Raw genomic sequence first — 60,948 nt, 5'->3', positions numbered from 1 at the left:
GATAGAAACAAAAAGAGGAGCAGTGTCGGGGAGCTTGGGGCCTGGTGTTCCATGGAGAGGGAGAAAGGAACAAGCCTGGCCAATTCATTCAACTCCTTATAAAAATGATGAGGAGGCTGAAAACCAAGAATTTTGATTGGGAACAGAATACAAGCAGCTGGAGCAGATGAATTACTAAGCAACAAAGATCCTGTTTTTATACAAATATCCTTAGTACAAAAACAAAAGAAGGAAAACTGTAGGGGGGAGTAATGTGCTAAGTAAGCAGAATTGCCTGAAAAAGAAGTTGTTCTAGTTACTCTTTCAGAGTGGGAATCTTAGATTCTTGTATTGTGGATATGGTTCACATATAATGGGATTGTGTGTTTTATTTTGGAGGGATTAAAGGTCATAGGTTGGTCCTCAGTATAAAATCAACTGGTAATTTATTCATTTCATTTGGTAAAAATGTATTGACTGCCTGCTATGTTCTAGGCACCATGCTATGTATTTGGAATACAGCTATACAAAGCATTGTCACATAATTGAAATGAAAACTTTGTATTATTTAAGTCACAAGAACAAGCTATTTAATTATATTACTTTTAGTTTCTCTTTTAATGAAGAATAGATAATGCTATCATTCTAGATACTAAATAAGTGTTTTCTTAACATAATATTACTATCCACTTTATCTTGTAGAAGAAATAACTAAAATACATCTGTCTTCACTCCTGTATTTGTTTGCATTTTAAGGGTTAAAGACAGAAATAGAAATGTAAACAACTTTATTTTGAAAATATTTCAACATTGCAAATATCTCTGGGTCTGATATTCTAGTAATGTAATTGGCTAGTAATTGATGTTAGTGTGATTTATTGTTGAAGGCTAAATGTGTTTTTCAGTTTCAAGAAAATTGCTTTTAATAATTGCCTAGAACAAGAGGTTGATTTGGCAGCAAGATGTTGACAGGAAGTTAGAGAAGTCAATAAAGGAAGTTTTTAGCTGAGAGAGAGTGATTATTCACTCCCATAGCCTCTGCATTGTTATCCATTAGCCACGATAAGAACCTTAGGGAATTCTGAGAGTGTGTCCAGGAAAGGATCTGTCAAACTAGAATCGTATCTCCTCCTTGAGAAAGGAAATAACCAAGGATTCCGCAGCTGAGAGGCTGCCAGGGCTAGTGAAATAGAGTAAGGAAATCTTGGCTGTGTCTTATTCTCTGGTTGTAGTTTAACGCAAGACACTTATTTACTCACTGATGGTGTGTGTGTGTGTGGGAGGGGAGATTAGCATGAGGGGTGGGAATGGGGAGATTTGATGAAGAGAAAACTAACATTTTTTTGGTGACTCAGGAACTGTGCCAGGTACTTCCATGCTTATTAGCTCAATTCCACAAAAATCTTGGGACCACGTATTATTTTTCAAGTCTTCCCACATGAAGTAACTGAAGTTTGGAGATGTTAAGTGATTCACCCAAAGTTGTACAGCTAATATGTGGTTAGGCTGGGTCCTGAAACCGAGGCAGTTTATTTTCAAAGCCTTTGCTTTGTGCATCTTACTGCGCCACATTGCACTGCACATCTGCTTCCTGAAAGCACTTTGTAGGTATGTAAAACTTTTTGTTAAATGCTTTAAGCTGTTTGGGTTAAAAATATATGTTCATGTTATAAGAAAACCAAGACACTCCTAATTATAATCATATAGTACTTGTTACATATCAATGTGTGTGTGTGTGTGTGTGTGTGTGTATATATATATATATATATATATATATATATATATATATATATATATATATGGCGTTGTGCAGATGTTTAAAAGTTGTTACATAGACTAGTTCTTGCTTTTCAGGGTCCCATAATCTAAACCAGATGCCTTCAACTTTGGATAAATATATAGAAGGAAATTTAAAGAGAATTCAAAACAATAGATGATGCAGTGACACTGTGAATAAATGTTATTTATACAGTTTGTAACATTTCATGCTCATTGTTCGTATGTCCCAGGTGGAGTTCAGAAAATATTCACTTCATTTCCACAAAGGGAAATAGTGCCTAGAGATGGTTTTCTTTTAAAAAGTCCTTTTCATAATGCAGTGCCCTTCCTTCCATTGCCCTTCATTCCATTGCTTCCCATGCTTGTCAAGAGACTAAAATGTTACTTATAGTAATAGTCACTATCTCAAAGTAAATAGCACCCTTATTTGATGAGAATTATTATTTCAGTTCTAAAAATGGGGAAACAAAGTCAGCAGGAGGCAAAGTAGCTTGTTAAAGTATTGTGCAACTTTCAAATGGTTGCTTCCACTGCATTTCACGTCTTGGCACTTCTAATTGAGGGTTACTCTAACCACCCTATTTAAAATTGTAACTGTCCCCCACCCCCTGAATTACTAACCCTGGTCTACTTTTTGTTTTCTTTTTCTGTAACTCTTATCTTCTTACTATATAATTTATACTATATAATTTACTTCATTATGTCTATTGTTTATTGTCTGTCTTTTCCAAATTCTACTGCCTCTTACCCTCTCCAGAATGAAAACTAGTATCTTTGTTTTTGTTTACTGATGTAACCCAAACACCTACAAACAGTGCCCAGTATATACTAGGCCCGCAAATATATATTGGCTGACTGACTATATGGTTTAGTATCATGTCATAATATTGAGACTGTAACTTTGGTCTTCTCATTTTCTTCTTTGTATTGTGCGTCCTAGACTTAGTTTGGCCTCTCCTTTTGTCCTTGTATACTCTTAATACTGGATAAGAATTTTGGAGTCTTTTTCAACTCTGAGTCAGTGAATGCCACATAACTTAGTGACTATATTTAAATGGTTAATTTACAATTCTTTCCCTGCAAAGGATACTGTAGTCACTGTGAGTATTTTAGTATTATTGTAGGACTCAAGAGGGAATTAAAACTACAAAAATGACTCATCTTGTTTGACACAGAAAGAAATGTTTCTTCACAGAGGGAGGAGAAAAATATCTTCAAGAGAGAACTAATAGAATCAAATCAATGAACCATGTCTCATCTTTTTGGATAAGTAACTGTTAGTAATCCAGACACTTCATGAGCTTTCATTATGTAAAGTCTTTAGCAGAAGCTAAAGGAGGGACACCAACCACAGTAATTTTAATTTAAGAACAAAATGGAGCATGAAAATAAATTATTAAATCATTTACTCCCACTATTTTTGGGTTAGGGCCAATAATGCGGAGAGAAAGAGGTAGACTAGTTTTGTGTTTGTGGCTATTTTAATAGAGTAGCACAAGTAATCAAAAAACAGTAGGCTGTTTTGAATTTACTGGCTGTCCCTTATGAGTTCACAGTTAGATTGGACTGTCCTCAATGTACTTTCTTTTTTTTCTTTCTTTCCCACATCTCTTTATTTCTCTGATTTTGTTTAAACTTCATAAAGAGCTCTCTGATGTTTCCTTTCCAAACAATGAAGGTTTATCCTTTGTAAACTACCTCTGTACTCCACAGGCTGATGATATGTGATATTCCTATATCATTAAAGTAAAGCCTAAGCACATTCTGTGGCTTTTGTGTCTACTCTGTTGTTGCTGAGCTTATGAACTATTAGAAATAATTCCCTCTTGCATTTTCACACATGGGGAATGTGATGTTCTCTTGGGTATTATGCTAATCATATTTTGGCAGGTTTCTCCGGAGCAGATGCAGAAATGATCATACCACTTTCCAGAGTGTATTATTTTAGCTCCTTTGACTTGGGCCCTAAGTCTGTTTTACCTGATGTTCCTGAAAGATGTTCCTGATGTCCCTCACTGTTCTTTCATGCTGGATGTTCTTGCCTATGCTGCCTCCTCAGCTATCACCCTCTCTTCCCCTTTTTAATGTAGAACTCATTCTTAATGATTTGTCAAAGGCACCCTATTTCACTGAAATGCCTTCTATATTCCCTACCCTCCAAGTGGATTATAGACCTTCTAAGGTCTTTTGACATCTGCATATCTCTAGCACAGCACTTATCACGGTGATTATTTATCTGTTCATCTTTCCAAGTAGACACTCTCATTTTAACTCCCTACCCTAGTCACTAGCATCCCCAGCATAGTGCCTGTCATAAAATGGTGCCACAATGAAAATTTGAAAAATGAATGAATTGAACGTGATAAACATAGATGAGAATCCTATATTCTACAATTTTTTAAATGTACTGAAATTATTCTTTTTGAATCCTCCTATTTATTTCTGTGACTTCTTTGGTGACAAAGTTAGAAAAAAGTGGAGGTCAGTAGGGAGATATGAAGGGACGCCGGTGGAAGCAGTGAGCCTGGGCGGGTGATGGAGTGGGAGATACGTGGCACAGGGGTCAGTGAGTTAATCTGGGCTCATTCAGAGAATGGAAGGTGTGTGCCAAGAAAACTGGTTGGATAGGGATAGGTCAGGGATTCCCTCTTGCATTCTCACACTTGGGGACATGCGTGATTTTCTTTTCTTTTCTTTTCTTTTTTTTTTTTTTTTTTGAGACGGAGCATCGCTCTTTCTCCCAGGCTGGAGTGCAATGGTGCTATCTCGGCTCACTGCAACCTCCACCTCCCGGGTTCAAGCTATTCTCATGTCTCAGCCTTCCAAGTAGCTGGGACTACAGGTGCCTGCCACCATGCTCAGCTAATTTTTGTATTTTTAGTAGAGATGGGGTTTCACCATGTTGGTCAGGTTGGCCTCGAACTCCTGATCTCAGGTGATCCACCTGCCTCGGCTTCTCAAAGTGCTGGGATTCCAGGCATGAGCCACCATGCCTGGCCACATGTGTCATTTTCTTGGGTGTTATACTGATCGTATATTTGCAGGCTTGCTTTTGTGACAGACTTCTTCTGGGGGAAAAAAAGTATCCTTCTATCTTTTTACTTTTGTCCAGTTCCAGGTATCCCTGTTTTTTTCTTCACTCTTCCTTCCTTGTTCATGGGAGTTTTTCTTGAGGACTTCAAGCCCAGCTTCGGAGAATCCTGGTTGTGTCATCTCATCTCCTTTCTGCTCTCTTCTCTACCTAGGCTTTCCACCCTCACACCTCCCGGGGTCTGAAAATGGAAAGATAAGGGTGTTTCCCTGAAAGTTGCTCTTCTGTGTGGGGATGACAGGTTCTAAAGACTCTTTTCTTGTCCCTGCCCTCATTGCCATGATTAATCAGTTAAGTGGCCCGAGGTTTTGTAACAGCACAGTCTTAAAATGCTTCTCCCAAGTTTAATTTCTCTCCATTTGACCTTTTAAGGATGTGAATTGGCTTTAAGCAGTAGACTCCCTTTAGTACGGCACTGTGAGCCTCTCAGTGAATCTGCTACATCCATTCCACCCACGGGTCTGGAAACTTGTCTGTTTACATTTCCCTAAAAACCTAAGATATATTTTTAAGAAGTGCCTTGTAACTTTTCATATAGCCTTTCCCCTACTTTGGGCAGACTGTTTCTTACAGGAATTTGGTAGATCTTTCCAAAGAGCATTCTGTATCTCTATTTTTAAAGCATAAATCCTGTCAACTTTGGAGGAGAAGTGATTTGGCTTGAGTTTTCTCAGACATGGGAACTTTTGACCTAAGTTTGTATTTTACATTGTTGAAAGGGAACTCCGGGATCCCAGAAAACATATGGACTGCAATTGGGTAAAGTTTCTGTTTCAGTACTTATTCCTACTTACTAGCCTTTTAATCTTGGTCAAGTCAGCCATGTGGCTCTCAACTTCCTCATCTGTAACATAAAAGGATTAGAGTAGACAATCTCTAACAAATGCTATAATACCACTGACAAATAAAAATATTAGCTAATATGTGTAAGGCACTGTGTTTAGTGCTTTTTCCCTTAATACAATAGCTTTGAGATATAATTTATATACCATACAATTTACTTCTTAAAAAAGTACACAATTCAGTAATTTTAGTAGATAGGAGTAACCATCACCACAGTCAATTCTAGAATATTTTTATACATCAGAAGAAACCCTTTACCCATTATCAATTACTCTCCATTCCTCCTAACTCCCTCCCAGCCCTAGGCAACTACTAGTCTACTTTCTATCTTTATTTGCCTCTTCTGGACATTTCATACAAATGGAAACATGCAGCATGTAGTAATTTATGACAGCTTCTTTCACTTAGCATGAGGTTTTCAAAGTTCATTAATGTGGTAGCATTTATCAGTACTCTGTGCCTTTTTATGGCTGAATAATATTTTATCATATGGATTTACCACATTTTATCATTTTATTTATCCATCATCAGTTGATTGACATTTGAGTTGCTTCTACTTTTTGAGTAATATCAATAATTCTGTTATGAACATTCTTGTATAATTTTTTGGTAGACATTTATCTTCATATTTCTTGGATATATACCTAGGAGCAGAATTGCTGCGTCAGATGGTAATGCTGTTTAACCTTTTCAGGAACTGTCAGACTGTTCTGAAGTGGGTACATTATTTTACATTCCAACCAGCAGTGTATGAGAATTCCAGTTTCTCCACATCCTCATCAACAGTTGTTATTGTCTGTCTTTTTTATTATATTCATCTGTAATGTGAAGTGTTTATCTCATTGTGGTTTTGATTTACATTTCCCTGATGGTTGATGATTTTCAACATCTTTTCATATACTTATTAGTCATTATGTATCTTCTTTGGAGAATGTCTGTTCAGATCCTTTACCTACTTTATAGTTGGTTTATCTTTTTAATATTGAACTGTAATAGTTTTTAAAAAATATATCCTAAGTACAAGTCTGTTATCAGATAATATGATTTGCAGATATTTTCTGTCATTCTATGTACTGTCTTTTCACATTCTTGATGATATACTTTTCAGCCCAAATGTTTTTAACTTGATGGGATACAATTTATTTTTTCTTTTGTTGCTTGTGCTTTCAGTCATATTTGTGAAAACTTTGCTTATCCCACATTACAAAGATTTACTATTTCTAAGTGATTTATAATTTTACCACCTACCTTTAGGTCTCTGATCCATTTTGAGTTAATTTTTATGTGCGAGGAGGGAATCTAACTTGATTCTTTTACATGTGGATATTTAGTTGTCCCAGGACCATTTGTTGAATTAAGTGCCCAGAACAAGTACATCTATGTATAGAGAAAGTAGATTAGTGGTTGTCAGAGACTGCAAGAAGGGGGGAATTGGAGAGTGACTGCCCATAGGTACAGGCATGCTTTTTGGCATTATGAAAATATTCTGGAATTAGGTAGTGGTGATGGTTGCAGAACTTTTGGAATATGGTAAAAGACATTGAAATATATGCTTAAAAATGGTGATTTTTGTGATATATGAATTATACTGTAGAAATAATAATAACAGTAATAAAGCAAGGTGTCTTTCCATATCTCCATGCCTTGTATTTTCATTAAAAAAAAAAAAAAGAATTTCAGGGCCAGGCTCAGTGGTTTACTCCTGTAATCCCAGAACTTTTGGAGGCCTAGGTGGGAGGATCGCTTGAGGCCAGAAGTTCAAAACCAGCCTGAGCAACATAGCAAGACCTTGTCTCCATGAAAAATAAAAAATTAGCCAGAAATGGTGATGTGTGCCTAGAGTTCCAACTACTTGGAAAGCTGAGGCAGGAGGATCGCTTGAGCCTAGGAGTTCAAGGTTGCAGTGATCTATAATCACCACTGCACTCCAGCCTGGGTGACAGAACAAGACCCTGTCAAAAAAAAAAAAAAAAAAAAAAAGGCATCTCACTTTAATAGTAAGAGGCCAGAATATGATGCTGGCAGCATGTTGTGAGGAAATGTATTAGATGAAAGAAGTTAAATTCCAATTCTCCTTTTTTCAGAAATGAGGTATAGCGGAGAGAAACACGTACTTGGAAAGAGTTGACCCTGCTGAATTGGAAAATGTGGGAAGGGGATGGGGAAGAGGCTGCTCCACCTGAGATCTGGCTCCAGGACTTACAGCAAGGGGAACTTGGGCAAGTTACAGACTCTCTATGCCTCAGTTTCTTTATCAGCAAAACAGAATCATCCCATAAACTATAAGGTCGATGGTATCAGCGGGTCCCCAAACTGACTGCACATCTGAGTCATGTTAACAAACACATTCCAGGCCCCACCTGAGCCCTCTGAATCAGAATCCCTGTAAGGAGGACGATGAACTTGAATTTGCACTGACTTTCCCAGCTGTTTCTTACTCTGATCAACTTGGGGGTAGGACCCATTGAGCTGCATCACATCATTCCAAAGCCAAAACACAACAGCAGGACAAGAATATTTTCAAGGTAGTCTCTAAAGCAGAGGAGAAACTGTTGAGGGAACCTAGAAGTAAAGGAGATCTGGCTTGCTGGGCTCCATTTGAACTTTGAGTACAACAGAGACATGAGCCCTTCGGGACACATGCCTGAGGTAGTGACAGTCCAACTTTGGAAGAGTGGAAGCCCTAGTTTCAAATTCAAGCATGCTTTGAGTAGAAATTAAGTTTACCTCTTTTTGCACAGCAACATGGCCAATCCTTCCTAAGCTGCTCAGCTTACAAGAAAAGGAATCATACTGCTAAGAATTCAAACTTCAGCAGTCATAGGTAAGTAAGGAAGTCTTATAAACCTATTCTAGCCACCTAACCAGAAACTCGAAATTTAGCAGGTTCTTTCAGTTTCAGGACAGTTGTGTTCACTAGATCAGAGGCATTGAGACATGAAGAACAGACCCTTAAAAAGGGAAAGTGTTCCCTTCAGTTTGAGGACATCACTGGAACATTAGGGAAGTGGGAACACAGCTGCTCACTCTACAGTGTGGGTTGCCTTTGTGTCTGGAATGTGTCTGATGTCCTGATCCCTGTGCACATTTCAGGGAGCCTTGGGAGGACCCCAAATCACTGATGGAATTGGGCAGTGCATGGAGATGGCTCAGCAGGACGAGGGTAAATGCAGGGGCAAGTCCAGGTCATACTGAGAGACAATGAGTGGCGCTGATGAGGACAACGATAAAATCAAAAGTTTGTGCTTCATCTTCAAAAACTCAAGCTGATAACAAACTTGGCCTTATGAGAAATAATAAGTATTTTTCTATTTACATGAGAATTTAATCTCAAAACAGAAATCAGAAAAATATGAAGTCCAGGGCATAAAACCTAAAACTATTGCTCATATTTATTGTTTCTAAATAGAGCAAAGTGTAAAATCTTCTCCATAAGACATACATTGTGGTTATAAAAAGGCAAAAGTCTTAGTGAGAATCATTGGTATTCCATAGAAGAGTGAATGAAACACAGCCAAGGGAAGACCCACGTCTCATACTTCTCTTGTACATTCCAAAGTTCCAGGGAAATTCCAGGTGATAGAGGTTATTTCCCATACTGTTAAAGCAAGGTTTCAGACACTTCTGAATTTTGGTCCCAGTACTCTAGAAGGGCACACCTCTGTCCTGGAAAATAATACAGGAATGAATACTCTTCCCGTGACCCATTCTGGTCATTCTTCCAGCATCACAAAAACCAAAAACTGGAAATATGGCCAAATACGTGATTAGCTGTCCCTCATCTTCAGGTTTCTTATCTGTTACTTATAGATGATAGCATTACCTTAAGGATTATGATGAAGATACAATGTCCAAATATAAACACAGTTTTGAGCAAAATACCTTGTACGAATTGGTCAATGAATAATTAGTAAATATGTGAATATTTACTGGATTGTATGGATCCTATGAATAATTACTGAATAATTATTGTGATTGCTTTTATTGGCAGTGCTGAAAACTCATCCCTTTGTGACCTCAAGTAACCCATGACACTTTGTGAACCTGCAGTTTTTTCATGTAGAAACTTGACAGATTTTCATTCTGACACAGAATGTCAGGTCTCCCAGACCCTAGAAAATACATTGACTTAAAGGCTTTGATACATCTCAAAGCAGTATCCTTACAGTGTCACTGGAAGATGGTGCGGGCTGCAGAGAGGGATGCTTTCAAATGGGATTAACCAGTCCTCCTTCCTTCACTTCCACATGAATGCTGGGCAGCCCAGGGTCAACCCACTGCACCCTCAACTCAGGCAAGTCCAGCAGCCAATCTTAGGAGACCTGGGCTACAGAACAGTCTCTCAAGTTCCAGGCTCACAAAACCTAGGTGGGGATGAAAACTGAGAAAGCGAAGAGGTGGTTCAGGGGGTCACTCTTTCCTACTTGTTCCTCTCACCTCAAACTCACCTTCTACTGCACTGCAACACTGAGGATCGCCAAACAACCCTGACCATAACCTTGATCTTGCCATGTTCTGTTAGTGGAATGCAACCCAAAATCAATGGTGTTAGGTCATCTTAACAAAATATATTTCAAACCATATTCCATAAGAACTGCTCGTGGCCGTGTTCTTTTCAGTATATGGGAAAACAAAATGGAAACAACAAAATAGCATGAGGTTTACAAAACTTCCCTAGATAGATGGTCACACATGTTTTCAGGAGACCTCTATATAAATGACTTTGATCACTTGATACCTTGAAAAGAGGTCTTGTGGCACTAGAATGACATCTATAAGTGACAAGTATAAAATGTAGTGCTCAGTGACATTAAAAAACAAATCAACCCACATAGAGGAAGAGCTTTGGACGTAGGGATGTCAAACTGGTGTAGAATGTAATGAAAACCCAAGAAGGTGCCCCAGTAAGAAAGAAGAAATCAGTCTAACAATGGGATGCAGCAGCAAGAATACTGAGACAGGAAAGAAAACATTTAAAAAAAATGAATTATTCACTTTCTAGTGGATACAGAAAAAACTGCAGAAGACCCGGAGGATATCAGGGCAGGCTAAAAGTTTGATATCTTACACTTGTGGAAAAGCCTTAAGCTCTGTTTTAACTGAGAGCAGGTGGGGTGACTTCATGACTACCATTAAGAAAATATAACCTGTTTGGAAACTGTTTCTGCCTTGATGATGTTGTACAGACAAGAGATAAACAGTGAGGAATATGCTTAGATGTATTGGGAAAGACACGGGTCTGTGGCATTGTCACTAGGGTACACGAATACTGAGAGTGAATGCTGAAGGAATGATCCCCATTGGTGGTGACCCTCAGGTGAGACTAGGGTGCCTGTGTTTCAGCAAAGCCTGGGCAATTCGAATGCAGGGCTCCTAAGATTCCGTGACACCCCCACCTTCTAATTCTGTTATGGCAACTGCAGATGGTTACCTGGCACGCTGGCCACATTCTACCTCACTCTTATCAGAGTCTGAGGTACTGGCAGTGCTTTCAGCTCTGTGTTCAGGCACCTCGAACCTTGTTTTTGCGGTGAAGGATCCTAAAGTGTTGTGGGGAGTGATCACATTTTTCACAACAGTAAGTTAAGAATTTCAGTTACTGACATCCCTCAGTCCTGATTAAACCTATTTGATTTCACCAGTTTTTAACCCATCATGTGTTTGCCTTTCTTCTCCCCAGTCCCTGGCCCCACCTCTTCTGCCACAAACGTCAGCATGGTGGTATCAGCTGGCCGTTTGTCCAGCGAGTAGGCAGAGATGAACATTCTAGAAATCAACGAGAAATTGCGCCCCCAGCTGGCAGAGAAGAAACAGCAGTTCAGAAGCCTCCAAGAGAAATGTTTTGTAACTCAACTGGCCAGCTTCCTGGCCAACGGACAGAAGAAATACAGTAAGATCTATAGGCTCACCATCATGAAAGTGATGAATGATGTCCTGTCTTCTCTCTGAGACACTAAATGCTCTCTCCATCAAAAATAATTTCATCCTTCCTGTACTTCTAGGAAAACAGAAATGGGTATTTTAACATTTTGTCAAAGTTGGAAGACAGAGGTACCAAAGTATTTAGCAACTTTCCATGTTTGCAATCAGGTGGGGGTGGGACTAGAGTTAAACTGCCATTTATTGATTTCTGACACAGGCACAGAATGACCTGTTTTCTCCAAGAGGCTCAATCGTGTTTTCAAGAATCGTCTCTGTACCATATAAGATCCTGCAGACAAATAACATCTAGTCTGTTGTTCTAAATGTCTGAGACTAGTGAACTTTTATTCAGTTCAAGTTTCTGTTGAGGCCCAACAGGCAAAGCTCTGTTCTAGTGACTCTGAGGGAAACTTGGTGATAGTAGCCAGTACCTGCTCTGAGGGGCTTCAGGAGGAGTCTACTCCTAATAGAACCTGTGCTGTCTATAAGTGACAGCATCAAGAGCAGGGAGTAGGGGCCGTGCATGGTGGCTCACTCCTGTAATCCCAGCACTTTGGGAGGCTGAGGTGGGCAGATCATGAGGTCAGGAGTTTGAGACCAGCCTGGGCAACATGGAGAAACCCCATCTCCACTAAAAATACAAAAAGTAGATGGGCGTGGTGGCAGGTGACTGTAATCACCCCTGCTCAGGAGGCTGAGGCAGGAGAATCCTTTGAACCCAGGAGGCTGAGGTTGCAGTGAGCCAAGATTTTGCCATTGCACTCCAGCCTGGGCGACAGGGCAAGACTGTTCAAATAATAATAATAATAATGACAAATAAAAATAAGAATAAAAAGCAGAGAGTAGCTTGGTGAGAGTGAGGTCCTGCTTCCTGGGGCACAGAGTCTTGTTGCTAAAGAGGAAGAAAGATCGCACCCGAGAATGTGTGGAGACAGCAGTGCAGTGTACAGAGCAGGGACCGTGGGCCTGTCTCCTGGGCTCCATCCAAGTTGCTTGTCGTGTCTGTCCCTCAGTTACCTCACCTGTTCAGAGGGTACTACAATAATACCTACCTCTGTAAGTTGCTGCAGTGAATTACATGAGCTATTTCTTGTCAATCTCCTAGAACATTTATTGGCACACAGTAAACACTATCAATTAGTTCTTCATTCTGCTGTTTCTAAATTAAAACAAACTTTATTAGCATTTGGGCATATTTCCTTCATGGCCTTATGGTGTTATGTGTCACACTTTATGCTTCAGATATGATTCTTAAAATCATAACTGAAGATATGATTTAAAAATCAAAGATTTTAAAAACCTTTCGCATAGTTGTCCTTGAAATTCCCAGTAAAAGGGAAACCATCAGTCCCATAGTCCTAGGGGCCTTCCCGACTGTACAAGAAATCACTACTCATGCCCCAGTGCAGTGTTTTAGAGGAGAGGCTGCAAGGCTTGGGAAAGTGGCCCCGCATTCAGAGTCAGACCTCAGGGACTGTGAATTCTGACTCCACTTCGTTGTGGTTGAATCATCTTGTCAGCTTCCTTGATGTGCCCTTGAGGTTCTCTTTCTTCATCTCTAAATTTTGGAGGATCAGATGCCAGAAAGGCAGGAGACTGAAGAGTAAAGATGTGGAAATCCCTGTCTAGACCCTGGTACTGGGGAGAGTTTTGTCCTTGGGATGGACCTGGCTCCTGCCCTGTAGGCAATGACCACAGCAGCATGTCCAGCCTTCCACTGAGGCAGGCGTGTCTGTCTTTTCTCAGGATATGAAGAGTGCGAAGACCTCATAAAATCTATGCTGAGGAATGAGCGACGACAGTTCAAGGAGGAGAAGCTTGCGGAGCAGCTCAAGCAAGCGGAGGAGCTCAGGTGAGGGGACCCCATGGGGGCAGGCAGGGGGGCAGGTGTGTACATCTCTGAAGTACAACAGCTCGGTGGGGAGAAATAAGAACGAAGCTGGGCCAGGGGAAGGGCAGGAATTGCCATGGCAGGCTCGCAACACACAAGTATTTATCAAGCAGAGAAGAAGTATAATAAAAATGTATGGGTTGCAGTTGTTTGTCAGGGCCTTGTTTTCTCTTTTTCGAGCAAGTAATTGTTGATGTGAAATTTACATAACACAAAATTAACCAAAGGAGTGTGAACCACACAGCAGCATTCAGTATACTCAAAATGGTGTGCCGTCACCACCCCACTTACCCTGAGTGAGAATCACCTCCTGACTGACTGCGGCTTCTCATTCTTTCACTCAATCAATGTTGCCTTCTCGACCCTGTCATTCTTTTCTTCTTTCGTCTTTTCAATTCGCCCCATCTGCATCTGGCCTCATTTCTGTACATGGCTTTGTATCTAGTGGCCGCAAGATGCACTATGTGTATTTTCACATGGAAATGTCCATGGCCAGAGTGAGGAACTGAAAGGATGTCTTTTTGAAACGGAATTAGGAAGACACCTACTTTTGTTTACAGAAGGGAAAGATGAATGGAACATCATCGAGGATCTTGCAGGAGCCCTCTCTGATACAGAGGAAGCCTGTAAACCATTTTCTATTCTTTCTCTTGGCCACAGACATTCCTTTCAACATGTGCTGACCTTCTGCTTGAAGGTCTCCTTGAGGACATTGTCTCAGAAGGCTCTGTTGCAATATTTGAACGGATCACTCAACCCTTTCTACTCTTAAATTTTCTCTACCGTCTCACCTTAGGCAATATAAAGTCCTGGTTCACTCTCAGGAACGAGAGCTGACCCAGTTAAAGGAGAAGTTACGGGAAGGGAGAGATGCCGCCCGCTCATTGAATGAGCATCTCCAGGCCCTCCTCACTCCGGATGAGCCGGACAAGTCCCAGGGGCAGGACCTCCAAGAACAGCTGGCTGAGGGCTGTAGACTGGCACAGCAACTTGTCCAAAAGCTCAGCCCAGGTAAGGTGGCCATAGGCCCTGATGACCCAAAACCCCAGGCTTATGAGAGGCTCCAGACCTCCATACTTTCACAATGACAGTTGTATCAGTGGGGTTTTTTTCTGCTACACCTATGTGGCCATGACACGACCAGGACTTCCTGGGTAAGAACAGAGATGGGAAACCCATGGGTTTGGAGGTCACAGTATTGCAAGTGTCCCTCCTTCCTTGATGGAAGGTGGTCTTTGGAGCAAGAGGCAGCATCTATCTAGTTTTAAAGGACAGGAAGGAGGCTGTGATGGGAGGGCGCTTGTTGGAGTGAAAAGAGCTCTGGGCTAAGAATGAAGGTTCCCAGGCTGTCTTTTTGGCAGTGTTCTTAGTAAGTGTCGGTGAGTGAGTGATTTATCTTTCCAGAGTTTCTCTCTCTCCATGTGCAAAGGCAGACAAATTGTCTCTTGCAAGGGTCTGAAGCATCCAAATATGGGAACACTTACGAATGCTTTTCAAAATGAGATGAAGCCCCTCTCCATGTGGTGTTGGAGAAGGCACTTGATGTGGGGGCATTTGGTGGTAGGAAGTGCTTCAGACTGGAGCACTCCCCATGGATAGAATGTCCCTGAATAACACAGCAGAAGCCACATGGAGGGCCTGTGCAGTCTCATGACGCATAGAGGACTGTGGGACAAGTTTGTCCTCTCCTAAGAGAAAGAATGAGGTTTGAAATGCGAACTGTGACAGGACACCAAGCCTGTTCCTGGGAATCAGATCTGTGGCAGGATGGGGGAGACAGCTGCCAAAGTCCAGAGAGAGGCTGCACAAGCCTCCAGTGATATGGGAAGCAAAAGGTCTTTTCAGTATTTGGCCACATCTTGATGGTGGCCCTCCACATCAGAAATGCATTGCCCGATGGATCAGGAAACCATGCCAGGGCATTTTGTGAAAGATAAAACATGAGAGTTTTCAGTACAATGCTGAACCATACGTAGATGTTCATGTCTCTGTGCACGTTGGGCTGACTGTGCTTGCGGAATGTGAAGTGGGAAATATCTGAACGAACATTTTGTATTTATAGAAAATGACGAAGATGTTCAAGTTGAGGAGGCTGAGAAAGTGCAGAAATCATCTCCCCCCAGGTAACACTGAATACTCAGGAGCAAGTAATGGGTGGTAACACATGAAAATGTCTAGGAGGCACACCCTCTCTGGCATCTATGGTGGGCCAAAAGCCCGCATCCCCTTGGCCACAGTATGTGAAATTGAACCCAGCTTAGACACAGGGTGCGGCAGCTGTCGTGTTTCTCTATGTGTGCCAAGTGTCATGTCTGTACCATACAGGGATAGCTGAGTCTTCATCCTCCTCAGCTCCTATCTGTCCAGTGCACTGAACACCAGCTGCTCTCTTCCTCTCTGGCTCCCATGGCAGCCATGCTCTGTTGCAGAGAGAAGAGGAGTGCCTGTTCCCTCTTTAAGGGAACCTCCATTTTGCTTTCTGGGACCACTCTCTTAATGCCGCCTGTCAAAACCAGCTAGGACTCCCTGGGGCCCAATCCCTCTGTGTTTAATCTTCTGTCATCTCTGTCCCACCTGGCTCAACAGGGAGGTGCAGAAGGCTGAAGAGAGCAAAGTCCCTGAGGACTCACTGGAGGAATGTGCCATCACTTGTTCAAATAGCCACGGCCCTTGTGACTCCAACCAGCCTCACAAGAACATCAAAATCACATTTGAGGAAGACGAAGTCAACTCACCTCTGGTTGTAGACAGAGAATCCTCTCATGGTGAATGTCAGGATGCTCTAAACATTCTCCCAGGTAGCCTCTATTTTCCTTGTGTCTCATACCTCTGTCTAGGCTATGGAAGATCAATTCTGAGGACAGGCTGTATATACACATATTGTTATTGTTTTAGTCAGAAACTAGGATGGAGCTAGGTGCTGTGACTCACACATATAATCACAGCACTTTGGAAGGCCCAAGTGGGAGGATGACTTGGGTTCAGGAGTTGAAGACCAGCCTGGACAATATGGTGAAACCCATCTTTACAAAGAATACAAAAAATTAGGCAGGCATGGTGCTGCATGCCTATAGTCCCAACTGCTCAGGAGACTTAGGTGGGAGGATCGGCTGAGACGATCCTATCTATTAGTTCTTCATTCTGCTGTTTCTAAATTAACACAAACTTTATTAGCATTTGGGCATATTTCCTTCATGGCCTTATGGTGTTATGTGTCACACTTTATGCTTCAGATATGATTCTTAAAATCATAACTGAAGATACGATTTAAAAATCAAAGATTTTAAAAATCTTTCGCATACTTGTCCTTGAAATTCCCAGTAAAAGGGAAACCATCAGTCCCATAGTCCTAGGGGCCTTCCCGACTGTACAAGAAATCACTACTCATGCCCCAGTGCAGTGTTTTAGAGGAGAGGCTGCAAGGCTTGGGAAAGTGGCCCCGCATTCAGAGTCAGACCTCAGGGACTGTGAATTCTGACTCCACTTCGTTGTGGTTGAATCATCTTGTCAGCTTCCTTGATGTGCCCTTGAGGTTCTCTTTCTTCATCTCTAAATTTTGGAGGATCAGATGCCAGAAAGGCAGGAGACTGAAGAGTAAAGATGTGGAAATCCCTGTCTAGACCCTGGTACTGGGGAGAGTTTTGTCCTTGGGATGGACCTGGCTCCTGCCCTGTAGGCAATGACCACAGCAGCATGTCCAGCCTTCCACTGAGGCAGGCGTGTCTGTCTTTTCTCAGAATATGAAGAGTGCGAAGACCTCACAAAATCTATGCTGAGGAATGAGCGACGACAGTTCAAGGAGGAGAAGCTTGCGGAGCAGCTCAAGCAAGCGGAGGAGCTCAGGTGAGGGGACCCCATGGGGGCAGGCAGGGGGGCAGGTGTGTACATCTCTGAAGTACAACAGCTCGGTGGGGAGAAATAAGAACGAAGCTGGGCCAGGGGAAGGGCAGGAATTGCCATGGCAGGCTCGCAACACACAAGTATTTATCAAGCAGAGAAGAAGTATAATAAAAATGTATGGGTTGCAGTTGTTTGTCAGGGCCTTGTTTTCTCTTTTTCGAGCAAGTAATTGTTGATGTGAAATTTACATAACACAAAATTAACCAAAGGAGTGTGAACCACACAGCAGCATTCAGTATACTCAAAATGGTGTGCCGTCACCACCCCACTTACCCTGAGTGAGAATCACCTCCTGACTGACTGCGGCTTCTCATTCTTTCACTCAATCAATGTTGCCTTCTCGACCCTGTCATTCTTTTCTTCTTTCGTCTTTTCAATTCGCCCCATCTGCATCTGGCCTCATTTCTGTACATGGCTTTGTATCTAGTGGCCGCAAGATGCACTATGTGTATTTTCACATGGAAATGTCCATGGCCAGAGTGAGGAACTGAAAGGATGTCTTTTTGAAACGGAATTAGGAAGACACCTACTTTTGTTTACAGAAGGGAAAGATGAATGGAACATCATCGAGGATCTTGCAGGAGCCCTCTCTGATACAGAGGAAGCCTGTAAACCATTTTCTATTCTTTCTCTTGGCCACAGACATTCCTTTCAACATGTGCTGACCTTCTGCTTGAAGGTCTCCTTGAGGACATTGTCTCAGAAGGCTCTGTTGCAATATTTGAACGGATCACTCAACCCTTTCTACTCTTAAATTTTCTCTACCGTCTCACCTTAGGCAATATAAAGTCCTGGTTCACTCTCAGGAACGAGAGCTGACCCAGTTAAAGGAGAAGTTACGGGAAGGGAGAGATGCCGCCCGCTCATTGAATGAGCATCTCCAGGCCCTCCTCACTCCGGATGAGCCGGACAAGTCCCAGGGGCAGGACCTCCAAGAACAGCTGGCTGAGGGCTGTAGACTGGCACAGCAACTTGTCCAAAAGCTCAGCCCAGGTAAGGTGGCCATAGGCCCTGATGACCCAAAACCCCAGGCTTATGAGAGGCTCCAGACCTCCATACTTTCACAATGACAGTTGTATCAGTGGGGTTTTTTTCTGCTACACCTATGTGGCCATGACACGACCAGGACTTCCTGGGTAAGAACAGAGATGGGAAACCCATGGGTTTGGAGGTCACAGTATTGCAAGTGTCCCTCCTTCCTTGATGGAAGGTGGTCTTTGGAGCAAGAGGCAGCATCTATCTAGTTTTAAAGGACAGGAAGGAGGCTGTGATGGGAGGGCGCTTGTTGGAGTGAAAAGAGCTCTGGGCTAAGAATGAAGGTTCCCAGGCTGTCTTTTTGGCAGTGTTCTTAGTAAGTGTCGGTGAGTGAGTGATTTATCTTTCCAGAGTTTCTCTCTCTCCATGTGCAAAGGCAGACAAATTGTCTCTTGCAAGGGTCTGAAGCATCCAAATATGGGAACACTTACGAATGCTTTTCAAAATGAGATGAAGCCCCTCTCCATGTGGTGTTGGAGAAGGCACTTGATGTGGGGGCATTTGGTGGTAGGAAGTGCTTCAGACTGGAGCACTCCCCATGGATAGAATGTCCCTGAATAACACAGCAGAAGCCACATGGAGGGCCTGTGCAGTCTCATGACGCATAGAGGACTGTGGGACAAGTTTGTCCTCTCCTAAGAGAAAGAATGAGGTTTGAAATGCGAACTGTGACAGGACACCAAGCCTGTTCCTGGGAATCAGATCTGTGGCAGGATGGGGGAGACAGCTGCCAAAGTCCAGAGAGAGGCTGCACAAGCCTCCAGTGATATGGGAAGCAAAAGGTCTTTTCAGTATTTGGCCACATCTTGATGGTGGCCCTCCACATCAGAAATGCATTGCCCGATGGATCAGGAAACCATGCCAGGGCATTTTGTGAAAGATAAAACATGAGAGTTTTCAGTACAATGCTGAACCATACGTAGATGTTCATGTCTCTGTGCACGTTGGGCTGACTGTGCTTGCGGAATGTGAAGTGGGAAATATCTGAACGAACATTTTGTATTTATAGAAAATGACGAAGATGTTCAAGTTGAGGAGGCTGAGAAAGTGCAGAAATCATCTCCCCCCAGGTAACACTGAATACTCAGGAGCAAGTAATGGGTGGTAACACATGAAAATGTCTAGGAGGCACACCCTCTCTGGCATCTATGGTGGGCCAAAAGCCCGCATCCCCTTGGCCACAGTATGTGAAATTGAACCCAGCTTAGACACAGGGTGCGGCAGCTGTCGTGTTTCTCTATGTGTGCCAAGTGTCATGTCTGTACCATACAGGGATAGCTGAGTCTTCATCCTCCTCAGCTCCTATCTGTCCAGTGCACTGAACACCAGCTGCTGTCTTCCTCTCTGGCTCCCATGGCAGCCATGCTCTGTTGCAGAGAGAAGAGGAGTGCCTGTTCCCTCTTTAAGGGAACCTCCATTTTGCTTTCTGGGACCACTCTCTTAATGCCGCCTGTCAAAACCAGCTAGGACTCCCTGGGGCCCAATCCCTCTGTGTTTAATCTTCTGTCATCTCTGTCCCACCTGGCTCAACAGGGAGGTGCAGAAGGCTGAAGAGAGCAAAGTCCCTGAGGACTCACTGGAGGAATGTGCCATCACTTGTTCAAATAGCCACGGCCCTTGTGACTCCAACCAGCCTCACAAGAACATCAAAATCACATTTGAGGAAGACGAAGTCAACTCACCTCTGGTTGTAGACAGAGAATCCTCTCATGGTGAATGTCAGGATGCTCTAAACATTCTCCCAGGTAGCCTCTATTTTCCTTGTGTCTCATACCTCTGTCTAGGCTATGGAAGATCAATTCTGAGGACAGGCTGTATATACACATATTGTTATTGTTTTAGTCAGAAACTAGGATGGAGCTAGGTGCTGTGACTCACACATATAATCACAGCACTTTGGAAGGCCCAAGTGGGAGGATGACTTGGGTTCAGGAGTTGAAGACCAGCCTGGACAATATGGTGAAACCCATCTTTACAAAGAATACAAAAAATTAGGCAGGCATGGTGCTGCATGCCTATAGTCCCAACTGCTCAGGAGACTTAGGTGGGAGGATCGGCTGAGACGATCCTATCTATTAGTTCTTCATTCTGCTGTTTCTAAATTAACACAAACTTTATTAGCATTTGGGCATATTTCCTTCATGGCCTTATGGTGTTATGTGTCACACTTTATGCTTCAGATATGATTCTTAAAATCATAACTGAAGATACGATTTAAAAATCAAAGATTTTAAAAATCTTTCGCATACTTGTCCTTGAAATTCCCAGTAAAAGGGAAACCATCAGTCCCATAGTCCTAGGGGCCTTCCCGACTGTACAAGAAATCACTACTCATGCCCCAGTGCAGTGTTTTAGAGGAGAGGCTGCAAGGCTTGGGAAAGTGGCCCCGCATTCAGAGTCAGACCTCAGGGACTGTGAATTCTGACTCCACTTCGTTGTGGTTGAATCATCTTGTCAGCTTCCTTGATGTGCCCTTGAGGTTCTCTTTCTTCATCTCTAAATTTTGGAGGATCAGATGCCAGAAAGGCAGGAGACTGAAGAGTAAAGATGTGGAAATCCCTGTCTAGACCCTGGTACTGGGGAGAGTTTTGTCCTTGGGATGGACCTGGCTCCTGCCCTGTAGGCAATGACCACAGCAGCATGTCCAGCCTTCCACTGAGGCAGGCGTGTCTGTCTTTTCTCAGAATATGAAGAGTGCGAAGACCTCATAAAATCTATGCTGAGGAATGAGCGACGACAGTTCAAGGAGGAGAAGCTTGCGGAGCAGCTCAAGCAAGTGGAGGAGCTCAGGTGAGGGGACCCCATGGGGGCAGGCAGGGGGGCAGGTGTGTACATCTCTGAAGTACAACAGCTCGGTGGGGAGAAATAAGAACGAAGCTGGGCCAGGGGAAGGGCAGGAATTGCCATGGCAGGCTCGCAACACACAAGTATTTATCAAGCAGAGAAGAAGTATAATAAAAATGTATGGGTTGCAGTTGTTTGTCAGGGCCTTGTTTTCTCTTTTTCGAGCAAGTAATTGTTGATGTGAAATTTACATAACACAAAATTAACCAAAGGAGTGTGAACCACACAGCAGCATTCAGTATACTCAAAATGGTGTGCCGTCACCACCCCACTTACCCTGAGTGAGAATCACCTCCTGACTGACTGCGGCTTCTCATTCTTTCACTCAATCAATGTTGCCTTCTCGACCCTGTCATTCTTTTCTTCTTTCGTCTTTTCAATTCGCCCCATCTGCATCTGGCCTCATTTCTGTACATGGCTTTGTATCTAGTGGCCGCAAGATGCACTATGTGTATTTTCACATGGAAATGTCCATGGCCAGAGTGAGGAACTGAAAGGATGTCTTTTTGAAACGGAATTAGGAAGACACCTACTTTTGTTTACAGAAGGGAAAGATGAATGGAACATCATCGAGGATCTTGCAGGAGCCCTCTCTGATACAGAGGAAGCCTGTAAACCATTTTCTATTCTTTCTCTTGGCCACAGACATTCCTTTGAACATGTGCTGACCTTCTGCTTGAAGGTCTCCTTGAGGACATTGTCTCAGAAGGCTCTGTTGCAATATTTGAACGGATCACTCAACCCTTTCTACTCTTAAATTTTCTCTACCGTCTCACCTTAGGCAATATAAAGTCCTGGCTCACTCTCAGGAACGAGAGCTGACCCAGTTAAAGGAGAAGTTATGGGAAGGGAGAGATGCCGCCCGCTCATTGAATGAGCATGTCCAGGCCCTCCTCACTCCGGATGAGCCGGACAAGTCCCAGGGGCAGGACCTCCAAGAACAGCTGGCTGAGGGGTGTAGACTGGCACAGCAACTTGTCCAAAAGCTCAGCCCAGGTAAGGTGGCCATAGGCCCTGATGACCCAAAACCCCAGGCTTATGAGAGGCTCCAGACCTCCATACTTTCACAATGACAGTTGCATCAGTGGGGTTTTTTTCTGCTACACCTATGTGGCCATGACATGACCAGGACTTCCTGGGTAAGAACAGAGATGGGAAACCCATGGGTTTGGAGGTCACAGTATTGCAAGTGTCCCTCCTTCCTTGATGGAAGGTGGTCTTTGGAGCAAGAGGCAGCATCTGTCTAGTTTTAAAGGACAGGAAGGAGGCTGTGATGGGAGGGCGCTTGTTGGAGTGAAAAGAGCTCTGGGCTAAGAATGAAGGTTCCCAGGCTGTCTTTTTGGCAATGTTCTTAGTAAGTGTCGGTGAGTGAGTGATTTATCTTTCCAGAGTTTCTCTCTCTCCATGTGCAAAGGCAGACAAATTGTCTCTTGCAAGGGTCTGAAGCATCCAAATATGGGAACACTTACGAATGCTTTTCAAAATGAGATGAAGCCCCTCTCCATGTGGTGTTGGAGAAGGCACTTGATGTGGGGGCATTTGGTGGTAGGAAGTGCTTCAGACTGGAGCACTCCCCATGGATAGAATGTCCCTGAATAACACAGCAGAAGCCACATGGAGGGCCCGTGCAGTCTCATGACGCATAGAGGACTGTGGGACAAGTTTGTCCTCTCCTAAGAGAAAGAATGAGGTTTGAAATGCGAACTGTGACAGGACACCAAGCCTGTTCCTGGGAATCAGATCTGTGGCAGGGTGGGGGAGACAGCTGCCAAAGTCCAGAGAGAGGCTGCACAAGCCTCCAGTGATATGGGAAGCAAAAGGTCTTTTCAGTATTTGGCCACATCTTGATGGTGGCCCTCCACATCAGAAATGCATTGCCCGATGGATCAGGAAACCATGCCAGGGCATTTTGTGAAAGATAAAACATGAGAGTTTTCAGTACAATGCTGAACCATACGTAGATGTTCACGTCTCTGTGCACGTTGGGCTGACTGTGCTTGCGGAATGTGAAGTGGGAAATATCTGAACGAACATTTTGTATTTATAGAAAATGACGAAGATGAGGATGAAGATGTTCAAGTTGAGGAGGCTGAGAAAGTGCAGAAATCATCTCCCCCCAGGTAACACTGAATACTCAGGAGCAAGTAATGGGTGGTAACACATGAAAATGTCTAGGAGGCACACCCTCTCTGGCATCTATGGTGGGCCAAGAGCCCGCATCCCCTTGGCCACAGTATGTGAAATTGAACCCAGCTTAGACACAGGGTGCGGCAGCTGTCGTGTTTCTCTATGTGTGCCAAGTGTCATGTCTGTACCATACAGGGATAGCTGAGTCTTCATCCTCCTCAGCTCCTATCTGTCCAGTGCACTGAACACCAGCTGCTGTCTTCCTCTCTGGCTCCCATGGCAGCCATGCTCTGTTGCAGAGAGAAGAGGATTGCCTGTTCCCTGTTTAAGGGAACCTTCATTTTGCTTTCTGGGACCACTCTCTTAATGCCGCCTGTCAAAACCAGCTAGGACTCCCTGGGGTCCAATCCCTCTGTGTTTAATCTTCTGTCATCTCTGTCCCACCTGGCTCATCAGGGAGGTGCAGAAGGCTGAAGAGAGCAAAGTCCCTGAGGACTCACTGGAGGAATGTGCCATCACTTGTTCAAATAGCCACGGCCCTTGTGACTCCAACCAGCCTCACAAGAACATCGAAATCACATTTGAGGAATACGAAGTCAACTCACCTCTGGTTGTAGACAGAGAATCCTCTCATGGTGAATGTCAGGATGCTCTAAACATTCTCCCAGGTAGCCTCTATTTTCCTTGTGTCTCATACCTCTGTCTAGGCTATGGAAGATCAATTCTGAGGACAGGCTGTATATACACATATTGTTATTGTTTTAGTCAGAAACTAGGATGGAGCTAGGTGCTGTGACTCACACATATAATCACAGCACTTTGGAAGGCCCAAGTGGGAGGATGACTTGAGTTCAGGAGTTGAAGACCAGCCTGGACAATATGGTGAAACCCATCTTTACAAAGAATACAAAAAATTAGGCAGGCATGGTGCTGCATGCCTATAGTCCCAACTGCTCAGGAGACTTAGGTGGGAGGATCGGCTGAGACGATCCTATCTATTAGTTCTTCATTCTGCTGTTTCTAAATTAACACAAATTTTATTAGCATTTGGGCATATTTCCTTCATGGCCTTATGGTGTTATGTGTCACACTTTATGCTTCAGATATGATTCTTAAAATCATAACTGAAGATATGATTTAAAAATCAAAGATTTTAAAAATCTTTCGCATAGTTGTCCTTGAAATTCCCAGTAAAAGGGAAACCATCAGTCCCATAGTCCTAGGGGCCTTCCCGACTGTACAAGAAATCACTACTCATGCCCCAGTGCAGTGTTTTAGAGGAGAGGCTGCAAGGCTTGGGAAAGTGGCCCCGCATTCAGAGTCAGACCTCAGGGACTGTGAATTCTGACTCCACTTCGTTGTGGTTGAATCATCTTGTCAGATGATTCCTTGATGTGCCCTTGAGGTTCTCTTTCTTCATCTCTAAATTTTGGAGGATCAGATGCCAGAAAGGCAGGAGACTGAAGAGTAAAGATGTGGAAATCCCTGTCTAGACCCTGGTACTGGGGAGAGTTTTGTCCTTGGGATGGACCTGGCTCCTGCCCTGTAGGCAATGACCACAGCAGCATGTCCAGCCTTCCACTGAGGCAGGCGTGTCTGTCTTTTCTCAGAATATGAAGAGTGCGAAGACCTCATAAAATCTATGCTGAGGAATGAGCGACGACAGTTCAAGGAGGAGAAGCTTGCGGAGCAGCTCAAGCAAGCTGAGGAGCTCAGGTGAGGGGACCCCATGGGGGCAGGCAGGGGGGCAGGTGTGTACATCTCTGAAGTACAACAGCTCGGTGGGGAGAAATAAGAACGAAGCTGGGCCAGGGGAAGGGCAGGAATTGCCATGGCAGGCTCGCAACACACAAGTATTTATCAAGCAGAGAAGAAGTATAATAAAAATGTATGGGTTGCAGTTGTTTGTCAGGGCCTTGTTTTCTCTTTTTCGAGCAAGTAATTGTTGATGTGAAATTTACATAACACAGAATTAACCAAAGGAGTGTGAACCACACAGCAGCATTCAGTATACTCAAAATGGTGTGCCGTCACCACCCCACTTACCCTGAGTGAGAATCACCTCCTGACTGACTGCGGCTTCTCATTCTTTCACTCAATCAATGTTGCCTTCTCGACCCTGTCATTCTTTTCTTCTTTCGTCTTTTCAATTCGCCCCATCTGCATCTGGCCTCATTTCTGTACATGGCTTTGTATCTAGTGGCCGCAAGATGCACTATGTGTATTTTCACATGGAAATGTCCATGGCCAGAGTGAGGAACTGAAAGGATGTCTTTTTGAAACGGAATTAGGAAGACACCTACTTTTGTTTACAGAAGGGAAAGATGAATGGAACATCATCGAGGATCTTGCAGGAGCCCTCTCTGATACAGAGGAAGCCTGTAAACCATTTTCTATTCTTTCTCTTGGCCACAGACATTCCTTTGAACATGGTGCTGACCTTCTGCTTGAAGGTCTCCTTGAGGACATTGTCTCAGAAGTCTCTGTTGCAATATTTGAACGGATCACTCAACCCTTTCTACTCTTAAATTTTCTCTACCGTCTCACCTTAGGCAATATAAAGTCCTGGCTCACTCTCAGGAACGAGAGCTGACCCAGTTAAAGGAGAAGTTATGGGAAGGGAGAGATGCCGCCCGCTCATTGAATGAGCATGTCCAGGCCCTCCTCACTCCGGATGAGCCGGACAAGTCCCAGGGGCAGGACCTCCAAGAACAGCTGGCTGAGGGCTGTAGACTGGCACAGCAACTTGTCCAAAAGCTCAGCCCAGGTAAGGTGGCCATAGGCCCTGATGACCCAAAACCCCAGGCTTATGAGAGGCTCCAGACCTCCATACTTTCACAATGACAGTTGCATCAGTGGGGTTTTTTTCTGCTACACCTATGTGGCCATGACATGACCAGGACTTCCTGGGTAAGAACAGAGATGGGAAACCCATGGGTTTGGAGGTCACAGTATTGCAAGTGTCCCTCCTTCCTTGATGGAAGGTGGTCTTTGGAGCAAGAGGCAGCATCTGTCTAGTTTTAAAGGACAGGAAGGAGGCTGTGATGGGAGGGCGCTTGTTGGAGTGAAAAGAGCTCTGGGCTAAGAATGAAGGTTCCCAGGCTGTCTTTTTGGCAATGTTCTTAGTAAGTGTCGGTGAGTGAGTGATTTATCTTTCCAGAGTTTCTCTCTCTCCATGTGCAAAGGCAGACAAATTGTCTCTTGCAAGGGTCTGAAGCATCCAAATATGGGAACACTTACGAATGCTTTTCAAAATGAGATGAAGCCCCTCTCCATGTGGTGTTGGAGAAGGCACTTGATGTGGGGGCATTTGGTGGTAGGAAGTGCTTCAGACTGGAGCACTCCCCATGGATAGAATGTCCCTGAATAACACAGCAGAAGCCACATGGAGGGCCCGTGCAGTCTCATGACGCATAGAGGACTGTGGGACAAGTTTGTCCTCTCCTAAGAGAAAGAATGAGGTTTGAAATGCGAACTGTGACAGGACACCAAGCCTGTTCCTGGGAATCAGATCTGTGGCAGGGTGGGGGAGACAGCTGCCAAAGTCCAGAGAGAGGCTGCACAAGCCTCCAGTGATATGGGAAGCAAAAGGTCTTTTCAGTATTTGGCCACATCTTGATGGTGGCCCTCCACATCAGAAATGCATTGCCCGATGGATCAGGAAACCATGCCAGGGCATTTTGTGAAAGATAAAACATGAGAGTTTTCAGTACAATGCTGAACCATACGTAGATGTTCACGTCTCTGTGCACGTTGGGCTGACTGTGCTTGCGGAATGTGAAGTGGGAAATATCTGAACGAACATTTTGTATTTATAGAAAATGACGAAGATGAGGATGAAGATGTTCAAGTTGAGGAGGCTGAGAAAGTGCAGAAATCATCTCCCCCCAGGTAACACTGAATACTCAGGAGCAAGTAATGGGTGGTAACACATGAAAATGTCTAGGAGGCACACCCTCTCTGGCATCTATGGTGGGCCAAAAGCCCGCATCCCCTTGGCCACAGTATGTGAAATTGAACCCAGCTTAGACACAGGGTGCGGCAGCTGTCGTGTTTCTCTATGTGTGCCAAGTGTCATGTCTGTGCCATACAGGGATAGCTGAGTCTTCATCCTCTTCAGCTCCTATCTGTCCAGTGCACTGAACACCAGCTGCTGTCTTCCTCTCTGGCTCCCATGGCAGCCATGCTCTGTTGCAGAGAGAAGAGAATTGCCTGTTCCCTCTTTAAGGGAACCTCCATTTTGCTTTCTGGGACCACTCTCTTAATGCCGCCTGTCAAAACCAGCTAGGACTCCCTGGGGTCCAATCCCTCTGTGTTTAATCTTCTGTCATCTCTGTCCCACCTGGCCCATCAGGGAGATGCAGAAGGCTGAAGGAAAGGAAGTCCCTGAGGACTCACTGGAGGAATGTGCCATCACTTGTTCAAATAGCCACGGCCATTATGACTCCAACCAGCCTCATAGGAAAACCAAATTCACATTTGAGGAAGACAAAGTCGACTCAACTCTCATTGGCTCATCCTCTCATGTTGAATGGGAGGATGCTGTACACATTATTCCAGGTAGCCTCTGTTTTCCTTTTTTCTCATACCTCTCTCTAGGCTGAGGAAGATAGACTCTGAAGACAGGCTCTATAAACACAAATTCATTTGAATAAAAAACTATGATGGGTTTCTAAACAGATATCAGGGAGTTTTTTTGTCCTTCTCAGCTAATGTCATGCCTTTGTCTGCCAGTCCCCAGTATCAAGTTACTCAACCCCAGGCAAGTGTGACAATCTCATAGTCACCTGAGTGCAGGAGGTGCACAGGCAGTATCTCTCAGGCCTCCTAGCTTCAATTCAGTATCTCTTGTCATCTGTGATTAAGTCATCTGTACCTGAACAATGTCCATGGAGTTTCTATGCCTGTTTAAGGAAGCTGGCAGCCTTGCCTTTGTATTTGGAAATATTGTTCCCCAGGCTTCACTGCTCTCAGCTTTCATCTGGATCTCCTTTAAGTCAGCTTGCTTAGCTGCACAGTCACCCTGAAATCAGGACGGAAACTTTTCTTCTTTACTTTGCTGATATATTTCCATAAAGGAAGGCTGGACCCTGGTTTTCCACCCTGTCAATGCAATGGCTGATCCAATGTTTCTTTGTAGCATCGTGGATTTTTTTTTTTTTTTTTTCGATGGAGTCTTGCTCTGTCACCCAGGCTGGAGTGCAGTGGCACCATCTTGGCTTGGTGCAACCTCTGCCTCCCAGGTTCAAGTGATTCTCCTGCCTCAGCCTCCTGAGTTGCTGGGACCACAGGTGCACAACATCACATCTGGCTAATTTTTGTATTTTTAGTAGAGACAGGGTTTCCCCATATTGGCAAGTGTAGTCCTGAACTCATGACCTCAAATGATTCACCTGTCTTGGCCTCCCAAATCACAGATTCTTTTTAAAGCAAGAGTTGTTCAAATTTATCTATCAGTCGTGTTTCATGTATAGATGCCTCTAAACGTTTAATGTCCATGTTACCTGGTGATATAAGTCCGTACTGCAGCAACACTCTTAGAAAATTGTTTGACCAATTTTTGGAGATTTTTTTGGGGAAAAAATTTTGTTTAACTTTGACTCAGGTAGGGAATATGGCATTATGGTCTACACGTAGAGGGAGATTTTGGCCTGTGGATCTGGAAAGCAGGGTCATCTAATTCTCACCAAAGTTAATCTAGGACACCCTAGAATATTCCTGTCAGAATCCTTATTCTTGCACTGAGAATAGTTACGTCCTTGTGCTATGACTGGACAGTGATTTCCTCATATGTGAAGTATGAATTGCTTAATGTGACCTGCTTCTCTGAATTTATTTACAGAAAATGAAAGTGATAATGAGGAAGAGGAAGAAAAAGGGCCAGTGTCTCCCAGGTAATGTTATGGAATTGTTGGCTGTTAATTCAGTAGTGACATCTGGAGATTGTAGGTTTAGGGAAAATGAGGAAGTGATGAATAGAACTATTTCTTCCATTCACCCAGCTACAAATTGTGCAGATTTACAATGTTGTATGTTATTTGTGGCACTTGTATTGGTTTTAATTTCATAGTCCTCTCAAGATAGGAACTTGCCATCAGATGAGCCAGGTGAACTAGCCAAACAGGGTTTTCTTGTTGATCTTTTCAAAAAACCAGCCCTGGATTCATTGATTTTTGGAAGGTTTTTTTGTGTCTCTATCTCCTTTAGTTCTGCTCTGATCTTAGTTACTTCTTGTCTTCTGCTAGCTTTTGAATTTGTTTGCTTTGCTTCTCTAGTTATTTTAATTGTGATGTTAGGGTGTCAATTTTAGATCTTTTCTGCTTTCTCTTGTGGGCATTTAGTGCTATAATTTTCCCTCTACACATTGCTTTAAATGTGTCCCAGAGATTCTGGTATGTTGTGTCTTTGTTCTCATTGGTTTCAAAGAACATCTTTATTTCTGCCTTCATTTTGTTATTTTCCCAGTAGTCATTCAGGAGCAGGTTGTTCAGTTTCCATGTAGTTGTGCGGTTTTGAGTGAGTTTCTTAATCCTGAGTTCTAATTTGATTGCACTGTGGTCTGACAGTTTGTTGTGATTTCCATTCTTTTACATTTGCTGATGAGTGCTTTACCTCCAACTATGTGGTCAATTTTGGAATAAATGTGATGTGGTGCTGAGAAGAATGTATATTCTGTTGATTTGGGGTGGAGAGTTCTGTAGATGTCTTTTAGGTCTGCTTGGTGGAGAGCTGAGTTCAAGTCCTGGATATCCTTGTTAAGCTTCTGTCTCATTGATCTGTCTAATATTGACAGTGGGGTGTTAAAGTCTCCCATGATGATTGTGTGGAGTCTAAATCTCTTTGTAGGTCTCTCAGGACTTGCTTTATGAATCTGGGTGCTCCTGTATAGGGTGCATATATATTTAGGATAGTTAACTCTTCTTGTTGAATTGATCCCTTTACCATTATGTAGTAGCCTTCTTTGTCTCTTTTGATCTTTGTTGGTTTAAAGTCTGTTTTATCAGAGACTAGGATTGCAACCCCTGCCTTTTTTTGTTTTCCATTTGCTTGGTAGATCTTCCTCCATCCCTTTATTTTGAGCCTATGTGTGTCTCTGCATGTGAGATGGGTTTCCTGAGTACAGCACACTGATGGGTCTTGACTCTTTATCCAATTTGCCATTCTGTGTTTTTTTAACTGGGGCATTTAGCCCATTTACATTTAAGGTTAATATTGTTATGTGTGAATTTGATCCTGTCGTTATGATGTTAGCTGGTTATTTCGCCCGTTAGTTGATGCAGTTTCTTCCTAGCGTCAATGGTCTTTACAGTTTGGCATGTTTTTGCAGTGGCTGGTACCGGTTGTTCCTTTCCATGTTTAGTGCTTCCTTTAGGAGCTCTTGTAAGGCAGGCCTGGTGGTGACAAAATCTCTCAGCATTTGCTTCTCTGTAAAGGACTTATTTCTCCTTCACTTATGAAGCTTTGTTTGGCTGGATATGAAATTCTGGGTTGAAAATTCTTTTCTTTAAGAATGTTGAAGACGCTGGAGAGGATGTGGAGAAATAGGAACACTTTTACACTGTTTTTGGGACTGTAAACTAGTTCAACGATTGTGGAAGGCAGTGTGGCAATTCCTCAGGGATCTAGAACTAGAAATACCATTTGACCCAGCCATCCCATTACTGGGTGTATACCCAAAGGATTATAAATCATGCTGCTGTAAAGACACATGCACACATATGTTTATTGCGGCACTATTCACAATAGCAAAGACTTGGAACCAATCCAAATATCCAGCAATGAGAGACTGGATTGGTTGACCATACCTCAAAGGCTGTATTCTCATGGTAACTGCAGGGAAACTTGAGCACATTTTTTGCAAAATTATTGAGGACATGCTTTTCATGGTCACTGCTCACTGTGTGTCCTGAGAGCACAAATACAGAGTGTCCTTTGACTCCCTCATCAGTGTGTCACCTGACGAATTCACTGAGCTCACTCTGTGTGTGTGTGTCTATCTCTTTTGTTGTTTTCTACCTGGCCCTGTTCTATCCCAACATAAAGGCAATAATTTGTTACCTCATTGATGGATCTATCCTTTTACTTTTCAAACTCTTCCTTACGTTAGCCATGAAATCTAGCTGGGGCTGTGTGGTTTCTGATTCCCCCTGGCTTATTCTTTACTTTTTCCCACTTTTCCAGGCTCAGCAGGGAGCTGCTGGATGAGAAAGGGCCTGAAGTGTTGCAGGACTCACTGGATAGATGTTATTCAACTCCTTCCAGTTGTCTTGAACAGCCTGACTCCTGCCAGGCCTATGGAAATTCGTTTTATGCATTGGAGGAAAAACATGTTGGCTTTTCTCTTGACGTGGGAGGTGAGTACCTTTCTATGAAGGTGATAAGGATCCACTGAGTCTTCCATATAAAGATCATATTCCTGCTCCAAGTGGCCATTACTGAGCTGAGAGATGTCATTGCTGCAGTGAGGACCTATAGGCACATGTAGGTTGAATGAAACTCTAGTTCTACCTGGAAGCCCAGACATGGGATGGGTCAGTGAGCATGGCTCTCTTCCTAGTCTCAGGCCATACCTGTGGCACTCTGATTCTACTCTCATGACATTGGACCTGGGCAGATGTGACAAATTCAGAGAACTATGATTTTGACTCAAGGGTTTGTAGATTTCCTTTTTCACTCTAATTTCAGTGTCTAAAGTCCTCACAACCATGAACAATCTGAGTATTTGATGAGACAGGGCTAAATATTGCAGTTTTTCTCCTAGAAATCATTTGAGGGTATTTGCTTTAAATTGATTGGAAAAATATGGCATAACTGTTTGCACAAACTTGGGACAAATGATATTGGGATAACGATCTACTAGAATAGGGACATTTTACCCACAGTTTCTGGGAGAAAAACTGAGGAATTTCTATCATGACCAGCCTTCAGGCCTCCTGAAATATATCTCTCACAGTGTCCTATTCTTATGCTGAGGAGCCTGAGGTCCCTGTGTGAGGATTAGACAGTGGATTGTTATGTGTGTAGGGGAATCAGCTTAATGTGTCTGTCCATGTCTGAATGTATTGCAGAAATTGAAAAGAAGGGGAAGGGGAAGAAAAGAAGGGGAAGAAGATCCAAGAAGAAAAGAAGAAGGGGAAGAAAAGAAGGGGAAGAAGATCAAAACCCACCATGCCCCAGGTAACTTTAAGCAATTGTGGATGCTTAATTCTGTGTTAACACCTGGAGGCAACAGATTCAGGGAAACCAGAGTGTGTTTGATGTCACGTTTTCAACGAAGGCTGAATTACTCCTACTGTCATTGCTGTTGGTTTTCATTGCAGTAGATGTTTAGGTTTCCATTTCTTCCTCCCCTTATCATTTACTAACGTACCATAGGTTGACCATACTTCAAAAGCTGTACTCTCATGGCCACTGCATCGAATTTTGAGCATATTTTATGGAAAACTATTGAGCTCACTCTTTTCATGATCACAGTTTGCTGTGTGTCATGAGGGCACTAACTCAGAGTGTCCTTTTACTCCCTTACCAGTATGCCACCTGGCCAATTCACTAGCTCACTTTCTCTCTGTCTCTGTCTCTGTCTCTCTCTCTCTGTCTTTCTCTTTCATTGTTTTCTACCTGGCCCTGTTCTATCCCAACATAAAGGCAATAAATTTTTTTTTTTTTACCTCATTAATGGATCTATCCTTTTTCTTTTCTAACCACTTCCTTATGTTACTTCTGAAATCTAGTGGGGCTCTGTGGTGTCTGATTTTCCCTGGCTGCTTCTTTAGTTTTGTCTCCTTTTCCAGGCTCAACGGCATGCTGATGGAAGTGGAAGAGCCTGAAGTCTTACAGGACTCACTGGATAGATGTTACTCGACTCCGTCAATGTACTTTGAACTACCTGACTCATTCCAGCACTACAGAAGTGTGTTTTACTCATTTGAGGAACAGCACATCAGCTTCGCCCTTTACGTGGACAATAGGTTTTTTACTTTGACGGCATTAATGGATCTATCCTTTTTCTTTTCTAACCACTTCCTTATGTTATTTCTGAAATCTAGTGGGGCTCTGTGGTGTCTGATTTTCCCTGGCTGCTTCTTTAGTTTTGTCTCCTTTTCCAGGCTCAACGGCGTGCTGATGGAAGTGGAAGAGCCTGAAGTCTTACAGGACTCACTGGATAGATGTTATTCAACTCCTTCAGGTTGTCTTGAACTGACTGACTCATGCCAGCCCTACAGAAGTGCCTTTTACGTATTGGAGCAACAGCGTGTTGGCTTGGCTGTTGACATGGATGGTGAGTACCTTTCTATGAAGGTGATAAGGATCCACTGAGTCTTCTGGTTAGGGTCATATTCCTACTGCAAGTGGCCCTTACTGAGCTGAGAGATGTCATTGCCACAGGGAGGACCTATAGGCACGTGTAGGTTGAATGAAACTCTAGTTCCACTTGGAAGCCCAGACAAGGGATGGGTCAGTGAGCAAGGCTCTCTTCCTAGTCTCAGGCCATGCCTGTGGCGCCCTAATCCTACTCTCAAGATGTTGGATCTGGGCAGATGTGACGAATTCACACAACTCTGATTTTGTCTCAATTTTGTAGATCTTGTAGATTTCATCCTTCACTCTAATTTCAGCGTCTAAAATCCTCGCTACCATGAACAATCTGAGTATTTGATGAGACAGGGCTGAATAGTGCAGTTTTTCTCCTAGCAACCATTTGGGGGCATTTGCTGTAAATCGATTGGAAAAATATGGCATAACCATTTGCACAAACTTGGGACAAATGATATTGGGATAGCGATCTACCAGAATAGGGAATTTTACCCACAGTTTCTGGGACAAAAGCCAAGGACTCTCTATCGTGATCAGCCTTCAGGCCTCCTGAAGAATATCTCTCACAGTGTCCTATTCTCATGCTGAGGAGCCTGAAGTCCCTGTGTGAGGATTAGACAGTGGATTGTTATGTGTGTAGGAGAACCAGCTTAATATGTCTGTCCATGTCTGAACTTATTGCAGGAATTGAAAAGTACCAAGAAGTGGAAGAAGACCAAGACCCATCATGCCCCAGGTAACTTTGAGCAATTATGGATGCTTCATTCTGTGTTGAGACCTGGAGATGCCAGGTCCAGGGAAAACAAGAGTGTGTTCAATTTCATGTTTTCAACGAAGGTTGAATTACTCCTACTGACATTGCTGTTGGTTTTCATTGCAGTAGATGTTTAGGTTTCCATTTCTTCCTCTCCTTATCATTTACTAACTTACTGTAGGTTGACCATACCTCAAAGGCTGTATGGCAACTGCATGGAATCTTGAGCAAGTTTATGGAAAATTATTGAGCCCACTCTTTTCATGATCACTGTTCGCTGTGTGTCCCGAGGGCACTAACTCAGAGTGTCCTTTGACCCCTTCATCAGTGTGTCACCCGGCCAATTCGCTGAGCTCACTTTCTCCTCTCTCTCTCTCTCCCTCTCCCTGTCTTTCTCTTTCATTCTTTTCTACCTGGCCCTGGTCTATCCCAACATAAAGGCAATAATTCATTACCTCATTAATGGATCTGTCCTTTTTCTTTTTAAACAGTTCCTTATGTTAGCCATGAAATCTAGCTGGGGCTGTGTGGTTTCTGATTCCCCCCTGGCTTATTCTTTACTTTTTCCCACTTTTCCAGGCTCAGCAGGGAGCTGCTGGATGACAAAGGGCCTGAAGTCTTGCAGGACTCACTGGATAGATGTTATTCGACTCCTTCAGGTTATCTTGAATTGCCTGACTTAGGCCAGCCCTACAGCAGTGCTGTTTACTCATTGGAGGAACAGTACCTTGGCTTGGCTCTTGACGTGGACAGTGAGTACCTTACTATGAAGGTGATAAGCCTCCACCTGGTCTTCCAGATAGGGGTGATATTCCTGTTCCAAGTGGCCCTTACTGACCCGAGAGATGTCATTGCCGCAGGCAGGACCTATGGGCGCATATAGGTTGTAATGAAACTGTAGTCTCAGTTGGAAGCCTAGACATGAAATGGGTCAGTGAGCAAGGCTCTATTCCTAGTCTCCAGCCATGCCTGTGGCAACCTGAGCCCGCTCTCAGCACATTGGACCCAGGCAGATGTAAAAAATTCACAGAACTATGATTTGGACTCAAGGGTTTGTAGATTTCCTCCTTCATTCTAATTTCAGTGTCTAAAATTCTTGCATCCATGAACGAGCTGGGCATTTGATGAGACAGGGCTGAATACTGCAGTTTTCCTCCTAGAAATCATCTGGGGCATTTTCTTTGAACTGATGGGAACAATAAGGCATAACTGTTTGCACAAACTTGGGATAAATGATTTTGGGATAACGATCTACCAGAATGGGGATATTTCACCCTTGGTTCTGAGATGCAAACCAAAGAATATCATGACCAGCTTTCAGGCCTCCTGAAGTATATCTCTCACATTGTCCTGTTCTCATGCTGAGGAGCCTGAGATCCCTGTGTGGGGATTAGACAGTGGACTGTTACGGGTGTAGGTGAATTGGCTTATTTAGTCTGTCCCTGTCTGAATGTATTGCAGGAATTAAAAAGAACCAAGAAGAGGAAGAAGACCAAGGCCCACCATGCCCCAGGTAACCGAGCAATTGTGAACAGCTACTTCTGTGTTGACATCTGGAGACTCCTGGTTCAGGGAAAACAGAGCGGGCTGACATTAACGATTACATCTTTTCAACCAAGCCTGAATTATTCCTAGTAACATTGCTGTTGGTTTTCATTGCAGTAGATATTTAGGTTTCCATTTCTTCCTCCCCTTATCATTTACTAACCTACTGTAGGTGGACCAGACTTCAGAAACTGTATTCTCGTGGCGACTGCATGGAAACTTGAGCACATTTTATGGAAAATTATTGAGCGCAGTCTTTTCATGATCACTGTATGCTGTGTGTCCTGAGGGCACTAACTCAGAGTGTCCTGTTACTCCCTCATCAGTGTGTCACCTGGACAATTCACTGAGCTCGTTCTCTCTCTCTGTGTGTGTGTGTGTCTGTGTGTGTGTGTGTGTGTCTATCTGTCTTTCTCTTTCATTCTTTTCCATTTGGCCCTGTTCTGTCCCAACATGAAGGCAATAATTTGTTACCTCATTAATGGATCTATCCTTTTACTTTTTTAACCACTTCCTTATGCTACCCATGAAACCTAGTTGGGGCTCTGTTGTGTCTGATTCCCCCTGGCTTATTCTTTACTTTTTCCTCCTTTTCCAGGCTCAGCAGGGAGCTGCTGGAGGTAGTAGAGCCTGAAGTGTTGCAGGACTCACTGGATAGATGTTATTCAACTCCTTCCAGTTGTCTTGAACAGCCTGACTCCTGCCAGGCCTATGGAAGTTCGTTTTATGCATTGGAGGAAAAACGTGTTGGCTTTTCTCTTGACGTGGGAGGTGAGTACCTTTCTATGAAGGTGATAAGGATCCACTGAGTCTTTCATATAAAGATCATATTCCTGCTCCAAGTGGCCATTACTGAGCTGAGAGATGTCATTGCTGCAGTGAGGACCTATAGGCACATGTAGGTTGAATGAAACTCTAGTTCTACCTGGAAGCCCAGACATGGGATGGGTCAGTGAGCATGGCTCTCTTCCTAGTCTCAGGCCATACCTGTGGCACTCTGATTCTACTCTCATGACATTGGACCTGGGCAGATGTGACAAATTCAGAGAACTATGATTTTGACTCAAGGGTTTGTAGATTTCCTTTTTCACTCTAATTTCAGTGTCTAAAGTCCTCACAACCATGAACAATCTGAGTATTTGATGAGACAGGGCTAAATATTGCAGTTTTTCTCCTAGAAATCATTTGAGGGTATTTGCTTTAAATTGATTGGAAAAATATGGCATAACTGTTTGCACAAACTTGGGACAAATGATATTGGGATAACGATCTACTAGAATAGGGACATTTTACCCACAGTTTCTGGGAGAAAAACTGAGGAATTTCTATCATGACCAGCCTTCAGGCCTCCTGAAATATATCTCTCACAGTGTCCTATTCTTATGCTGAGGAGCCTGAGGTCCCTGTGTGAGGATTAGACAGTGGATTGTTATGTGTGTAGGGGAATCAGCTTAATGTGTCTGTCCATGTCTGAATGTATTGCAGAAATTGAAAAGAAGGGGAAGGGGAAGAAAAGAAGGGGAAGAAGATCCAAGAAGAAAAGAAGAAGGGGAAGAAAAGAAGGGGAAGAAGATCAAAACCCACCATGCCCCAGGTAACTTTAAGCAATTGTGGATGCTTAATTCTGTGTTAACACCTGGAGGCAACAGATTCAGGGAAACCAGAGTGTGTTTGATGTCACGTTTTCAACGAAGGCTGAATTACTCCTACTGTCATTGCTGTTGGTTTTCATTGCAGTAGATGTTTAGGTTTCCATTTCTTCCTCCCCTTATCATTTACTAACGTACCATAGGTTGACCATACTTCAAAAGCTGTACTCTCATGGCCACTGCATCGAATTTTGAGCATATTTTATGGAAAACTATTGAGCTCACTCTTTTCATGATCACAGTTTGCTGTGTGTCATGAGGGCACTAACTCAGAGTGTCCTTTTACTCCCTTACCAGTATGCCACCTGGCCAATTCACTAGCTCACTTTCTCTCTGTCTCTGTCTCTGTCTCTCTCTCTCTGTCTTTCTCTTTCATTGTTTTCTACCTGGCCCTGTTCTATCCCAACATAAAGGCAATAAATTTTTTTTTTTTTACCTCATTAATGGATCTATCCTTTTTCTTTTCTAACCACTTCCTTATGTTACTTCTGAAATCTAGTGGGGCTCTGTGGTGTCTGATTTTCCCTGGCTGCTTCTTTAGTTTTGTCTCCTTTTCCAGGCTCAACGGCATGCTGATGGAAGTGGAAGAGCCTGAAGTCTTACAGGACTCACTGGATAGATGTTACTCGACTCCGTCAATGTACTTTGAACTACCTGACTCATTCCAGCACTACAGAAGTGTGTTTTACTCATTTGAGGAACAGCACATCAGCTTCGCCCTTTACGTGGACAATAGGTTTTTTACTTTGACGGCATTAATGGATCTATCCTTTTTCTTTTCTAACCACTTCCTTATGTTATTTCTGAAATCTAGTGGGGCTCTGTGGTGTCTGATTTTCCCTGGCTGCTTCTTTAGTTTTGTCTCCTTTTCCAGGCTCAACGGCGTGCTGATGGAAGTGGAAGAGCCTGAAGTCTTACAGGACTCACTGGATAGATGTTATTCAACTCCTTCAGGTTGTCTTGAACTGACTGACTCATGCCAGCCCTACAGAAGTGCCTTTTACGTATTGGAGCAACAGCGTGTTGGCTTGGCTGTTGACATGGATGGTGAGTACCTTTCTATGAAGGTGATAAGGATCCACTGAGTCTTCTGGTTAGGGTCATATTCCTACTGCAAGTGGCCCTTACTGAGCTGAGAGATGTCATTGCCACAGGGAGGACCTATAGGCACGTGTAGGTTGAATGAAACTCTAGTTCCACTTGGAAGCCCAGACAAGGGATGGGTCAGTGAGCAAGGCTCTCTTCCTAGTCTCAGGCCATGCCTGTGGCGCCCTAATCCTACTCTCAAGATGTTGGATCTGGGCAGATGTGACGAATTCACACAACTCTGATTTTGTCTCAATTTTGTAGATCTTGTAGATTTCATCCTTCACTCTAATTTCAGCGTCTAAAATCCTCGCTACCATGAACAATCTGAGTATTTGATGAGACAGGGCTGAATAGTGCAGTTTTTCTCCTAGCAACCATTTGGGGGCATTTGCTGTAAATCGATTGGAAAAATATGGCATAACCATTTGCACAAACTTGGGACAAATGATATTGGGATAGCGATCTACCAGAATAGGGAATTTTACCCACAGTTTCTGGGACAAAAACCAAGGACTCTCTATCGTGATCAGCCTTCAGGCCTCCTGAAGAATATCTCTCACAGTGTCCTATTCTCATGCTGAGGAGCCTGAAGTCCCTGTGTGAGGATTAGACAGTGGATTGTTATGTGTGTAGGAGAACCAGCTTAATATGTCTGTCCATGTCTGAACTTATTGCAGGAATTGAAAAGTACCAAGAAGTGGAAGAAGACCAAGACCCATCATGCCCCAGGTAACTTTGAGCAATTATGGATGCTTCATTCTGTGTTGAGACCTGGAGATGCCAGGTCCAGGGAAAACAAGAGTGTGTTCAATTTCATGTTTTCCACGAAGGTTGAATTACTCCTACTGACATTGCTGTTGGTTTTCATTGCAGTAGATGTTTAGGTTTCCATTTCTTCCTCTCCTTATCATTTACTAACTTACTGTAGGTTGACCATACCTCAAAGGCTGTATGGCAACTGCATGGAATCTTGAGCAAGTTTATGGAAAATTATTGAGCCCACTCTTTTCATGATCACTGTTCGCTGTGTGTCCCGAGGGCACTAACTCAGAGTGTCCTTTGACCCCTTCATCAGTGTGTCACCCGGCCAATTCGCTGAGCTCACTTTCTCCTCTCTCTCTCTCTCCCTCTCCCTGTCTTTCTCTTTCATTCTTTTCTACCTGGCCCTGGTCTATCCCAACATAAAGGCAATAATTCATTACCTCATTAATGGATCTGTCCTTTTTCTTTTTAAACAGTTCCTTATGTTAGCCATGAAATCTAGCTGGGGCTGTGTGGTTTCTGATTCCCCCCTGGCTTATTCTTTACTTTTTCCCACTTTTCCAGGCTCAGCAGGGAGCTGCTGGATGACAAAGGGCCTGAAGTCTTGCAGGACTCACTGGATAGATGTTATTCGACTCCTTCAGGTTATCTTGAATTGCCTGACTTAGGCCAGCCCTACAGCAGTGCTGTTTACTCATTGGAGGAACAGTACCTTGGCTTGGCTCTTGACGTGGACAGTGAGTACCTTACTATGAAGGTGATAAGCCTCCACCTGGTCTTCCAGATAGGGGTGATATTCCTGTTCCAAGTGGCCCTTACTGACCCGAGAGATGTCATTGCCGCAGGCAGGACCTATGGGCGCATATAGGTTGTAATGAAACTGTAGTCTCAGTTGGAAGCCTAGACATGAAATGGGTCAGTGAGCAAGGCTCTATTCCTAGTCTCCAGCCATGCCTGTGGCAACCTGAGCCCGCTCTCAGCACATTGGACCCAGGCAGATGTAAAAAATTCACAGAACTATGATTTGGACTCAAGGGTTTGTAGATTTCCTCCTTCATTCTAATTTCAGTGTCTAAAATTCTTGCATCCATGAACGAGCTGGGCATTTGATGAGACAGGGCTGAATACTGCAGTTTTCCTCCTAGAAATCATCTGGGGCATTTTCTTTGAACTGATGGGAACAATAAGGCATAACTGTTTGCACAAACTTGGGATAAATGATTTTGGGATAACGATCTACCAGAATGGGGATATTTCACCCTTGGTTCTGAGATGCAAACCAAAGAATATCATGACCAGCTTTCAGGCCTCCTGAAGTATATCTCTCACATTGTCCTGTTCTCATGCTGAGGAGCCTAAGATCCCTGTGTGGGGATTAGACAGTGGACTGTTACGGGTGTAGGTGAATTGGCTTATTTAGTCTGTCCCTGTCTGAATGTATTGCAGGAATTAAAAAGAACCAAGAAGAGGAAGAAGACCAAGGCCCACCATGCCCCAGGTAACCGAGCAATTGTGAACAGCTACTTCTGTGTTGACATCTGGAGACTCCTGGTTCAGGGAAAACAGAGCGGGCTGACATTAACGATTACATCTTTTCAACCAAGCCTGAATTATTCCTAGTAACATTGCTGTTGGTTTTCATTGCAGTAGATATTTAGGTTTCCATTTCTTCCTCCCCTTATCATTTACTAACCTACTGTAGGTGGACCAGACTTCAGAAACTGTATTCTCGTGGCGACTGCATGGAAACTTGAGCACATTTTATGGAAAATTATTGAGCGCAGTCTTTTCATGATCACTGTATGCTGTGTGTCCTGAGGGCACTAACTCAGAGTGTCCTGTTACTCCCTCATCAGTGTGTCACCTGGACAATTCACTGAGCTCGTTCTCTCTCTCTGTGTGTGTGTGTGTCTGTGTGTGTGTGTGTGTGTCTATCTGTCTTTCTCTTTCATTCTTTTCCATTTGGCCCTGTTCTGTCCCAACATGAAGGCAATAATTTGTTACCTCATTAATGGATCTATCCTTTTACTTTTTTAACCACTTCCTTATGCTACCCATGAAACCTAGTTGGGGCTCTGTTGTGTCTGATTCCCCCTGGCTTATTCTTTACTTTTTCCTCCTTTTCCAGGCTCAGCAGGGAGCTGCTGGAGGTAGTAGAGCCTGAAGTGTTGCAGGACTCACTGGATAGATGTTATTCAACTCCTTCCAGTTGTCTTGAACAGCCTGACTCCTGCCAGGCCTATGGAAGTTCGTTTTATGCATTGGAGGAAAAACGTGTTGGCTTTTCTCTTGACGTGGGAGGTGAGTACCTTTCTATGAAGGTGATAAGGATCCACTGAGTCTTTCATATAAAGATCATATTCCTGCTCCAAGTGGCCATTACTGAGCTGAGAGATGTCATTGCTGCAGTGAGGACCTATAGGCACATGTAGGTTGAATGAAACTCTAGTTCTACCTGGAAGCCCAGACATGGGATGGGTCAGTGAGCATGGCTCTCTTCCTAGTCTCAGGCCATACCTGTGGCACTCTGATTCTACTCTCATGACATTGGACCTGGGCAGATGTGACAAATTCAGAGAACTATGATTTTGACTCAAGGGTTTGTAGATTTCCTTTTTCACTCTAATTTCAGTGTCTAAAGTCCTCACAACCATGAACAATCTGAGTATTTGATGAGACAGGGCTAAATATTGCAGTTTTTCTCCTAGAAATCATTTGAGGGTATTTGCTTTAAATTGATTGGAAAAATATGGCATAACTGTTTGCACAAACTTGGGACAAATGATATTGGGATAACGATCTACTAGAATAGGGACATTTTACCCACAGTTTCTGGGAGAAAAACTGAGGAATTTCTATCATGACCAGCCTTCAGGCCTCCTGAAATATATCTCTCACAGTGTCCTATTCTTATGCTGAGGAGCCTGAGGTCCCTGTGTGAGGATTAGACAGTGGATTGTTATGTGTGTAGGGGAATCAGCTTAATGTGTCTGTCCATGTCTGAATGTATTGCAGAAATTGAAAAGAAGGGGAAGGGGAAGAAAAGAAGGGGAAGAAGATCCAAGAAGAAAAGAAGAAGGGGAAGAAAAGAAGGGGAAGAAGATCAAAACCCACCATGCCCCAGGTAACTTTCAGCAATTGTGGATGCTTAATTCTGTGTTAACACCTGGAGGCAACAGATTCAGGGAAACCAGAGTGTGTTTGATGTCACGTTTTCAACGAAGGCTGAATTACTCCTACTGTCATTGCTGTTGGTTTTCATTGCAGTAGATGTTTAGGTTTCCATTTCTTCCTCCCCTTATCATTTACTAACGTACCATAGGTTGACCATACTTCAAAAGCTGTACTCTCATGGCCACTGCATCGAATTTTGAGCATATTTTATGGAAAACTATTGAGCTCACTCTTTTCATGACCACAGTTTGCTGTGTGTCATGAGGGCACTAACTCAGAGTGTCCTTTTACTCCCTTACCAGTATGTCACCTGGCCAATTCACTAGCTCACTTTCTCTCTGTCTCTGTCTCTGTCTCTCTCTCTCTGTCTTTCTCTTTCATTGTTTTCTACCTGGCCCTGTTCTATCCCAACATAAAGGCAATAAATTTTTTTTTTTTTACCTCATTAATGGATCTATCCTTTTTCTTTTCTAACCACTTCCTTATGTTACTTCTGAAATCTAGTGGGGCTCTGTGGTGTCTGATTTTCCCAGGCTGCTTCTTTAGTTTTGTCTCCTTTTCCAGGCTCAACGGCATGCTGATGGAAGTGGAAGAGCCTGAAGTCTTACAGGACTCACTGGATAGATGTTATTCGACTCCGTCAATGTATTTTGAACTACCTGACTCATTCCAGCACTTCAGAAGTGTGTTTTACTCATTTGAGGAACAGCACCTCAGCTTCGCCCTTTACGTGGACAATAGGTTTTTTACTTTGACGGCATTAATGGATCTATCCTTTTTCTTTTCTAACCACTTCCTTATGTTACTTCTGAAATCTAGTGGGGCTCTGTGGTGTCTGATTTTCCCTGGCTGCTTCTTTAGTTTTGTCTCCTTTTCCAGGCTCAACGGCGTGCTGATGGAAGTGGAAGAGCCTGAAGTCTTACAGGACTCACTGGATAGATGTTATTCAACTCCTTCAGGTTGTCTTGAACTGACTGACTCATGCCAGCCCTACAGAAGTGCCTTTTACGTATTGGAGCAACAGCATGTTGGCTTGGCTGTTGACATGGATGGTGAGTACCTTTCTATGAAGGTGATAAGGATCCACTGAGTCTTCTGGTTAGGGTCATATTCCTACTGCAAGTGGCCCTTACTGAGCTGAGAGATGTCATTGCCACAGGGAGGACCTATAGGCACATGTAGGTTGAATGAAACTCTAGTTCCACTTGGAAGCCCAGACAAGGGATGGGTCAGTGAGCAAGGCTCTCTTCCTAGTCTCAGGCCATGCCTGTGGCGCCCTAATCCTACTCTCAAGATGTTGGATCTGGGCAGATGTGACGAATTCACACAACTCTGATTTTGTCTCAATTTTGTAGATCTTGTAGATTTCATCCTTCACTCTAATTTCAGCATCTAAAATCCTCGCTACCATGAACAATCTGAGTATTTGATGAGACAGGGCTGAATAGTGCAGTTTTTCTCCTAGCAACCATTTGGGGGCATTTGCTTTAAATTCATTGGAAAAATATGGCATAACCATTTGCACAAACTTGGGACAAATGATATTGGGATAACGATCTACCAGAATAGGGAATTTTACCCACAGTTTCTGGGAGAAAAACCAAGGAATCTCTATCGTGATCAGCCTTCAGGCCTCCTGAAGAATATCTCTCACAGTGTCCTATTCTCATGCTGAGGAGCCTGAAGTCCCTGTGTGAGGATTAGACAGTGGATTGTTATGTGTGTAGGAGAACCAGCTTAATATGTCTGTCCATGTCTGAACTTATTGCAGAAATTGAAAAGTACCAAGAAGTGGAAGAAGACCAAGACCCATCATGCCCCAGGTAACTTTGAGCAATTATGGATGCTTCATTCTGTGTTGACACCTGGAGATGCCAGGTCCAGGGAAAACAAGAGTGTGTTCAATTTCATGTTTTCAACGAAGGTTGAATTACTCCTACTGACATTGCTGTTGGTTTTCATTGCAGTAGATGTTTAGGTTTCCATTTCTTCCTCCCCTTATCATTTACTAACTTACTGTAGGTTGACCATACCTCAAAGGCTGTATGGCAACTGCATGGAATCTTGAGCAAGTTTATGGAAAATTATTGAGCCCACTCTTTTCATGATCACTGTTCGCTGTGTGTCCCGAGGGCACTAACTCAGAGTGTCCTTTGACCCCTTCATCAGTGTGTCACCCGGCCAATTCGCTGAGCTCACTTTCTCCTCTCTCTCTCTCTCCCTCTCCCTGTCTTTCTCTTTCATTCTTTTCTACCTGGCCCTGGTCTATCCCAACATAAAGGCAATAATTCATTACCTCATTAATGGATCTGTCCTTTTTCTTTTTAAACAGTTCCTTACGTTAGCCATGAAATCTGGCTGGGGCTGTGTGGTTTCTGATTCCCCCCTGGCTTATTCTTTACTTTTTCCTCCTTTTCCAGGCTCAGCAGGGAGCTGCTGGAGGTAGTAGAGCCTGAAGTGTTGCAGGACTCACTGGATAGATGTTATTCAACTCCTTCCAGTTGTCTTGAACAGCCTGACTCCTGCCAGGCCTATGGAAGTTCGTTTTATGCATTGGAGGAAAAACATGTTGGCTTTTCTCTTGACGTGGGAGGTGAGTACCTTTCTATGAAGGTGATAAGGATCCACTGAGTCTTCCATATAAAGATCATATTCCTGCTCCAAGTGGCCATTACTGAGCTGAGATGTCATTGCTGCAGTGAGGACCTATAGGCACATGTAGGTTGAATGAAACTCTAGTTCTACCTGGAAGCCCAGACATGGGATGGGTCAGTGAGCATGGCTCTCTTCCTAGTCTCAGGCCATACCTGTGGCACTCTGATTCTACTCTCATGACATTGGACCTGGGCAGATGTGACAAATTCAGAGAACTATGATTTTGACTCAAGGGTTTGTAGATTTCCTTTTTCACTCTAATTTCAGTGTCTAAAGTCCTCACAACCATGAACAATCTGAGTATTTGATGAGACAGGGCTAAATATTGCAGTTTTTCTCCTAGAAATCATTTGAGGGTATTTGCTTTAAATTGATTGGAAAAATATGGCATAACTGTTTGCACAAACTTGGGACAAATGATATTGGGATAACGATCTACTAGAATAGGGACATTTTACCCACAGTTTCTGGGAGAAAAACTGAGGAATTTCTATCATGACCAGCCTTCAGGCCTCCTGAAATATATCTCTCACAGTGTCCTATTCTTATGCTGAGGAGCCTGAGGTCCCTGTGTGAGGATTAGACAGTGGATTGTTATGTGTGTAGGGGAATCAGCTTAATGTGTCTGTCCATGTCTGAATGTATTGCAGAAATTGAAAAGAAGGGGAAGGGGAAGAAAAGAAGGGGAAGAAGATCCAAGAAGAAAAGAAGAAGGGGAAGAAAAGAAGGGGAAGAAGATCAAAACCCACCATGCCCCAGGTAACTTTCAGCAATTGTGGATGCTTAATTCTGTGTTAACACCTGGAGGCAACAGATTCAGGAAAACCAGAGTGTGTTTGATGTCACGTTTTCAATGAAGGCTGAATTACTCTTACTGTCATTGCTGTTGGTTTTCATTGCAGTAGATGTTTAGGTTTCCATTTCTTCCTCCCCTTATCATTTACTAACGTACCATAGGTTGACCATACTTCAAAAGCTGTACTCTCATGGCCACTGCATCGAATTTTGAGCATATTTTATGGAAAACTATTGAGCTCACTCTTTTCATGATCACAGTTTGCTGTGTGTCATGAGGGCACTAACTCAGAGTGTCCTTTTACTCCCTTACCAGTATGTCACCTGGCCAATTCACTAGCTCACTTTCTCTCTGTCTCTGTCTCTCTCTCTCTCTGTCTTTCTCTTTCATTGTTTTCTACCTGGCCCTTTTCTATCCCAACATAAAGGCAATAAATTTTTTTTTCACCTCATTAATGGATCTATCCTTTTTCTTTTCTAACCACTTCCTTATGTTACTTCTGAAATCTAGTGGGGCTCTGTGGTGTCAGATTTTCCCTGGCTGCTTCTTTAGTTTTGTCTCCTTTTCCAGGCTCAACAGCGTGCTGATGGAAGTGGAAGAGCCTGAAGTCTTACAGGACTCACTGGATAGATGTTATTCGACTCCGTCAATGTACTTTGAACTACCTGACTCATTCCAGCACTACAGAAGTGTGTTTTACTCATTTGAGGAACAGCACATCAGCTTCACCCTTTACGTGGACAATAGGTTTTTTACTTTGACGGTGACGAGTCTCCACCTGGTGTTCCAGATGGAAGTCATATTCCCACAATAAACAGCCCTTATTAAGCCGAGAGTTGTCATTCCTGCAGGCAGGACCTATAGGCACGTGAAGATTTGAATGAAAGTAGAGTTCCATTTGGAAGCCCAGACATAGGATGGGTCAGTGGGCATGGCTCTATTCCTATTCTCAAACCATGCCAGTGGCAACCTGTGCTCAGTCTGAAGACAATGGACCCATGTTAGGTGTGACACATTCACATAACTGTGCAGCACATGCCGGGAGTGATCAGTCAGACATTTTAATTTGAACCACGTATCTCTGGGTAGCTACAAAATTCCTCAGGGATTTCATTTTGCAGGCATGTCTCTGAGCTTCTATACCTGCTCAATGTCAGTGTCATCTTTGTGTTTAGCTCATCCAAAATTGTTACCCTGGTTTCAATGAACCTAACCTCATTCTTTGTGTCTTCAGTGTTGGCTTGTTTTAGCTGATCCATCTGTAACACAGGAGGGATCCTTGGCTGAGGATTGTATTTCAGAACCACCAACTGCTCTTTACAATTGTTAACCCACTAGGCTCCTTTGGTTAGAGAAGCCACAGTCCTTCAGCCTCCAATTGGTGTCAGTACTTAGGAAGACCACAGCTAGATGGACAAACAGCATTGGAAGGCCTTAGCCCTGCTCCTCTCAATTCCATCCTGTAGAGAACAGGAGGCAGGAGCCGCTGGCAGGAGACAGCATGTCACCCAGGACTCTGCCGGTGCAGAATATGAACAATGCCATGTTCTTGCAGAAAACGCTTAGCCTGAGTTTCATAGGAGGTAATCACCAGACAACTGCAGAATGTAGAACACTCAGCAGGACAACTGACCTGTCTCCTTCACATAGTCCATATCACCACAAATCACACAACAAAAAGGAGAAGAGATATTTTGGGTTCGAAAAAAGTAAACAGATAATGTAGCTGCATTTCTTTAGTTATTTTGAACCCCAAATATTTCCTCATCTTTTTGTTGTTGTCATGGATGGTGGTGACATGGACTTGTTTATAGAGGACAGGTCAGCTGTCTGGCTCAATGATCTACATTCTGAAGTTGTCTGAAAATGTCTTCATGATTAAATTCCGCCTAAACGTTTTGCCGGGAACACTGCAGAGACAATGCTGTGAGTTCTCAACCTCAGCCCATCTGCGGGCAGAGAAGGTCTAGTTTGTCCATCACCATTATGATATCAGGACTGGTTACTTGGTTAAGGAGGGGTCTAGGAGATCTGTCCCTTTTAGAGACACCTTACTTATAATGAAGTACTTGGGAAAGCGGTTTTCAAGAGTATAAATATCCTGTATTCTAATGATCATCCTCTAAACATTTTATCATTTATTAATCCTCCCTGTGTCTATTATTATATTCATATCTCTACACTGCAAATTTTGGGTCTCAATTTTTACTGTGCCTTTGTTTTTACTAGTGTCTGCTGTTGCAAAAGGAAGAAAACATTCTCTGCCTGAGTTTTAATTTTTGTCCAAAGTTAATTTTAATCTATACAATTAAAACCTTTTGCCTATCACTCTGGACTTTTGGATTGTTTTTTACATTCAGTGTAAAATAAAACATTTCATTTCCATGTTTATTTTCTAATCTCTTCCACATTGTAGGCTATGTTTACCATACGTAGCAGAATGTATTTACATTTCTTGGTTCTAGTCATTTGTATTCTTCGTGAGTGTGATTGTGATTGTGTGTGTGTGTGTGTGTCTGTGTCTGTCTGTGCATTTGGCATTTAGGAAGGGTTGTATAGCTCATGTTAAATATTGCACTAAAAATGTTTTTGATGGTTTTCCACCCTTTGAACTAGACACACTTCTAATATTTGGTTTATAGTTTTAAATTATAACTTTCAGCATCAAATATTTCCATACAACTGTCAATTACATGATGTGTTTTCTTTTTCCTACCTCCTTTACCTGCCACTTCTCATAATACTATTTGAACCTAAACATATACCGGTGACATTCTGTGATTATCTTCTTGCCCCTACCTTGGTTTTGGTTTTTGGTGCAGTTCAACGCTCTTGGTGTCTTTGTTTGGGACACCAAGAGCCTGGAACTGCAGGGCACCAGCTGGTAAGAATTAGGCTTTTTTGGCCGGGCGCGGTGGCTTATGCCTGTAATCCCAGCACTTTGCGAGGCCAAGGCGGGCGGATCACGAGGTCAGGAAATCGAGACCATCCTGGCTAACACGGTAAAACCCCATCTCTACTAAAAATAAAAAAAATTAGCTGGGCATGGTGGCGGGCGCCTGTAGTCCCAGCTACTCGGGAGGCTGAGGCAGGAGAATGGCCTGAACCCAGGAGACGGAGCTTGCAGTGAGCCGAGATCGCGCCACTGCACTCCAGCCTGGGCGACAGAGAGAGACTCCGTCTCAAAAAAAAAAAAAAGAATTAGGCTTTTTTTTTTCCCTAAGGGTTAACAACAAACCAGCCCTTTGGAAAAACTTGCTTCACCACTGTTATCAACCAACGGCCTGATGCTTTCCCTCAGTTTTGTGATTTTGACAAAACAAGCAAGCAGCATTCCCTCCTGATAAGAGACCACCGACCTAGGAATGATTCTGGCCAGACTAGAGAAGATGCACAGTGAGGGTTTTCATGTCCTCTGCTTCAGCTTTTGATGTCAGAGGGCCACAAACTCCACTCTCAGATAATTGCTAATGCCACCATTTTATGAACATGGGCCCCATGGAGAGGCACGAAGCTCAATTGCACTTCTGCACATTTTTCCTCCTATAAATATTGCTATTGGAATATTATTTGGTACGGCTCCCGTGAAAGATACATTTGCAGAATGTACTCAAATTAGAAGCATCATGTAAACCCTATAATGCAGCAATAGTGCATCAACTTCCCTACACTATAGAAATATCTGTGGTGTAGACATTTCCACAATGACCAAAGGTATGTGTACAAGAAAGGTGGCTGCAGCATTCTTTGTAATCCTAAAACAATGAAACCTACCTCATCTCAAAAACTTTATTTTATTTATTTTTTTTTGAGATGGAGTCTCGCTCTGTTGCCCAGGCGGGAGTGTAGCGGTGCAGCCTCCACTGCAGCCTCCACCTCCCAGGTTCAAATGATTCTCCTGCCTCAGAATCCCAAGTACCTGGGATTACAGGCACATGCCACCATGCCTGGCTAACAAAAACATTTTGAAAAGGGTTAAATAAATCATGCACAAAGTGAGGAAAAATACTCTTTTCAAAAATGATGGAGAGGATCACTATGATGATGAATGATTCCACTGGTCACATTATTGATAGAGCAATCAGTAAATCCAGGCACATCCTCGGGATATTACTGACCTCCTATTATTAAAATATGAAAAAATGGAGGCATGTAAATTACTCGTTTAAGCGTATAATGGACTGAATTAGAATTTTTTCACACCAGAAGTGGGTTCCTAGGTCTCTGTTTCAGGATTCCTGAGTTACACACGTATAAACCCAGGATTTCAGGAGATACCCGGTTAAGAATCCGGTCGGGGAGGTGGGCTGGCCCTTGACATGGATAAGTCACAAATTAGTGGCTTAGGACTCCAGGAAGATAAAATCTTCCCCATTTATCTAGTGATTGACAATGCATGAATACTTTAAAAGCTCGAACAAGCGTCCCTGGGTGGGCTCGAACCACCAACCTTTCGGTTAACAGCCGAACACGCTAACCAATTGCGCCACAGAGACAGGTACTGTCAGTTCTACTGGGCGCTATAGGAAGGGCGCACGCACGAAACTTCCTCCGTCCCTTGCATCCTCAGGGCCCGCCCGGCAGGACGACTGAGCAAGGCCTTGGAAGACCGGAGAGATTGGAGCGGTAAGTCGCGCTGGTCACGTTGGACACCTGCACGTTGGGAGATTCTGGGGCCAGAAGGATAGCTGAATGGCCTTCGCCCGCCCTGCCCCTCGCCTGCTTCAGAAACCCCCGGAAACGCCCCGGTTGAGACCCCGGCCCGAGCCGCCTGGGGGCCCTAGGGAGGCTGAACGCCCGGTGGCTCCCGGGATGGCTCTTCCCGTTCTTTGCGCCGCCTTCACCCAGTGAGGGAGCCTGTGCCCTCCCTGCCCAGTCGCTTTTGGGGCCGCTGCGGAGCTTCCGCTGCCATCTTCAGATCCTGTGTTCCGCACGGGGGCTCCACCAGGGCAGGGATCGTGGTGAGGGTGGCTCGTGGGTCCCCCTCGCGGGGAGCAGGGTCTGGCACTCACCAGGCCGCAGGACTAGGACTTGTCGAATGAATCCATCCTTTTAGCTTTTAGTCCTTTGAAGAGCCTTGAGAATGGAAATCATGAGAGATTTTTCCATGGGGAAGTTCCTTTTACAAAGCATTTATTTATGTTGACTTCTTGGCACCCCGCGGGGCGGCAACGGGCAGGGCCTCCAGTGCACCTTTTGCGCGGTGGAGCCGCGGGGGCTCAGCTGGGCGGTGGTCGGGTCCTGAAGCTGGAGGGCGGGAGCAGGGGAGGGGAAAAGCAAAAGCGGGGAAAGAAGCCGGGGAGCGGTGGACCAGACGTCCAGACCTCCTGAAAGGCTGGTGGGGAGGCACAGGCGGGATCTTCCGGAGGTGAGAATTTTTTTTTTATTATAGCAGAATGGGGAGGAATTGAGGGGAAAATGGAGATAGAACCTGAAAGAGCCCCAAACGCCAGAACCTGTAGCTCCCCAAGAATAAGATCTTCCAGAAGAACTAGACCCAAAACTAGCCGTTGGGGAACACCGAAATCCTTGGAGGAGCAACATCCGCATGACCCTCTGTGTTCCTTTAGGCAAAAGGACTTGCTTCCATTGTTTGTTCAATTGTTTGTGTTTGTTAAATAAATAAAACGATTTTCATGTATCTTTGAAATTACTTTGGCGCTACTATTTTATGATTACAAATAATGCGGCAGTGATCATTCTTGTACACTTCTCATTGGCCATTTGTGTATTTCTATAGGGTAGAGGCCTGGAGAGCAGTTGCTCCAGCATAGGGATTACACAGTTTTTGTTTGTTTATTTATTTATTTATTTATTTATTTTTGAGACAGAGTCTCGCTCTGTCACCCAGGCTGGAGTGCAGTGGCGCCATCTCAGCTCTCACTGCAACCTCCACCTCCCGAGTTCAAGCGAATCTCCTGCTTCAGCCTCCCAAGTAGCTGAGATTACAGGTCCGTGCGAGCCACCACATCGGGCTAATTTTTGTATTTTTAGTAGAGACGGGGTTTCACCGTTTTGGCCAGGCCGGTCTCAAACTCCTGACCTCAAGTGATCTGCCTGCCTTGGCCTCTCAAAGTGCTGGGATTACAGGCATGAGCCACCGCACCCAGCGATTACATGTTTTTTTTTTTTTATATATCATTCTATTTTCTTTCCTTATTTGGCTTATTAGCTGTAACTCTTTCTTTTGTTATGTCAGTGATGGCTTTAGGGTCCCTAGAATACATCTTTATCCGTCTGCCATCAAGTGATATTATACCTCCCCTTCTGGCCTTTATGCTAGTGTTGTCAGGGAATTTGATTTTGGACATGTTATAAACCCCAACATCCAAGTACGTACATAGCGATTTTCAGTCGTCTCCGTTTCTTTGTGTAGGTTCAGATTTCTGTTTGCTATCCTTATCCTTAGGCCTGGAGGACTCCTTTAATATTTCTTGTAGTGTGGCTCGGTGAATTCTGTCATTTTTTTGTATGTCTTTAAATGTCCTGATTTCAGTCACATTTTTTGAAAGATATTTCAATTTGGCATAGAATTCTAGAATAACTTTTTTTCTCTCAGTACTTTAGGATGTTGCCACTTTGACGCTTTGTCATGGATATATCTTTCCTGTCTTTGTAAACTTGGCATAAAGTGGGTTTCCTGTACTTGTTATATGATTTTTGGATTGTGTATTCAAATTAAAAGTATTAAATTAAAATTAAAATGGCCTGGGCGAGGTGGCTCTCACCTGTAATCCCAGCACTTTGGGAAGGGGAGGCAGAGGATCGCTTGAGACCCAGAGTTGGAGACCACCCTGGGCAAGATAGCAAGACCCTGTGTGTGTGTGTGTGTGTGTATGTGTGTGTATATATATACACATAAATATGTATATATATTATATGTATGTATGTATATATAAGTCCTACAGTCACCTTAAGTTCCACCAACAGTGCGCTTAAAGTAAAATGTGCCCAACCTGAGGCTCAAACCTACCTGCTGGCACGCAATTTGTGTTTGTGAGACAATCTCAACAGCATTTGCTTTTTCTAGCATAGTGGTTTTCCTGTTTTCCTCACATGTGAAAGTCTTCAGTGCAAAACCTGTCAGAATTCATTTCCTTTGCTAAAATGTTTTAAAATAACTCTTACTTCAAGTAAGTGCATTAAAAATAAACTTCTCAGTTGCATCCCTGGAATCCATGGAAAGTCCAGGAGAGACAATCAAGTGCTACAGGATCAAGCCCAAACAGAACAGGACTAGGCATGGCTTCCTCACTAGGAGCCAGGCCAAAGTCATCTCCTTTGGTCTCCAATGGAGGCCAGAACTCGGTTCACCTGCAACGGGAGGACCTGGCCCAGAAGAGGTGGCCTTCATCTTCATGGTGCCTTCAGACAGGAAATCTAGGATTTCTTTTCTTCTCTTTGATCTACTTCCAACTCTCCCTTTCTATTTATTTATTTATTTATTTATTTATTTATTTATTTATTTGAGACACAGTCTTGCTGTGTTGCCCAGGCTAGAGTGCAGCGGGGCAGTCTCAGCTCACTGCAACCTCCGCCTCCTGGGTTCTAGAGATTCTCCTGCCTCAGCCTCCTGAGTAGCTGGGATTACAGGCGCCCGTCACCGCGCCCGGCTACTTGTTGTATTTTTAGTAGAGACAGGGTTTCACCATCTTGGCCAGGCTGGTCTCGAACTCGTGACCTCGTGATCCACCCACCTCGGCCTCCCAAAGTGCTGGGATTACAGGCGTAAGCCACCACATCTGGCCCTCCCTTCCTATTTCTTCAAGACCTTTTTCGGATCCCTCCTGCGCAGGACCTAAACGGGTGGTGCCCTTACCCACTGGTCCCTCCCTGCCTGGTGTCTTCGGAGCCCTAGCTCACCCGGAACGTTACTGCCCGCCGGTGACAGCGAGAGGACCAAAGAGGGCAGCGGGTGCGGTGGGAACCACAGAGTCACCGCGCACCTGCGCCTCGCGGGCTCCTCGCAAATTGAATAAACGCCCCGTGAAGCTTCTCTTCAAGTCACAGGGAAGGGGAAGGTGGCTGCCGACCCGGCGGGAGAAGCCGGCCCTGCCCTTGGTCCTTGAAGACAGGTTTGGCCAGGCTGATTTTGACTGGTAGGCCCAAAGAAAAGCCTCAAGGGCAGAACAAACTCCGACAGGCTCCGAGATTAAGGCTTTCAAACGTCTGATCGTTTTCAGCTTGGTCAGTAAAATCGATCCCGCCTTTATCAGGAGATTCCTTTGCCAAAGTTCAGAGACCTGGGGTTCCTGCTGCTTGCCACACAGAAAACCAATCACTGAGACGGTTATTACCAAGGAAGAGGCTTTAATAGGGTGCTGCAGCGGAGGAGATGAGAACTCAGTCTCAAATCCATCTCCCTGACCAACCAAAACTAGAGGCTTAGATGGCAGGGAAAAAATGTGACAATGTGTAAGAAAACAGGAACTAGACCAGGCGCGGTGGCTCACGCCTGTAATCCCAGCACTTTGGGAGGCCGAGGCGGGCGGATCACGAGGTCAGGAGATCGAGACCATCCTGGCTAACACGGTGAAACCCCGTCTCTACTAGAAATACGAAAAGAAATTAGCCGGGCGTGGTGGCGGGCGCCTGTAGTCCCAGCTACTCGGGAGGCTGAGGCAGGAGAATGGCGTGAACCCGGGAGGCGGAGCTTGCAGTGAGCCAAGATAGCGCCACTGCACTCCAGCCTGGGAGGCAGAGGGAGACTCTGTCTCAAAAAGAAAAAAAAAAAAAAAAAGAAAAGAAAGACCACACAGATAGGCTCTTACTAAAAAGGAACTTAAGGTTAAGTTCTTTTTTAGGTGTGTGAGGTTGAGTGTTTTGACTTTTGGAGAAGCACAAAATCATCATCAGTTGCAGGTCTGGGGGAAAGCAGTGCATCATGTCGGCAGGAGGGTTACCTTTTGGGCCCCGCTCCTGCACGTGCACCAGCTTTCTCACCCCTTTTCCAGACCTCAGTCACTTGTCTCACCTGCCAAATGTGTACCATTTCCCGAAGTGCCCCTGAGTGCAAAAGACTATAAAACCCAGGGAGGAGAGGAGAAGTTTGAAAACTACCTCATGTCTTCCTCTGTTGAAAGCTGCAGTATTTTTGCGTTTGGGCAGCCTTTATTTAGAGAAGGCCCTAAGACTTTTCTTAGTTCAGTGAAGGGATTTTGTAAAGATAAATCCCAATTTACAGAAATGACTGTTCATTTTGACCAGAAGTCCTTTCTTGTGTCTAATTTAAGTTCTATCTGATGTAAGACTTGTTAGTGAAATGGTTACTGAGGCTGGTGGAAGAATTGAAGAACAGCATTTCTTCTGCAGCTCTTGAATGCAGGGGTGTGGCTTTTAGAAGGTCTTTGGCTACAGAAACAAACCTCTTCTGTTTTCTTTCTCTCCCCATTAAGCCAGAATGTTTCCTTTCTCATTGCTCTTCCTACCTTTCTTCCAACCCCCAATAAAAGAGTTTGGGCAAAAGAACTAGAAACTAAACTCCCAAGTCTCCAGTTTGCCATCCATGGTGGGAGTTCCATGGCTAGGCAGGGGCTGCCAATTTACTGCAGAGACAGCTGGCTACATATATGAGGATTCCTTGCGGTAAGCCAAAGTCCTTGGGCCCTGCATTTACTATATGGTTTTTAAAAGTGAGTGATTCAGAGCACTGCCTTTGACGGTGAACAGAGCTGGACTCCAGTCCTACCCCCATCTCTTAACCAGTTGTGGGAGTTTAAGCCAGTTTCTTAGAAGCGTTGTGCCTCGGTCCCGTTATCTGTTAAATGGAAATAGTCATGCTTACCTTATATGTTTGTTGAGATAATTAGATACAGTGCCCAGCACAGTGCTCAACACATTTTGGCTGCTATTAGCTATTGTTATGGGCACTCAGAATGGAGCACCCTCTTCCCACTCCTTTCTCTATCTGGGACAATTCAAGATGGGGCATGGGGAATGTTAGTAGCAAGAAGTAACCCCAGTGAGCTATTTTAGGGCTAGCCCTAGAGACTGGGATTCCTAGTTGGATTTTGCTTAGAAACAACATACAATGTTCTGAAACTATGATGAAATGAAAAGTGCAGGCCAGGCATGGTGGCTTATGCCTGTAATCCCAGCACTTTGGGAGGCCAAGGCGGGTAGATCACCTCAGGTCAGGAGTTCAAGACCAGCCTGACCAACTTGGTGAAACCCCGTCTCTACTAAAAATACAAAAATTAGCCAGGCATGGTGTTTTGTGCCTGTAGTCCCAGCTACTCGGGGGGCTGAGACAGAAGAATCACTTGAACCCAGGAGGCAGAGGTTGCAGTGAGCCAAGATCACACCACTGCACTCCAGCCTGGGCAACAGAGCAAGACTCCGTCTCAAAAAAAAAAAAATAAAGAAAGGAAACTTCATTCAGCTAGAGTCTATTGGACTTGGATTCTGAGCAGTTCTGCCCCTCACTGACTGTGTGATCCTGGGAAGTCTTGATGTCACCTGATGTCTCCCCATCACTGTCCCCATTGTGTCTTTGTTTCTTCCAATTGGTTTATGGTGGTTCTTTTTAACTTTCCCAGGAGAGGACTCCCTTTACCTGGAGAACAATAATGACAAAGTCTTGTAGGAGATTTTATAGGGGACAAAGAGCCTATCTGGCTTAAATGAAGAGAATGAAGTAGGAAACAGTCAAGAGAAACCTTTTTGTTTGATTGAGAAGTTTTGACCCTCCCAGAAAGTATATAGTGTTAACTGACCAACAATGAGCATCATTCCTGAATGAGGGTTGTCCTTGGCCCACTGATTCCACCTATAGTGTAGTTCCAGTGGTTGTGTAGGAATTCATGCAACAATCTATGGCAAACTGAATTACTTCTCAGAAAATTTTCTTTAGGACTTAGTATGTTGGCTTCATGCCAAGGGGAATGGCGGTATTGGGAAAACTGCAGATGTTCTGGAAGCAGAGCACTGGAGTTCAAATCTTGACTACTCCTCTTACAGGCAAATTACTAAATTTCTTTTAGCCTCTGTTTCCTTCTCTGCACGACAGCAATGATAGTACTTACTTCACAAGATTACTGTGAGCACCAAGTGGAATCATTTCTGCTGGAGAGAAGGAAACACTTCAGTTTTTAGAAGTCTAACTTATTTGGGTGGATGGGTAAAGGAAATGGCAATTTCATTTCCTCTGGGCCCTTTGGCCAATCAATGGACTGAACTTTATCCTTGGGGAACAGCTGTGGCTTTTTCATAAATTCAAACATCAGTCTAATTTTCCCAAGGTTCCTCCAGGTTTACTCTAAAGGGAGCCCCTTCTTTGAATTGTTGTTGGTCTGAAGAGGGACCAGCAGCTGCTTGCCTGCAAAAATGTATTGCAGCCTCTGTGGGCATTCCCTGGACACTGCACACACTGCTATCCCCAAGCAGTCACAAACTAGGATGCTTTGACAATGAGAGTTTGAATATTTTATGTATCTTGTTTTCCAATTATACTTAAAAACTCAATAAGCTGAGTAGTGGGAAGCTGAATTACTAGACTGGCAAAGGAATGAACAGAAAAACCTAAAAAATTTAAAGAGAGGATTAAGAAAACTGTCCTTGCTCAGTTTGGGAGCCTGGCTTACTTTTCTTAGTACTCTGCTGTTCCTGATACTGTTCAAGCTGGGGCACTGAAGATCTGGAACCATGTAGCTTGGATTTTCTTCAGACCAAAATACCTCGATGCTCATTTTTTTTTTCTTTTTTTTTTTTTTTTTGAGACAGAGTCTCACTCTGATGCCCAGGCTGGAGTGCAGTGGTGCGATCTCAGTTCACTGTAGCCTCTGCCTCCCAGGTTCAAGTGATTCTCGTGCCTCAGCTTCCCAAGTAGCTGGGATTACAGGCACCTGTCACCACATCCGGCTAATTTTTGTATTTTTAGTAGACAGACGGAGTTTTGCCATGTTGGCCAGGCTAGTTTTGAGCTCCTGACCTCAGGTGATCTGCCTGCTTTGGCCTGCCAAAGTGCTGGGATTACAGGCGTTGAGCCACCATGCCCGGCCTTGATGCTCATTTTGAACTATCAACTTACCTTCGATGCCTTTGTAGACTCATCCAACTACTTCTCAATAAATGGTCCAGGATTAATGGGTATTCATGTTCAGTGTAGGGCAGCTAATTCCAGAAATGTAAGCCAAATTAGCAAACTCTCCTAAAAAGGACATCCTATCTTCTGCTGAGCTGTCTTCCCAAGCTAGCCCACGTGTCTGAATTTGGGCATGAAAGAAGAGGAGCAGATGGGCTGGGGTCTGCCATGCAGGGCAAACTGGAGGGTTTTCTTGGCATATCTGTTCTTCAAATCTAGACTTTAGAATATGTGAGAAACAGTGACATTCTCACATTGGTCCCAAGCCATGGAGGAAATCCTGCCCCATTGAGAAGTGGAGACATTTCAGCCCTTGCATATCTCATCAGCAAACCACAGGGTTGGTGAAGGGACTGATGGAGTCCTTTTAAAGGTCTTGTGCCATTTTCTTGCCTTTTTATCTTTTTGTTCAAAGATAACTCTTGTTTTGTTTTCTATCTTGAGGCAAAATTGAAAACTTGGCCTACACATTGGTTTGGGCTAGAACTGGCCTCTAGGTGGCGATTCAGTATAGAGAATGGTGGTGGCTGGCATCACCTCAAGCCACCATTTCTCAGAGATACCATTATATAAGGGGATTCATGATAAATCGGGCGTCACAATAGAGGGACAGCTTGGCCTTTGTCACTGTTCAAGCTGGGATCCTGAAGAGGTTGGGGTGCATGGGGAGCAGCGAAAGCACCTAGTCTCAAGCAACATAACACGAGTTTAAGGCTCCCACTAGGATGGAGTCCAGAGTAGTTTGGCAACGGTTGCAAGGTTTGGGCTTGGCCTGCTAGGAGAGTGAGCCCTGAGCTTCAGGCTTGGTTCCCTCACTCCTGTGAGGCCTCGCTCAGGCTCACAGCCCCTGATGGAGCACTCAGCTTGGCGGCTGCCTGCCCCAGGTCTCCAGAAAAGGCAGACAGCTCCTAGCTGAAGTCCTCCCACTTTACTTCCCCTTCCTTCCCCCTGCCACTCCCTCTCTTCTCCTTCACCCCTCCTTCCCTTCTGCCTCCCGTTCCCTCTGCTTCCTCCTTCTTCCCCCTCTTCCCCACCTCCTCACACACCCCATTCTCACCTTCTGCTATTTACAAAGCCCTTTCCCCTGTGTGATCTCATTTGCTGCTCACAGACTCCTAGGGAAAAGGGACAGGTTGAGCCCTCCCTCACTCCCTGGCACACTTTGAGGACACAGTGCGGAAGTGCTTATAAAGATCCCGTTATCTGACTGTCGCCACCAGCAAATAGTGAGTACCTTAGGGCAACTATTGAATTCAAATTAGTGCATGTTGCTTGGCATGGAGGAGGTCTCAAAATTATTTACTGAATGAATAAATATTTATAGTTGCAAAGAACTGAATCAAGGGACAGTAGGTGGTAGAGTCCATTCTAGAAGTTAGGCTTCATACTTGTAGGACCTACGACATTGCTGCACTAGGTACTAAATATGTCACCATTTTCTAGTAAAAAATACAGTATGTAAGTGCATAAAGGGACCCATGCAGAACTGTTTGCATATCTGGCTCTCAACCACATGAAACTACTCTGGCACCAGTCTGCTGTCTGTCAGGGGACACTAGGAGCTGTGGGTGGATCTAGGGGAGCAGCTGGCCTTTCTGAGGCCTTCCTTAAAGTATGGGATAGACACTGGGCCCCTCAGCTATCAAAACCCTTCTGTCTTTAGCTGATCTAACATATTGAGATAAAAAGCACCACCCAGTTATTACTCATCCCACTCCATTCCAATCCATGAATCAGCACTTTTTGTTTTTTGCTTAAATGTACATATTTCAGGCAGTTTAGGACTCTGCGATGAGACTATATAGGTTCAAATCCTAGCTCTACCACTTCCTAGCTGTTGAGGCTTGGGTAGGTCATTTAACCTCTTTGTGCCTCTATTTCTCATCTTTTAAATGATAAGAGTATTTAACTCATAACATTACTGTGGGGATTTAGAGAGTTAATATATAGAAAACAATGAGAACAATGCCTGGCAATAAGTCAGAGCTAGGAAGTGTTCACCCAATCTCTCGTTACGGTTTCCTGGGTTTGAGAATTGGTTTGTGTTCAACTGATGGAGGCACTTCATGATTTTGTAGAATTCCCTGGAATGCTCTCATTTTAGCTGTGAGGTTTCAACATTTTCCCACTCAGTTACAGCTTTCTTGAGGCCTAAAGAAGACAGGAAGCAACTTGAAGTGTATTTTTCTGCTAATGAGGGCTGTGGCATTTGTTTCTTATACAGCATCCCCAGGTGGCTCCAGACAGAATTCAAGGGCTTTTTTCTCTACGGCAGTGCTTACCACTTAACACACAGTAGGTATTAAATAAATGCTTGTGCCAGAAAGAGAGGAAGGAAGATGCAGTACAGAGGAAAACATTAATTAGTACATAGTAGTTTACACGGACAAGGTCCCAATGGGGTATACACTTGTTCCCTAAGATCTACTGACTAAGCATGAACATCACCAAGGAAATGCGATCAACTCAGAGGAGAAGGAGGGGGAGGAGAAGAGAGAAGAAACTGGAGCAGCCTGTTACCTGACCGAAGATATCAGGCTTTCCATTGCAAATGGTTCCATCAGCTCAGGCCAAGTGGAAAACCTTGCCGCTGCTCTGGGACATCCAAGGCATCTCCAATTGCTGTCTGCCCCAGAGTTTCATCCTTCCAGGGGTAGTTTGTCACTTGTTTTGTAGCCTCTATGGTACTCTTTCTTATGGCTAAAGACCAGCTAGCT

General features: G+C 43.9%; 1 protein-coding gene and 1 non-coding gene across 2 annotated transcripts; one reads left to right on the top strand and one right to left on the bottom strand.

Annotated features, from left to right (window-relative positions):
• The first annotated feature begins 1,943 nt into the window (after positions 1 to 1,943).
• On the top strand, positions 1,944 to 48,477 carry LOC129394614 (neuroblastoma breakpoint family member 12-like). Its single transcript, XM_063606287.1, has 40 exons — positions 1,944 to 8,516; positions 11,373 to 11,582; positions 13,361 to 13,466; positions 14,302 to 14,516; positions 15,568 to 15,628; positions 16,092 to 16,303; positions 17,243 to 17,348; positions 18,184 to 18,398; positions 19,450 to 19,510; positions 19,974 to 20,185; positions 21,125 to 21,230; positions 22,066 to 22,280; positions 23,332 to 23,404; positions 23,868 to 24,079; positions 25,022 to 25,127; positions 25,964 to 26,178; positions 27,230 to 27,302; positions 27,766 to 27,971; positions 29,254 to 29,305; positions 31,593 to 31,765; positions 32,480 to 32,588; positions 33,203 to 33,379; positions 33,518 to 33,690; positions 34,410 to 34,461; positions 35,059 to 35,231; positions 35,941 to 35,992; positions 36,623 to 36,795; positions 37,510 to 37,618; positions 38,233 to 38,409; positions 38,548 to 38,720; positions 39,440 to 39,491; positions 40,089 to 40,261; positions 40,971 to 41,022; positions 41,653 to 41,825; positions 42,540 to 42,648; positions 43,263 to 43,750; positions 44,470 to 44,521; positions 45,119 to 45,291; positions 46,004 to 46,112; positions 46,720 to 48,477. Exons 2-40 carry the CDS (start codon positions 11,450 to 11,452, stop codon positions 46,961 to 46,963), a joined length of 5,745 nt encoding a protein of 1,914 aa, XP_063462357.1. The 5' UTR covers positions 1,944 to 8,516; positions 11,373 to 11,449; the 3' UTR covers positions 46,964 to 48,477.
• A 2,094-nt stretch (positions 48,478 to 50,571) lies between these two features.
• TRNAN-GUU (transfer RNA asparagine (anticodon GUU)) lies at positions 50,572 to 50,645 on the bottom strand. The gene has a single exon. It is a non-coding gene; the product is annotated as a tRNA-Asn (tRNA).
• Between the last annotated feature and the right edge of the window lie 10,303 nt (positions 50,646 to 60,948).

The sequence above is a fragment of the Pan paniscus genome, chromosome 1, assembly GCF_029289425.2.
Source record: "Pan paniscus chromosome 1, NHGRI_mPanPan1-v2.0_pri, whole genome shotgun sequence".
Classification (NCBI taxonomy): domain Eukaryota; kingdom Metazoa; phylum Chordata; class Mammalia; order Primates; family Hominidae; genus Pan; species Pan paniscus.
This window is presented reverse-complemented; position numbering and strand designations above follow the sequence as displayed.

What these genes read in the sequence shown, in the direction of transcription:
- LOC129394614 (XM_063606287.1), top strand. Translation starts at nt 11,450, where the DNA reads ATGAACATTCTAGAAATCAACGAGAAATTGCGCCCCCAGCTGGCAGAG. An exon ending in AAAGGGCCAGTGTCTCCCAG is followed by an intron (nt 29,306 to 31,592) that starts GTAATGTTATGG and finishes CCACTTTTCCAG; the next exon opens with GCTCAGCAGGGAGCTGCTGG. An exon ending in CTTTTCTCTTGACGTGGGAG is followed by an intron (nt 36,796 to 37,509) that starts GTGAGTACCTTT and finishes AATGTATTGCAG; the next exon opens with AAATTGAAAAGAAGGGGAAG.